Genomic DNA, 72,089 nt, shown 5'->3' with positions numbered 1-72,089 from the left:
ACGAGCCGGATTCGAGCTGTCCCACCATGTCCAGGGGTCACGGTTCCACGTCACCCACAATAGCAACGGGCCTCAGCCTTGATGTTGACTCAGGGTAGCCTCGGGGAAGTCTGGAAATCCACCTCTGGTGATGCAAAGACTTCGGCGGCCGGCGGGAGCTTCAGCGATGCAGACCGGTTAGTTGCTTCTTTGGTGCCTGCCAAGCAGGGGAGTCACTCCTTGACCCCAAGGGAGATTTCTTCCGTCTTCTAGTCGTGATAGAAAGTTGAAGGTCCAGGATATATATTGCAGAGTTTTGTCCAGGGTAATCTAAAGTCACAAGGACTGGGTTCCCATACTTATACTAAGTTTGGGGGTTGGACATACTCTAGGGACCCACCTATGGGAGGGTTTGGAAAGAGGGGGGGTTACACCCATTTCCTTTGTCCAGTTTCATGCCAGAGCAGGGGCAGGTAGCCCCTGCAACCAGTTTGAACTGGACTATGCACAGGGACACCAAGTGTGCCCCAGTGCAGGACTTCAAAGCACCAGAGAGTGCTCCCGCCCAGCCCCAATACACATCTGCCTGTCTGGGGAGGTGGTTACACCTCCCTTCGACAGGAAACCTATTGTCCAGGCCTTCCCTGCCAGAGTTTCGGTCAGCAGCAGGAGGCCAGACCCGTGTCTGTGGCAGAGGCATCCATTTTGTGATGCCAGGGCTCAGGAAAGTCCTACCGGGTTTGACCAGTGTGAACATGTCTTTCCCTCTAGAAGGGTGAAATGCTAGCCCCGTCACCAGAACTGGCGCGGGGGGGGGGGTTAGTATTCCAAAGCGTTTGACACCAAACACGACATGTTTTGATGCAGCCATTCAAAGTTAGCATTTACCGCGAGATTATAATGCACTTAAGAGTATATGGTATGGCTGTATCACAGAACAGCCATAAGGAAGTATTTCCGAAAGCTGCAGAGGGGCTCAGCTCATGCTTGGGCACCCTCTCACACAAAACCAAGCACTCTGCCTTCAGGATTGTCAAGGCCTGCCATAGGAGTGGCTTATAGGTTTATATGTGTCTGTATATATATGTGGATATAGGTAGCCTATATCACTGTAAGGGGTGCAAGCACACCCTTACCCAGGCTGCAGTAGCAGACCTGTGGTGCCATTTTGGAGTGCTTCCCAGGGGTGGAATAATACATGCTTCAGCCCCTGGTAGGCCTCTGAGGTACCTATGCCCCAGGTACATAGTATACCATATACTAGGGGCTTATAAGGCACTCCAGAATCCAATTAGATATGTACTCAATGTACATGGAAACCATTTTAGAGAGGAAGCAGCTAGGCTGTGGGCCTGATTAGCAAGGCCACAGCCAGACTAAGGTCGAAAAACAGTGAAACACCAGCAAAAAGTGGGGGTACCAATGTGAAGCAGATCCTACTCTCCTACAAGAAATAGAAGGGGGAATCTCCGCATTTTTTGAATCCCTGAAGGAAGTGAGGATGAGGCTGGTTCCTGCATTTTGTTTCTAGAAAAATGGCTGCCACTAATGACAAAAATAAAATTCGACAAACCACTGGAATTTGACAGGGCCCACAGAGTCCCGGCGAGGAGAAACCCTACTCAAGCTTAACCTAGACCCATTGTCTGCAAACCGCTACGGTACCAGCATGTGGAGCTAATACTAGTTTTTATGAGGAAACAAAATCACCTGCTTTGGAACTCTAAAAAAATCTTCATCTCACAAGACTACTCGAAAGCGACTGTGGAAACAAGGAAAGGTTTTTTAGCGCTCCGCCCAAGAATGAACGGCTTGGGCATTCAGTACTCCTTCGTTGGCCCTGCAAGATACCATGTTATTGCTCACGGAACGGCCCACCTCTTCAGCGGTGGTACATCTCTAAAAAACAATTAGACAGTTTCGATGATCTCTCAATGGACACATCTAAGTTTCAGGAATCTGCCACGAAGAACATAAAGTTGAGACCTGATGCTTGACCTCTGACGTTTTTGTTGTGTCTAAGATTCAGGGTCATGCTGGATCATGTTCAGAGGAATGATAGTGAGGCCTGAGGCCTCAGGCATGAACCACGGTCTTTTATTCCCTTGTTCTACATACCTCCATGTTTCGGATGTGTCATTGTTCCATTGTAAAAATTGGTTGTATATCCCTTTGATCTATATATCTGTATAGGTGTGTGGATCGTGTGTGCGTATGTTTATATATATAGATAAGGAAACAGCAGGGAATACTCTGCTTCATGCCTCTAGCGCCCATCCCCCGCATCTAATACATAGCATTCCCTATGGGGAAATGCTTCGAATACAGAGAATTTGTAGTGAGAAAGAAGACTGCTACATCAAGCAACAGGAATGCAGACAGCGATTCCTTGATAGAGGATACACAAATGCATCAATCAAAAATGCGATTGATAAATCTAACAGGCTTGCTAGACATGAGCTCACACAAAGCGTGAAAGCAAGTAAGGAAGATGAACAGACTCATGCTGAACCCACCAGACTTATTCTGACTTACTCAAAGCAAGAGCAGCAAATAAGAACTATAATAAGAAGAAATTGGCCAATAGTTCATGATGACCCCATAATTGGTACACTTTTGCCTAAACAGCCTGCTATCACATATAGAAGAGCGGCTACAATGGCCAATATTCTAGTTAAGAAAAACCCTGAGGAAAGTGAGAAAGTGGGATGGTTGGTGGCAAGGAAGGGCTTTTTTAAATGTTCTGTATGCAAAGCATGTAACTATGCTTTCAATAGAACCACCTATCAGACAGCATTTAGTGGTGCGACAAGAGAGATCAGACAACATTTGACTTGTCGCACTGAGTTTGCAGTATATGTGTTGCAATGCTCCTGCAACCTACTGTATATAGGTAGCACGAAGTTGCAAGTCCATAAGCGCATATTGCAGCACATTAGAGCCATCACCAACAGTGACACAAGCTATCCTGTAGCTAGACATTTTAAGGCACATCATGAAAATAACTTAAAACATCTTCAATATTTTGTGATTGATGCGATACCCCCACTCGGTAGAGGGGGAGATCGGGAACAAAAACGTAGGCGCCTCGAAACACGCTACATTTTAGAGTTAGATACCAAATTTCCAGGGGGTCTGAATACTAGCGAGGATTTGCACACATACCTTGACTAGAAATTGCGCATTAATCTGATTTTGGCGTTTTAGTTGCTCCTGCAGGCATTGTCAGGAAATGAATATTAACCAGTGGGCAGGTGGTGACATATGTTAGAACATGGATTTGTGGGTATGAACCAATGATTTTAAACATCATGTTTTTGTAATAATTGGTATTAGTATTTAATATTTAATATTTAATATTTAATATTTAATGTTTTTTGTATATTTATATGAAAGAAGTTATTTTTAAATACCTACTTTTTATGTTCTGCATATTTTACCACCATTATATGAATCTATGTCTCTCCTTTTTACTTCACTGATTTTAGAGTTAATATCTTACTGTTGGTTGATTGATTTGAATTGGTACAGACAATAATGATGGATTGATTGTGCTGGTATTTTACCTACTATGCAAGGAGAGGGTTTGTTTTAACGGATCACATGTGTATATTTTAGAAGTCAATTATTTATATTCATATCTATTTATTTATTTATTTATATACTTGTATATTTCTTGATTCCACACATGTATTTTCGACTGCCCTTTGTCAAAGTATACCCAAACAGAGATTAGATACATTTGGCAGTCATCCAATCTCCTACAGTACATACGTTGTCTGTTCATAATACCACACCAGTCTCAACCAGCAAATGCATGGCACATGAACATCTCCAGTCCACGATATAATCTATCATAAGAGTCAGCTCAGACATCGAATAGTCTGTGACATAAGAAAACAAATTTTGTGACTATTATTTCAACCAAATGCTGAGGGAGGTTATATAGTCTCACAGTCCCTCAGCACAAGTTTTTAAGCACTTTTTGCACTTATTTGCACTTAAAATAAAAAAAAAAAAAAAATTTTTAACACCGGTTCCTTCACTAATTTTCAAAAAATTTATTACACGGGTATATTTTAGTTTCACACAGGTCCCATGCAAAACAATCTACACAAGCAATCGGAAAACATATAGGTATTAGGCATTTAAGCAATTATTTAATCATTTGATAGGACTCTATGAAGGTATATGAGTTTACCAATAATTGACATGACAAGTGGGTAATTTTATAAAAGGCTTGTTAGCGATAAAAAATTGTAAAACCTATAAGTCTGTCTTTTAAAATTACACATTGTTGTAATGTTTTAATGTTTTCCATGTTTACTCACCATGTGACCATGTAATTTCACTTTAAAAATGTATCCTCCCCGTGTAAGCGCTGTCATGTGATCAAGGCAGAGGAGCTGCCGAAACGCGTCATGGTGGAAGGTGTGCTTGCATATTAAAATCTACTAAGCACCAAATTGGGTCCATTCTCGCTTTTTCCAGCAGCTCAGCAAGGAGAAGTAGAGCGAGCGTTCTGCTGATATATAGATATATGTATGTCATATATGTATATGTATGTATATATGGATGTATATATATGATATATATATCTGTACTGTCAAAATTGGGTCACTAAAATAATGACATTGTGGTTATAACACTTCTTGGTACTGGATCTACACGTACTACAAGGTTACAGGTAAAAGATACTAACATGAAACTAATAGATCTCAGACTAGCACGTGATTATTTTATCTCTTACGATATTCTTCCGTGGTTATCCTAAATACACCTACTGACAGGATACTAGTATATCTCAGACTAGCACAAAGCCTATTATTATATCTCATATGACATTATCCTAAATACACCTACTGACAGGATACTAGTATATATCAGATTAGCACAAAGCCTATTATTATATCTCATACGACATCCTTCCAAGGTTATCCTAACAAAACCAAGGATAACCTACCGCCACAATCAATATTACTGCTCCAGCTACTAACCACTAGCTGCCACAAACTAACTAACAACGCTTTTTACCTACTGTATTGCTGAACTACCTTAGGCATTAGTTGGTGTTTACCGTATGCACTAGTTGTGCATTATCAAAAACCTCACATACACTTCCAGCTCAATCCATAATACTAAACCGTCAGGGCGCTCTTCACTATACGAACACAGATTACCTGTTCACAAGACCATCAGTTGTGCAGTACTCTCATACATCCTAAAGGTTTATGCACTGCGACACCCAAGATATGACCTACTGCGTTGTTCTATTGCGTGGTTCTGCAGTAATCTCGTACTTCCTAAGGGTTTATGCACTGCGTCACCTAAGATATGACCTACTGCATTGTTCTGTTGCGCAGCTGTTTTTGTTTTGTTTAAAGAGGATCTACAAGTTGTCACACAAAATGTAAAAAGGGTTTTGATAAGCATAATTTACACCTGTTCCGGGAAGGAGTTTACATTTTTCTGCAATCGCCACGTCTTGCGCATCTCATTTGGGGGGTGGGATGGGAGGGTGGGGTTGGGGTTCGGGTGTGGGGGAGCGGTGGGGAGGGGGATTCCTGTTGATGGGACTGTTGATAGGATTATTGAGAATGTTCATACGTGTTTTGACGGACTTAGGTGCCTCTACAGGACTTGTCTCTCCTGATGTTATTTTTTGTTGTTTTTGTCCTCTTTTTTCACCTTTTGGTTTCTCTTTCTCTTTTTCTCTCTCTTTCCCTTCTTCCTTCCTCCGCTTGGTGGTCAAAGGGCTATTAGGCTGCGCTGCCATAAAAGGGTTCATATGCAGGACACATTGCTCCCTGCGATAGACTTCCACGAACCTCTCTACACGCACAACAGATACAAAAATGAACACTCCACTTAAACAGATTAAAATTGTCTCTCTAAATGTTAAGGGCCTGAATCATCCAGTAAAAAGGAGGAAAATCATGGACTACATTGACAAGCAGAGAGCTGACATCATTCTCCTTCAAGAAACAAAGTTAGACAATAAATTAGCGGACTCCCTGAAGGGCAACCAATATGCAGAAGTTCTTTGTTCAGGCGCAGTGGGGAAGAGAAATGGAGTAATAACTATGATAACAAAGAGACTCTGCCCCCTCCATAATTGCAGGAGACTTTAACCTACCCTTGGACCCTTGCCTTGACAGGAACTCATCATGTAAATTCAAAGTTAACAAATCACACAAGGCACTTACACACTTATGCAAAAGATTCAACATGCTAGATGCTTGGAGGTTGCAGAACCCCACTGAGAGGGACTACACGTTTTACTCGTTTCCCCATAATTCATACTCACATATAGACTACTTTCTGGTATCAGGGAATGATAAAAGCAGGGTTCATCAATCAACCATTGAACCAAGAGTGGTCTCCGACCATTCCTGTATTACACTGACGCTCACAGACACATCCTCACAAACCAAAGAATCGCTCTGGAGATTCGAATGACGAAGTCTTAGCCTCACTTGAGCACAAAAAAATCATTGAAGAGGCCATCAAAAACTTCCTAGTAGACAACAAAGTGAACGGCACCTCTCATCTTACCAGATGGGAAGCCCTAAAATCGACTGTGAGAGGAGTAATTATAAAACTTAAATCTAAAATGAATAAAGAGACAAACTCGGAACAGCAGAATTTGGAGGAAGATATTTCAAGGCTGGAAAAAACACGCATCATTACTAACGATCCAGGGACTCTGACAGAAATTCAGAATAAAAAATACGAATATAACAAAATTATTAGTACTAGAGCGGGTATCTGGATAAACAAACAAAAAAGTCTTCACCTGTGTGAAGCAAACAAAGCCGGGAAATCGCTGGCATCTTATCTAAAATTCAAAGCCCACGGATACGTGATCACAGCAACAGGAGATGAAAAAGGAACTGTTCATACAAACCCTAAAAAAAATTCAGACACATTCAAAGAGTTTTACAAAAAGTTATATAGTCCCAATACCGAAGTGAAACCGCATAAAACACAAGAATATCTAGATAAGGCAGCATTGAACTCACTAAGTGACCAGGAGAGGGACTCCATTAATGGATTAATCACAATGGAGGAACTGAAAATGGGCATTAAAAAAATTAAAACTGGTAAGGCCCCGGGGCCCGACGGGTATAATGCATCCTTTTATAAGTCCTTCGAAGAGCACCTACGTGACCCTTTACTACTACTATATCACCAGTTCACAACCACGGGCCAAATAACTGGCACACCATCGGAAGCCATAATCACAGTTATCCCAAAAGAGGGAAAGGACGATTCGTTAACAAAAAACTATAGACCAATTTCACTAATAAACCTAGACTGCAAGCTATATGCTGTGATTTTATCTTCCAGAATACAAAAATATACAGCTAAACTCATCCACTCATCTCAAACAGTATTTCTAAAAAACAGGTTGTTCAGTGATAATACCAGAATCTTTTGTCACGCAATAGAAAAAGCAAAACTAATAAACTCTCCGACAGTCGCAATAACGCTTGACGCAGAAAAAGCGTTTGATAAAGTCGACTGGTCATTCCTAGAGGCGTCACTTAGGATATATAATCTAGGAGAGAACTTGATCAAGATGATCATGGCACTATACCATGAAGCAAGGGCTAGGGTGAGAGCCGGAGGAACAGTTTCAGAAATGTTTCTGTTAAAACAGGGCAAAAGGCAAGGCTGCCCATTATCCTCCTCTCTATTCCTATTGGCCATTGAACCTCTCCTCCAACATTTACGAGCCAACCAAGAAATCCAAGGCATAGACTTCGGGAAGAATACATTCAAGGTGGCAGCATACGCTGACGACATACTAGTCGTGTCCAAGGATGCAACCAAAGCCATAACGGCCCTCATGAAGTCGATCCAATCATATGCAGAAGTCTCAGATTATACACTCAATAGGGACAAGACCGAAGTAAAACTACTCAACTTAGGTGGCTCCAAGGAGATTTTAGGCGAGTCTAGACTGTCATGGCAACCTGGTGCAATAAAATATCTAGGTCTAGAATTCGCATACGACCTCATCGCCACTCCATAGGTGAACGAAACCATCACTTTAAAAAAAATCACAGATCTTCTAGAAGGGTGGTCTCCCAAATTCTTATCGTAGTGGGGGAGAGTATAAACGATTAAAATGATGATCGCACCTCTCATAAACTATCTCGTTAGTATGTTGCCCATAATGCTCTCGGATAACTTTATAAATAAGGTAGATAAGGCTATTAGTAACTTCCTATGGTAAGGAAAAAAAAGCGAGGATCTCCACAAGTAAACTGACGCTGGGGAAACACAAGGGAGGAGTAGTCCTTCCTAATTTCAGAAATTATCAAATAGCTTACCTTTGCAAGCAGGGAGCTGCCTGGTTGATAGATAACCCTAATTATTAGTCATTTCTATGTATTAATTACATGTTTGTGTTTCTTTGCTTAAGTTGACCATTTGGTGGCCACAAAATGGCCAACATCCCTATCAGACGAAATTGACTTCATTTGTGAGCATCTCTGGGTGAAGTGCGCATGTGTCGCCATCAGCTGCAGTGGCCTTTGAACGACCCAAACTCAACTGTGCCACCCAAGGACAAACCGGGCTACCAGCCAGCTGCTCTGAAAGAAACAATAAAAGATACATCACCGAGGGGTAAAACGAACTATATCTAAAGACACATTATCCGTATGGGAAAGCTGTGGAACCATCTTAAACGGACCAATTAGAAACGTTCAAAATATCATTCGTTACTTTGTGGAATGTAATTTTACTATAAAAATGGTAGACTAGAGAGGTTGTTAGTAGCGAGACCCTTCAGAAGATTTTCGATTTCCGGACGTTATGCTGACGGAGAGAACGGTGACACTGCAGGACAGCTGTTTTCTAAGACTCTGACAGTATGAACTGATGACCAAGATTTTGACTTAGAGGGCGACTTTTAGCCAGAATAGGTAACTATGATGATCTATTTGCTTGATTAAACCAGAGACTCTAATTTCAATTATTGAGATAAAATTTAAGATTCATTACAAGAACTGTGTTGGGTCGTTATTATTTTAGAAAATGTATTTATGTAAATGATGTTATAGATTTTATCACTCCAACCTGCAGCTAGTTGATCCATGGCCTATTCATGGGAGGAGTACTAAAGGTGAAGTTTAGATCTGTATGAATAGGGATATGTAAGTACTCTCTTCCATTACAGCGAGTGGGACAATCACCTCCTTGAAACAGGTTATTAGAAGGATGTATGTTGGTGTTATGGGCCCCACCAGCGAATGTAGTGATTGTGTGTGATCTATGATCTGTGATGAAGGGAGGGATTTTGCATTCCGCGCTGCAACAAGCGCTGGCCACACAGTCTCAAGGATTTACAAATTACTGCTCCCCGAACTGTGCAAACAACATTTGAATAATGTGGCAAAATGGGAGGCAGAACCAAACAGTAAAACAATTACACTGGACTGGAAGCAAATACATACAATGCCTTTCAAACACAAAATCTCCCCTACTGTCTCACAAACAAAATTTATGATCATAAACAGGTCATATTGGACCCCAGCAAGACTATTTAAATTAAATCTAAACCAGTCCCCACTATGCTGGAATTGCAACACACACACAGGTGACTTATCTCACATGCTCCTGCTATACCCGTTGCTACAACATTTTTGGAATCAAATTTTCAAATACATTGCACAGACACTCAACGTCTCCCCAGTTAAAGAACTATCTTATATATTGGCAGGCTTTTTGCACCCTGCTCTGACGGAGGAGGATGACCGCTTTCTGCTTGACTTAATGTTAACACTGGCGTGTAAAATAGTCCTGTGTAATTGGAAGAGCTTTGGGAAAATCACACTCAAGAAATGGCAAGAATGGTTAATTTTTTCAAGAGGAGCAGACAATATTGTCTTAAACACCTCTCCTTGGAAACCCAGACACAGGAAACTATGGAAGGCGCTTGACTCTAGTCCTGAGGTTTTTAAACCCCCCTGAGTTACTAGGCCCAAGTGATCTTGCACCATATCATTTCATTTCATTTCATAAGGCTTTATTCGAACAAAAAAACAAGTTCATAAAAGCACAACATTAAAAGACAACAATATGGCAGTAGTCAGAAGCAGGAAATACATAGACTTAAAACAATTAAAAAAGCATACTTTTCCTCGCATTGATTGATTTAAGAAGAAAAGTGGCCGTATAAAAACACACATCGGGGTGATGTAAGTTAAAAAGTAAACTCATACAGTCACCTAATGATCTGACCCCAAATTTAACAAACAGGGGTTTCAAATACGCAGTCCGGAAATGTTTATACAGCTGACAGAGCAAAAGAAAGTGCACAGTGCTTTGGGAAGTAGTGTTATCACAAGGACATGGGCCAACAGGATGTAGGTGCAAGGAAGGGAAGGCAACAAGGTTGTGGACTACTCCCATTCTAAGTCTGGTCAACACAAACCGATGTGCCTTTCAAGTTACTTGAGACAAATATGGTTGAAAACCCACAAATTCATTTAGATCATGGTAGGAAACATAAGATAATAAATCAGAGCTATTTTGATGCCTTCTAATGGAGAGCTGATGTAAGAGGCACTGCTTAAGATCAGATTTGGATAACACAGCTGCCCCATAATGATCCACAATGATATTAATGTTGAAGATCTCCCGAAAGTTATCCACAACATACTTTAGCCACGGGATCTTTAAATAATGGTCCAGAGAAAGACAATCAGAAATGATGGCTCTGCACAGAGAGGTCTCCTCTTTAATCCAAATGGAGCGCCATAGGGTCAATGGTCTAAGGAGCATCAAATCGGCAAGGTGGTGAATACCCAACTCATTATGTACTAAGGCATTGGAGACCGAGCTTGGTAGGCACAAAAGTCTCTTCAGGAAAACATTTTCCTCGACCTGAAGAGACCCTGCCGGGGCGTAGCCCCAAATGCCGGCTCCATACAAGGCGATTGAAACACACCGTGATTGAAAAATCTTCAGCATGTCATTAACCCGCCTATCTCCTAACTTAGTAGCCATTGTAAATATACCATGAGCGCTTCTAGCCATTTTAGACCGAACGTTCTTATGTTCATTTGCCCAAGTATTCTTATTAGAGAAAGTGACCCCTAAATACGAAAAGTTGTCAACAGCCTGAACCTTTTGTCCCTCTATAAAAAAAGAGGGCTGTTTCTTTCCATGCCTGTGGCCACATTCCATCACATAAGTTTTAGATTTGTTTAACACTAACTTTCTGCTTTTGATAAATTGCATAAAACCATCCAACAGCTGTTGAAGACCATATGGGGTACGTGAAATTAAAACCGCGTCGTCCGCGTAAAGTAACACAGGGACGTATTCATTATTAATTTTAGGGGCATCCAATGCCAGGGATTTAAGAAAAGAGTCTCTCTCATTAATAAAAAGTGTAAAAAGCAGTGGAGCCAACACGCATCCCTGACGTATTCCACGTCCAATCTTAAACATGGTTGTGCATTCACCTTTAAGTCCTTAACGGACACATGCTCTCAGTTTGGTATAAAGACGTGCTAAAAAGAACACGATACCCTCCGGGGCCCCCATTTCTAACAACTTTGCCCAAAGAATACCGTGATCCACCAGGTCGAAGGCACTACTTAGATCCGCGAAGCAGAGGTAAATAGTGCCGGTATTAGCTAAAGTATATTTACCGATGAGCAGTTCTAAATTTAGACACTGCTCGATCGTGCCACGACCCTTCCTAAACCCAAACTGACTCTCAGCTAAAATACCGTTTTCCTCCGCCCATTCTTCCAACCTCACTAAGAGCACTCGGCTCATTACTTTTATAGAAGAATCCAACAAGGAGATTGGGCGGTAATTCTTAGCTTCGCCACGATTTCCTTTCTTAAAAATTGGGATTAGGATGGATTCTTCCCAGGTCGGGGGCATCTCGTTGTTGACAGCTGCATTAAAAATATTAGTTAGCAGGGGCCCCCATATTTCTGGGACCAATTTGTACACATCAATTGGTACCCCATCTGGGCCCTGTGCTTTTTCCCCTTTGCTGTCCCTTATACTATCTAAAACCTCTTGGACAGTAAAATCTAATGGCATATGCGGCCATATAACCCCTAAATCCTGAGATGCTACATCTGGCTCAAAAAATTTTGAAAAATGCAAAACCCACTCTTCCTGCATAACAATGGAGGTTAATTCCGGAATTTTATCATTTTTAAGGAATGGGGAATTAACAGTTTTCCAGAACAGGGAACAATTGTTAGATTCAGCGGCCTTGGTCAAATTATCCCATGCCTCCTGCTGGACTTCCAATTTCCTACGTTTAAGGGTTTCTTTATATCTGGCTCTTAAGTCTACAACCAGACCCTTATCTCTAGGAATTACTGATAGAGCAGATTTCAATTCCCTTAAAGCCAGAGTGCAGGATGAATTAAACCAGCCCCGCGGCCGATCCTCCTTATACTTACAAGTACTTGTAAGCTTGGAGTCGATGGCTGCATTAATACGGATAAAATGCTCAATAGAGCCAAAAGTACCTTGGTTATCTACTAGGATCGCGGTAATGTCTGCCAGACAACTGGATATAATGAAGTCAGACGTGATATCAGCCTTATCCCCCTTCCATCTGAGTCTGGTACCATTAGGGCGTACAGCCTCGATACTATTAACAATGCACCATATCACCTCACGGCCCTCACTGATTATGGAGACCTCCCATTGGGATTAAATGAAGGCTCCTTTTTTAATTTTTTTATTTAGTGTATACCGCTTCTAGTCTTAGCCATTTGACGCCGAGCCCTAGCTTCTCTCTTCTTACCCTTCCTCCTTCTGTACCTCTTTCAGTCTCTCCTTTTCTATTCCTCATCTCTTTTCTACGGGCATTGTACTTTTCATAACTCGTCCCACGCTAGAATTAGGATTATCAGCAACTTCTAGGATTATATATTGTTCTTGACTACCAGCTTCAATCAGTTCGTTCCTCACGGTCCATTACAGAGGAAAGCATAACTCAAACGTTTTGACCTGACACGGATCTACCAAAGACAATTAGCTTGTATGCTGTCTCTTCGATGACTTGGTCACTAAGACCTCCTGCAGTCCAAGGTTGTACACTCACTAACTCGTGCCCCTTTGCATTGATCCGATTGTAATGTACCGTCTGATCCATCTCTTGTAGGCTTCTAGTAATGGCTACATGATTGACTTAATGTATCTACAATACTTTGCCCTGTCTTTTATGTATTTTGTGTTCTAAAGAAAATCAATAAAATTTCTTTGAACAGTAAAAAAAAACTCATAGAAGGATGTGACCTAAGGGCCAGAGTTGGCGACTTTGTAACTGGGGACTTAGGTTCCAGTCTTGTCGTCGGTTCAACACTCTGTGGCTTTGGGAAAATTACTTAATATCCCCCGTGCCTTTAAAAAAAATTAAAGTATCTTTGTATAATGTAACCGGTGCTCATGCAAAGTGTTAAAATACCTTCGGGTCTACTTTGCGCAATATAAAACTGCAAAAATAAATAAATAGAAACGGAATGACTCGCCACGACAGCAGAATCCAGTCTGGCAAGCGGCGGTCGCCATGTTTACATGGCTAATGACTGCCTAATTACAAGAACAGTTTCAGGAACACCGTGAATAAATCCCTGCTGTGATGACAAAAAGTGTGCTTGGCACGAAAATGTATTGGAGCAATGTCAAGCGAAATAATTAGAGTGTAATTATTTTGTTAATATTGAAGACGACATAATTTTCCTTTAGAATAAAATCTATAATGAATGTCTGTTTATTTTAAGCAAAACGTCTTTGTAACTGGAAACGTCACACGGGTTTTCGCTTTCATGAAATGGTGCACCTACACTTGGCGACGTGGACCAGAAGGCTGTGTGGTGCCTAGCTAGAAGGATCTAAATTAGAAACAAAACACTCGGAGCAATAGTTTGGTCTCGCTAAGAGTCCTAGGACTTGAATCGGGAAGTTCTATCTCGGCCCCTTCACGTGTTATATATATTTTAGACATCTAAAAATTATAGATCTATCCTTCTATTTTGTTAGGTGCTTTTTATGCATACATTTATGTACTGACTAGCAAAATTATTGTCAATAGACGTATTGCGGATATTGTCTAAATGTGTTATAACATTATACTATATCAGTGTCTTTTTACATACCAAAGATGTTTGAAGTAGTACAGAGCGTACCAAATTATTAATGTTATATCGAATAATCGAAGCCAGCAATGAAAGCCTCATAGCCCCCCTGTTGAACAGCAGAGGTTTCAACATGGCCACCTTACAATTCAGGGACTGCACTTCAAACGGTGGCCCTTAGTCCCACTTCTATGTCTATCTATCTTTTTCTACGTCTCTCACCTTCTTTGAACGCTGACGCGCCGGGCTCCCGTCCCGTCTCCTGCATTCCATTTCCAGCAACTCACTGGGCATGCTGGCTGGACATGGTGGCGGGAGCCGGCGGGCCGCTCTCTGTCCTGGTGCTGCTCTTGGCGGCGGTGGGACCGGCGCGCGGTCTGCTCGAGGGTCTGTACTGTGGGGAGCGCGACTGCTATGAGGTGCTCGATGTGGGGCGCACGGCCAGTAAGCAGGAGATCGCTCGTGCTTACCGCCACCTGGCAAGGCTTTACCACCCAGATCGCTACCGCCGCCAGCCCGGAGATACCGACCAGACCGCGCACGAGAAGTTTCTGCTGGTAGCAACCGCTTACGAGACATTGAAGGTCAGCTATGTGTTCAGTCCGGAGGACCTGTATATCATTATGTTGCAGCATACTGCAGGCAAAGATTTAGGAATTTAATTGGAAGGGGACAGCTCGTGAATGAGATATCGGTCATTTGGATCGGTATTTATTTTATTTATTTATTTAATGCATTTTTATAAAGCGCGGACTTTACCCGAAGGTGTCAGAGAGCTGTACAACAGAACCAGTTATGTTACATGAGAGAAATGTTACAAAATAGAACGTTCCAAAAATAGCAGGACACAGTATCAAACACAGCAGGCAAGAGGAGGTAGGGAAAAACATAGAAGGCAAGAACACAATATCAAACACAGCAATTTACAATGACTAACAAACTTCCTGGCGGGGTCTGAGAATGAAGGAATTAGTTCTTAAAGTGTCTTTGGAATAGAAGAGATTTGAGGTCAGTTTTGAAGATCCGGATGGAGGTGGTGGCACGGAGCATTGGAGGAAGCGAGTTCCAGATTCTCACTGCATTACCAGAGAATGATTGAGCCATCGATTTTTTTTTTTTTTTTTTTTTTTTTTTTTTTTTTTCCCCTTTGAAGGAGGGGGGCTTAAGCAGAAACTTTTACGCATTCCGAGAATGTCTCAAGCCTCCAGAAAATTTCAGTTTGTTCGCCAGATAGCGAGGGTAGGAAGTGTGCAAGGCTTTGTGGGTGATGCAGGCCGTTTTGTAAATAGCTCTTGCCTCGATGGGAAGCCATCGGAAAGAAGACAGGATAGGAGTGATATGGTCACTACGTTTGGACCCTGAAATGAAGCGAGCTGCTGAATGGAGGATGGATTTGAGGGGGGAGAGGTGAGATTTGGTTAGGCCAGTCAGAAGAGAGTTACAATAATCCAGTCTAGAGAGAACTAGCGCTTGGACCAAGGTTTTTAGGTCTTTCTCTGGGAAGAACCAACGAATCCCCCACAGAAGGTGCAGTTGATAACGTGCGTTCTTGGCAATGGAGTTGATGTGTGAAATTAGGTTGAGTCTTTTGTCAAGTATGACACCTAGGGATTTAGAGCAGTCAACAATGATGGGTTTACTGTTGAGTAAATTCAGCTGATCCATCCAGGATTGAACAGGAGGCGGGGAGAGAGAGGTGGATAGGAGAAGGAATTCAGTTTTGGAGGGATTGAGAATAAGTTGGTGGACTAACATCCAGTTGTGAATAGAGTTGAGAGTAGAGTTGAGTAGTGAGTGATCTTGTGAGGAAGACACCTTGAGGTAGATTTGGGTGTCATCCGCATAGAGATGGTAAAGGATTCCAGATTTGCTTAGGAGGTTCCCTAATGGTTCCAGATAGAGATTAAACAGAGTGGGTGCAAGGATAGAACCTTGAGGGATGCCTTGACCAACCACCAGTGGAGACGAGAGACTGTTCGCAATCTTGATCATTTGGGATCTGTCCAAGAGGAATGAGGCAAACCATTTAAGCACTGTGCCTTCCACGCACATTCTCTGTTGAAGTGTGTTAAGGAGGATGTTGTGATTAACAGTGTCAAAGGCTGCAGAGAGGTCAAGAAGAATCAGAAGGCACGATTCCCCCGAATCGAGTATATGCAGCACATCATCGATCCCTTGCATCAGGGCTGTTTCAGTGCTGCAATTTTGAATAAAGCCAGATTGGAACACGTCAAGGAGATTATTGTCCATAATGTGTTGGGAAAGTTGTTTTGCAACACATTTTTCTGTGATTTTGGAAAGAAAAGGGAGATTGGTGATGGGGCGGAAGTTGTTGAGGTCGTTTGCATCTGCAGAGGTTTTTTTTTAGAAGAGGGCTAACCTGTTCTGTTTTGAGGACTGCTGGGAGGGATCCTTGACTGAGGAAGAGATTAACTAGCCTGGTCCAATAAGAGAGTATTGGTATAGAAATCAATAGCGATGACACTAGGTATGGGGTCAGAAGAATGGTTGGAGGGTTTGGTTTTGAGGAGGTCCTCTTCTGAGATGGCGGCAAAGTTCTGCCAAGTGACTAAGGCTTTTTGCTCCTCAATGGGAGTGTGGTGGGTGACTTGATCCACCAGTGATTTGACCTTATCAAATAATATAGCAAATTCAGTTGCTTTCTTTGAAGCATCCTCAGGATTGATGGTTTGGGGAGAGCAGTTTGGGTTTTTGATGAGGTCGAAAGGTTTTTTGGGTCTGTCTTTAGCAGAGTCGAGGAGGGATCTGAAATGTGATGCTTTTTCATAGAAGATGTGCTTGTGGTATTTGGATCTTGCCGAACGTAAAAGAGAGAAATTGGAGGTGGATGGAGATTGTCTCCACTGTTTCTCCAAGATTCTAAGGTTTTTCCTTTCGTCAGAGAGCTTTATTGAACCAAGGTGCTGAGGGGGTGGGTCTTTTCCTTTTGCTTTGGAGTGGAGCGACAATGTCGATTTCGACTGCTAGGATTGAGAGGCAATGGGGGATGAGATCGTTGACATCCGCACTAGTGTCTGGACTAGTAAGTGAACGCATAGCAGAATCACACAGAGCCTCCAGATCAATGTTTTTAGTGTTGCGGAACCAGGTAGAAGCCCTTTTAGGTTGGCCGAGAGTTATAACATGCGAAAGTTGAAAACCGAAGGGAATGAGGAAATGGTCTGACCAGTCTACATGGATAGGGGGAGCAATGGTAAGCATGTCTGATTTAGAAATAACAAGGTCCAGAATTGAGCCCTTAGCGTGTGTAGTTTCCGAGCAGTGTTGGACAAGATCGTTAGCTGAGAGAAAGGTGGCAATCTTGTTGGCAGCCGAGTCTTCCACGGATCCTCAGTGGAGATTGAAGTCACCTAGGAGGATCTGCCTGTCACTTTGAGAAAATTGGTCACTAATGAAGTTGGTGAGTTCCTCCATGAAGAAAGAGCAGTTACTGGGTGGGTGGTAGATGGCATGGAACATGAAGGGTGAGCTGTGATGAACTTGAAGTTCTAGGGATAGGCATTCGAATGTGTGGAAGAAGATGGTAGGAAAGGCTTTAATTTGAAGGGAGTTTCTGAAGATAGTAGCAACACCTCCCCGATCTTGTCTGTTCTGTCGTTTCTGAGGATAGTGTAGTCGGTAGGTATCAGAAGATCAAACAAAGTGTGAGAGGAGTCATTAAACCAGGTCTCAGTGAGGAAGAGCATGTCAGGATTGTGGTGGGTGATAGTGTCAGAGATTTCCAGTTTGTGTTTGGTTGCAGATCTGCAGCATACAATGTAGCTCTGACACAACTGTTTTGTTGATGAGTGTTCGGGCTGTTAAGGGAGATAGGGATTCGATTCTTGAATGAGGGTGCCCCTTGAGGGGGAGGCTGATAAGTTCTGACGGAAGAGAAGGTCTGAATGGTGAATTGAGTAGAACTGTTAGGAGAGCAGAGTGGATGGGGGATTGACGTTGGTAGTCTTGTAGCTAGCCAGGAAGTTGGCGATGTCTGTGGAGGACAGACTGTGGTTGGCTTTATTGGGGCGCGGGAGCAAGGAACTCCTCGGGAGGTTATTAGGGAAGGGGGATATCCTAGCACCTAAAAGTGAAATGAACACTTCAAGCTGGGAGATGGATGAGAGAATCAAGTTTATTTTCCAGGGAAAGGTGGGCTGAGCACGGAGTGTTGGGTGGCTCGATGGTTAAGGAAGGGAGTGAAGTAGGCAAAGGAGGACAGGGGGAGGAGGGGGACCGGGGAGAGTGTTGAGGTGCAAGGGTCGAAGGTGGGGAAAGATGGTGGTAGAAAGGAGTGGATGGGGTTAGTGATATTTTTACGAGTGTTGAGCAGAGGTGAAGAATAGAGATCATAAATTGGAGGAGAAAATTGAGAGGTGGAGGGGGGGAGGAGGGGGTCAAGGGGAGGCCAGGGATACAGTAAGATGAGAGGAGAAGGGGCTGTACAGGGAGGGGAAGGAGGAGGGTCAATGGATGGCCAGCGGTATGGGGAGATGAGGAGAATGGGCTGTACAGGGAGGGAGGGGGAGGGGGGGGGGGTCAATGGAAGACCAGAGGAATGGAGAGAAGAGAGAAGGTGCAGGCCAGGTACCGTAGGCTATGAAAGGTGAATGTAGGGGGACAGGCGCCAGGCAGAGTGGGGGGGGGGTTGGGCTAAATGGTAGTTGTGGGAGGAGTGAGGAACTGTAAAGTCAAAGGGAGGGAAGAGGACGGAATTACCAAGAGGGGAGACAGGGTTGTGAAGCATACGAGGAAGAAGGACTGTGAGGTCAGAGAGAGGGAAGAGGATGGAATTACCAAGAGGGGAGACAGGGATGTGAGGCATAGGAGGGTGGAGGGGAGGTTGTAAAGAGATGGGAGGTTTAAGAACAGAATTGAAGGTACGAGGGCAGGGGAAGATCGGAAAGGGATGAGGAGAAGGGGGGAGGGTAATGCGAGTTGATCAGTAGATCAGGTTGTAAGAAAGGTGGGTTAAGTAGGGGAGATGGGTAGGAATAGGGGGGTTAGGGGGCGGGAGATGGCATTGGAATATTGGGGGATGCAGGGTGGGGAGAGGAAGCTGGAGGTAAAGCAGGGAAGGTGTGGGGGAGATCAAATTGGGAGGGGGGAAGAATGGGAGGGGAGGGAGAAAGAGCAGGGGGGATAAAGGGTAGACCTGTGACTCCAGGGAGAGCGGTCTGAAGGAATATAGGGGGGCCATGGGGGGGAGAAAGTAGGCAAGCAAGAAGAAGAAGAATCGAGGGAGATCGAAGTCGCAGGGGTGGGACGAAGGGAATGGAAATGGTGGTCAAAGAGAGAGAGAGACAGGAGTCTGTAGCTTGGATCATGACAGTGCCATTGTTATAAAGTGTAATGGTGAGAGAGCCATTAAAGTAAGCGGAGGGAGAAATTATTAACCGCTTCCCATGCGGGAAAGAAGAGGAGGAGGAGACGTTTAAGGAATTGAAGTAGCTGGAGGACCAGGAAGGGATGTCGTGAGTGAAGAAAATGAAGTCATTTTTAATCTTCCCTAGACGCCCATTATGGAATTGGTCAACAAAGAGGGCATCTGGAAATTGTTCAATGGTGTTATGCTTGAACCGTTTTGCTTCTGCTTTGGACAGATTCGGGGGATAAATGACTTTGAAGCAGTTAATTCCAGACTTAATTAGAATGGAAGCCATGATAAGGAGATGATGGGATGGCGTGGTGTGAGGAGTAGAAAAAGGGCCCACTAGGGTAGGGATAGCGCAAAGAAGAATAAGAGGGGGGGGGCGCATAAATGCGGTAGGTTGTAAACAATCTTGTAAAATGAATTCCAGTCATCTCATAAGTGAAACCTTTAACCAGTCTTGGGTTTGAAGGGTAGGATACGTTTGAATTCACAGATTTTACCGCTGTTAGCTAAGAAGCGAGGATTGCAGTGATCGTTTTTTGAGGATACTTGGCAGAAGGGTGGCAAGACAATGGAAAACTAAATTACTGCACAGGGTGGATCTCGTATATTTACACACCAGTTAGTTCTTGTGGTCATGGCTAGCACTCTCATTCTTGTCCCATTAAACCTCGTCTAGTCTTTTTATTTTATGTATTAAGTTTCCTATAGCACGGGCATGACCCGTGAGGGTATTGGAGCACTTTACATTAGGTGAAGAACGAGATAAGTAGGAGACAAGAAACATTCACAAGTTTGAGAAAGGTGCAAAAAGGAAGATTAAGAGGTTAAGTTTGATCTCCATAGGACGTCAGCAGTACAGTGGTCATGGTCAACAAATGAGTCATATTCATCGATAAGATCATGAAAGCAACAGTAATTGTCATTGCAACAGTAGTGATCTTGGGGCAAAATTTTGTTAATCAGAAGTGTTTTCACTTACATTTTTGAAGGAGGTGGTAGACTGAATTAAACTGATTTTTCAAGGCCAAGAATTCCACATTTTCTTGACGATAAACGAAAAGGCTCTCTTGCACATTTTCTTTTTATGGAAAGTCTGTGGTTTTAGCATCAGGGAGCTGGTACTTCCCGATGTTATGTATCCGCCCAATAGTTCTAATTTTTGTGCCAAATATCTAGGGGTATTGAAATGCAAGGTTTTATGAGTCATGCACACACTTTCTTGTTGTATTCTTACCTCAAAAGGGAGCCAGTTCAAGGGATTTAGGTCTGGGATGATGTGCTTATTTCTTTTTGTTCCGTTGATGAGTCTGGCAGCAGAGTTAAGTCGGCCCTTAGAGGGGCCAGCTTGTATGTAGGTAAGCCCCGTAAGTGTAGCCCTTTCGTAGTCCAGTTTGGACAAGACGAGAGCTTGGACCATCGATTTAAAGTCGACTTGGGGAAGGAAGGGTTTTAGTTTCCTTAAAATGCTCATCTGATACTTCGCTCTTTTGGTAGCAGAACTGATGTGATTCTGCATATTCAGGTATTTGTCTAGGGTAATTCCCAAAGATCTAGCAGTCTATGATGTGAGGAGAGCAGTTGAGGGCCGTTGGATGCTTCATCCATAGATCGGTAATGTGGAGGAATTCAGTTTTTGCGGCATTGAGTTTGAGGTGGGTGCAAGTATGCAAATTCTGAGTATTTTGCAGAATAGTGTTGAGGGATTCTAGGGAGGATATTTTCAGATAAGATTGGGTGTCGTCTGCATACATGTTATAATGAATGGTAAAGATGTTAAGGAGTCTGCTAGAGGTTCCAAGAATAAGTTGAAGAGAATGGGTTAGAGCGGATCATTGTGGGACCCCAATGGTGACCGCAGTGGGCTTGATTGGACTTGACTCTTTGGGGTCTGTTATGGAGGAATGAGATAAACCAGTGAAGGATGGATTGTTTACAGCCTCCCTTTGATTTTCATTCAACTGTAAGACTTCAATAAAGATTATTTCCTGGACCTCTATACTATTCAAATTGTTCTATACTCCTCTCTCATCCTGCAGTTCAGTACACATCTGCTGCAAAATCTCACTCGTGAATGTATGGATGTCAATAAACTTGAGATTGTATCCACCGGATTGCCTTTTGGTCACTTTTGTTCATAGCAATGTGCAACTTCTCCATGATCCTTATAAAAAACAATAGCTTATATATTCACTTTAACCTTTTTCAATCTCATGGCCTCTTAAAATAGTATCCTGACCACACACATCTTGCATACATTGCAGCAAGCTGCAAATGCAGCTCGTCTGACTGTTATGAGTTATAAACATTACACGTAAGCTGTTGCAATATGAAACCAACCAGAAAATCAGTTTCGTGAATAGAATAATCCTTTATGAAGACGTTTTAAAAAGTATCAAATGAGGTGTAAATGTGCCAAGACATCGTGATGCACTTGCTTTGTGTATGTGTGTGTATTTTTTTTTACTGCCAAACTGTGGTTGTAATTTGCTGGCCTGGTCGGGTCTATGAAGGTTCTTGTATGTGCATTTCTAACAGGCTAGCAAGAATTTTTTTTTGTACCTACAGTTCTTTCGTTTTAAGCCTTTGGCTTCATCGTAGTTATCGCCGAGAGACCATCATAGTTGAACATTGTACTTGTGTTTTTTTAATACAGCATTTCCAACTTTAAGTAAAAGTGGTGTAAGACACTTTTCTTTTTTCTCTAGTTATAACTTGCCTGATTTTCCCTTCTCTGTCCCCATGTATGTTAAGATATGATGTGTATGGTTATTCAACATCACACAGTAAATTGAAATCACTAATTGCATGGCTATCCGGATCATATGGGGCAGATTAACACTTTGCTAAGGCTTTCATTTTCTTTGCCTCCCTCTTCATATGCTCCCTTATCTTCTTTTTTAGCACGCATATCAGAAATACTTATTGACTTTACAACATTGGTCACCTTCAGAAACATCACATTGTACAACATGAGAATTTGTTTCTGAATAATTTTCATAAAACATTCCGTTTATATAATCCTGATTATACTGTGTGTCCCTTGTAAACGAGTATGGTAGACCTTTGTTACCCCTCCCATTCAGTTGGTTTGTGAGTGAGAGAAGGTAAAAGAATGACTATCTTTGAGCAGGTGGGAGAGGGATACACCGAGATAAGTACACTGTTGAGGAAATACTCAATAGTCCTGCGATTTTTGCATTAATTCGCTGTTGTAACTTTTCACGACAAGTTTCAGATTCTATGGATATTTTATAATCGAGGAGCTCTGACTTGGTGAGTCAGATCCTCAGTTGTTTGACCTTTTTCAACTACAGCTGTACACCTGAGGCAGTAGTGGATGTTTATGCCATTTATAGTTGCGATTCAAGCCCAAGTGTATGTGTTGCTGGAATAGCTTGTGGAGCAGGTTGCTCTGTGTTTTAATTTGTTACCCTTATTTGGGTGCGCTGTGCTTTTGTTTAAGGTACACTCTGTTTGATTGGATGGTATTCTTTGAACATTGCAGATGTTTTCCTTTTAGTTATTAAAGTGTTTTGAATCCCAATATAAAAAATACAGTTTGTTAATAAAAAAAAAAAGGGAAATTAAAAACATCACTTAAGCATTTAGCAAAAAAGAAACTCCCCGTGGTTGCTCACTTTACTGTCAATCACTGCTTTATAGTCCAACAACTGTCTTAGCTGACAAGTCTACAGATAAAGATACTCAGCCCCCCTCATCAGGTGTTTTGCCAGGTTGCACCTAATTTAAAATAAGATCTTTTTAAAAAGCAAACGTCATATTCTGACTAAGTTCCCTCAGACTATCATTCAACCTTAGTCAAAATAGTTTATTTTCCTAGTGAAAGAAATTGACCCAAGATGGGCTCATAATCTTTAGTATTGCCACTCTGATTTTTGGAAACCCAGACCCAACTCGAGCATACCGGGATCAGAACTACAATTTTATTATTTTTTTGCTTCTGGAAACCTCCCATCGCTATAATACTTCTGCTCTTGTAAGACAAGGCAGATGTCTAGTAGAATATATCTCCTTTATCCTTACCGCCTCAGACAGTACTATTCCAACTGATCAGGTACATCAAATGGTGTGTTTGTGTTCTGAAGGATGTAAAGACCTTTTCGGAAATTATTTTGTAGAGGGCAATGCAGACTAGCAGCGAACACGAACGTCCGTTTCAATTTGCCATCTCAGATCTAAGGGTATAAAATAATGGATCCAGATTATCTGAATAAAATGTAACAGGATGTGTAAATATCAATCTCCCCTAAGAATTTAAATTGTGTTCACTTGTAAAGGGAATAGGAAGTGTCATTTCTTACATCCATATCTAAAGAGGCTTTTGCCAGTAAATTTGAAATCCGGAGTACATTCCTTAAATTTAAAATATAGACCCTGGCCGGTTGATTCTGATATTTGTCCCCTTTCTGAGTAATATATTGTCCTGAGTAAAAAGATTCTCTGAGACTTCAGCCGATTCCTATTCCAACCCCTGATTAGAGCGCCTTGGTGTGTCTGCTCTACTTTCAGTACTGTTATAAAGTAAACTAGATAAGGGAGCGTCTAGTTTACTTTATACAAATGACATCTCTGCCTTGTCCTTTCATTTGTGGGAAAGGGCCACAACACTGTAGCATTAACCCTTGCCTTGACTAATTGGGCAGTGTTAAGTAGTCACTCCCTAGACACCAGATGTTCCCATATTCACACCTCTACCACACAAAACTCAAGTTCTGAACCCATTAATATGTAATAATATATCATTTTATTGTTTTAGCAGTATAAATTAACCGTACTAATTATTAAATAAAACACGGCATGACAAATTCTGGTACGGATCAGTGTAATTTCTTGGTGTATATACAGGCGCAGTCTATACATCAATGTACATAAATTAAGTCATGAACATCACATTAAAAAAGCACATACATATCTAACATGTCGCTATCCATATGTACAGGTAAAATAACCAAAACCATAGAGTTGTCGACGCATCGTTTCGGTAGATGAAAGCTCAATAAAACCACCTTCTTCAGGACTCCAATTTTATGACAACCGTTATCTATTGGTAAAGAAATAAAACAGAATTACTACAAATTAAAAATGACATAATTACATGTGAAGAGTTCATTTACTATTTACACATTCATTCTAACTTATGTGTACCCATTAAATAAATTTTTCATTCAAACTGATATGAGGGCGTTTCATAATTAAAAAAAAATACATTAAAAAAAAAATAGATGGACTAAAGCAATATGTCCATCAATTAGGATATCAGGGTAAGTCTTAAAGTTCACTGCTTACCTCCTGAATTATACAATTATATTATTATAATAATTGTTTCATAGATTTATAATAAAATGATAAATATGAAAAAAATACTGATTTGTCCCTTTCTGTGGTGGAGGCATGGCCCTGTAAATGGTGGGCAGTCCCCATCCCTAAGTCTTCTTGTATATCTTCCTGATGTCTAGTGGCCTTTCTGTCTAATACCCCCCGGCAAACGTTCAATCTACTACTCCCTGGGAAGTGGGGACAGAAAGACTGTTGCATGCTTTTTTGGGGTTGGGGGAGGGAATGGCCATGCCGGACAGTCTTTTTCCCTCAACACAAGCAGTGCTCGCGAGAGGTGCTGAGATATGCCTCCGAGCCCTTCTGCAGTAAAATTATAAAAGAGCTGATCAGTTTGAGTTTGTATTGCTTTCACTTTTGTGGTAATGGCTTCAACGCTGATCGTCATGGAAAAGAAAACTGTCTCAGGCTGCTCTACCTCAGCAGCCAGAATAAAAAAACATAAAGGAAAAAAGTAATCCCTATGGTCTAAACACCGGAAGGGTCCTTTTATTCTCTCTCCCCCCTCCCGTGGCTGCCAATGGCCATTGGATGCACTTCTAATGCTCGCTCTTAAAAGGTTTGTACCCAATCATCTCCCTCATGCTTTCCTTCATGGCTTCTTTTGTCCAGTGATGTTTGTTCATTATCAGGCTGGTCTTCAATTGTGTGTAAAATAATTCTGTGGAAAGATGTATGCGTCTGTGAATGACAAAATAGCCATTAAAAAATACTGTCCTCCACTATACTATGGAAACGGAGAGAACTGGTTTGTAATGTGAGTCAGTCTCTTTGTTAAGTAGGTGACAAGCTGCGCCTAGTGATAAACGTGCACACTATTGAAGAAAACTCCTGGACGTTGCACGCTGAGAAACCAAAACATTCATAAAACCCAGCTACAGCAAAGAGCATCTCTGATTCAGAGGCCATTCTTTTGAATCTGCAGATTGTCAATCAGAGGAAGAAAAGACATTGATCCTCGGTAACTCTGCATTTGTTACCATCCATGTAATTGATTCTCTGAGGTAATGGGCTTATGGCTACAGACCAAAAGTTAATTGCAAAATGTATCTCTTTGAATATCTCAGAAAAACACTTGGGGACAGTAAAACACTTGGAAACTACTTGGTAGTATCTTTGTGCAGATGAAAGAAAAGGCTTCTCTCTAAGGAAGCAGAAGTGTAAGCTTGACCGGTGCCTTCTTTAATCTATTAATAAAACCTAGAATATGGTCCATCCCACAAATCAAGCTGCCAACAACGCTGGGCTTATCGGGTTAGCCAGAGCTTCTCTTTTGGAGCAGTGAAAAGATGTAGTGCAGATTGGCTGGTTAGTTTTACAGATTGCAAAAAGCTTATCTGCCCTGAAACAGACTGACCCAAAAGAGCTACATTTAAAGTACACAAATACAGCAAGGGGATTTACATCAGTCTGCCATTAACGAAGATGGACGCAGCAGTCGGAAGCACTGCTGGGGTCTTTGGAATGGTCCACACTAAACCCGCTCCTGCAAAATACTTTATAATGGCCCAGAAGTATCCGGTATTCGTTGAGCCTTAACAGAAAGTAAAGACTCATCCGACTGATATTAAATAAAGTGTTGGAACGCTTGTCCAGTTCATACGTCCTCAAAGATGGAATGTCTTGAGGATCTACTATACCCTTTACTTTGGGAGCCAAAGAGGAGATTTCTTTTGAAACAAATGGTAGTTCCACCTTGTGCTCTTCGGGCTATAAATGTGTAAACAAAACAGGTAAGCATATATGCCCATGTTGTGAACTTATTCAGTGTTTCATCAACCCCTTAACGTTATTTGGCGTTCATGTATTGCACACTTGTAGTATAGCAGTTTGGAGTAGGTGGGAAACTATACTGCCCTGTTTGTGTATGCCACTGGTAGCTGCAAGTTAGAGAATGTATGTGTACATGCTTTCATAAACGCCTGGCAGTGGAACAGAAATACAGCTTCAGCCTAACCCTTGGCCAATTTCTACATCAAGTTACTGTTGACTCTTCAGGAAGAATGCCAACCCCTAGTCCTATGTAGAGGAGATGATCAATGAAGTCGAGTTGGAGCAACTCTTAAATGCTTTATTCAGGATTATGTTCATTGCCATAATCCCCAGCTGGCTAGACTACGGTGACACACTGTATGCAGGCACCACCACCGAACTCACGAGAAGACTCCAGATGATCCAGAAAGCAGCAGCCAGACCGATCCTCAATCTTCCAAAGGGGACCCACATCACCCAGCACCTGAAAGACCTCCACTGGCTCCCAATCTAGAAAAGATGCCAATTCAAGCTCCTGACTCATGCCTACAAAGCCCTCCATGACCAAGGACCTGCTTACATGAACCACCATCTGAATTTCCACTTTCCTCTCAGGAAGCTCCGCTCACCTCGCAAAGATGCCACGCATATGCCGCTCCCACACCGGAGGATGCTCCTTTTTAGGTCGAGCCTATAGCAGCGCGCATGCGCTGCAATTGGAAAACTACCTCTTGCAGCTGACCAGCACTTTTCACAAGCTCGTGCTTGTGGCTGTTTTTCCTGCAATATTTCGATTGGCGTTTGCGTGCATCTTCCTTAATACAGGCAAATTGTGTATCAGAACGCGTTCACCCGACTTGCTCCGAGCGCCGTTTAAAAGGCTGTAAATCATGGTCTCATCTCGTCACATTCCTTAAGACGCAATGAACGTCGAGGGGATGCAATGAATTTGAAGTCCCATTGAGATAGTCCAGTTCATGGATAGCAGCAAAGCTGCAAACTGGTGGAATACAGAAAGTACCCTAATATGAAATCTTCAGGGGTCGTCTACCCACAGTGGCGAGCCGGTTGGTTAATTACATGTCTGCAGCTGTCTCCTTTGACATCTGGAGTACAAGTGAAATTACTTTGTTCTCGATGCCAAGAGACAGGAAAACTATCTAAATATGTGTTCACTGGCGATGCTTTGTGAGCTCTTAGAATCCTCAAGCGAGACGCACTCTAACAGGAGATAGAAGTGCCAGGCCAACAAAAGTGATTATTTCTGTCTTCGCGCCCCTTAAAGTATCACCACACACTTTTATATTCCAACCATAGCAGGGTGGCCTATAATTGGCGAGTAGAGGACTAGATATTATATCGATTAAAGGTTTGTCATACTTTTTCTATAAATAGGTTCCAAAGGATTGTCTTTCAATACTATATTTATGTGTCTTCTTATGAAAACATTTTTTTTTTTAAATCGGGCTTTCAAAGTTCTCTAAAAATGGAACCAATAAATCAAAGCGTTATTGCAAAAGCAAAGTTATATTTTCTATGACAGAATCAAATACATATACATGTGTTGGGACTCTACAAATCTTCCACTGTGATGTCTTTTAGGAGCTCTAATATATATTTCACTCTGTCTAGTGTCTAATTCGCTTATACAGGGACCACAGCTGTTTTTAGATCTCACCTACCAGATACCTTTCAGCTGCCGGTAGGCGAATTCCTATTGTAGGCCATATAAACAAGCATTGGCATAGCCAATAGGTCTCGCCTTTGGGACTTTGTAAGTGTTTAGCCATGCAACAGTTGATGTTGTTGCACCAAGGATATTGTGCTGGATAACCAAACACTTATAAGGTCCCAAAGGCGAGACCTATTGGTTATTCCAATGCTTGCTCCATCTTGCCGCCAAGTACTAGAACACCCTTCCCCCCCCTCCACCTCCACACTTCATCCTCAATGACCTACTTTAGGAAGGGACTCACGACCTGGTTGTTCGACTGACAGGGATACCCTTTCGGGTGTCATAATACACCCCAAACATTGCATTTTTACAGTTTTTTTGTAAAATGTTACTGTTGTGGAAGGTGCCAGGCCCTCACCAATGTGACAAACATTGAATGAAAGCAAAAATGTTTTTTTTGGTCTCAAACACACACATTGGCATAGTAGTTGCTGGACCTGAAGGAAACTACTTTGGTTGCTAATGTCTTCCTTGTGAAGGAGCTGAATGCCCTCATTCCCTTTTGTGGTGGACGTATAGCCCTGTGCACGGTGGGCAGCTCCTGTCAGGGTGTGTATATAGATCTAGCCCACAGGGCCAAAATAATTTTTGGGGTACATTTTCTGTGGGATCAAAATAAAATTAAAAAAAAAAAAAACACAATGATTGCTGAAAGGTCTTTGGAGGCCACGCCCCCTTTCTCCACCACTCGGCAAACGCACCTCCCGGCGGACTACTGGTTGGGTAATGAACTTCTCTTGTAAGCTGCGGGTCCTTGGGGGCCATGAAGCCCTCCTATTACCTCCAAGTGTGACACAGCAGAATTTGTGAGAGCTGGTCGGAGGCACGCCCCCTTTCTTCACCACTCAACAAACGTGACTACAAGTTAAAAAAAAAAAAAGTAATTCACTGAAAAAACCAAAGGTTACATGGACACAGGAAATAGAATTTTAAAAACCTTAAAGTCACTGAAAAAAACAAAGGGTCCAGCGAAGTTAGTTAGACTGACATGTCACTTGTACAAAATCAGAGAAATTCAGCAGTTATAATTAGCTGAGTTAACTATAACTTAGGCCCCTGCAATGCACTGCTTATGAACTTACATATTACATCACTCATGATATGGTCAGTGACATCACTGACATCACGCAGCGATTGTGAATGTTTTCTTAAACAGATATTTGTAAATCGCACTGGTGGCATTAGACAAATGTGGGATGTCATGTAGGCTTACATGACCTACATTAGTGATTCTAAAAACCAGGCACTGGGTGGGACTGCACTAGCAACTCTGACTGCCTCCAGGACAAGCAGCTGAAAGGATGTATGAAAAGTAATTTGTAATTTAAAAAAAAAACTATTTGTAAGTAGCGACTTGGTATCCACTGAGGCCATGGGCATAATGCTCAGAAGTAAGCCATATCAAAGATGAGATTGTTCTATTCTGTTCCTATAGTAATATGATTCAGATGTGATAATTATTGAGTTAGCTGAAAGTGACTTATATTTTATTTTTTCTTATATGACTGGATAGGAGTGTTAAGCCATGTTATGGAAGACATTTATCTCCGGACTAGAAAATTCATCTTAGCTGTATTTGCTGTTGAGCTAATTTTTGGTTCAATATTACAAAGATGATCTTTATGAACGTTGTACATTTCTACCATGATAGCCTCCAAATTTAATCTTCAACGCTCCCATCCCCTACTCTAATTAGGTTTCCTTTATCTAGAGTGGAAGTGTAAAGGGCACCCATCAAATACCTTATAGAGAACAGACAGCCTTTCGGGGCAGCTGCCTTGCTGAAAGATTCCTGGCAGAACGACAGGTGAAGGTTAAGGAAAGTGATGCCGGAGACCTCTACAGCCACATTTTCCAAGTTGTTCCTTTTTGGAACCAAAACAGAGGGACAGTGGAACCCAAATTCCATGCATCCGGCTATACTTTATTGCCTTGGCCCACTGAAGGACTTACTTCATTCAGGATATTAAGTTTGAAGGGAAACTGGCTCACCAGGTTATACCACTAGATTTCACCCGACCTAGGATCCGATAACCTGCACCTCATGGACTAATTGATTTTCTTTTCTTTTTTATCATTTCATTATTATTTACTGTGTGCGCTTTGTAACATTTACTTTAACAAATCATAATTCTTGATCTCTTAATTGATTTTTACCATTGTGTGCTTACTTTAAGGGTCTCATGTTAAGGGGCTTAGAAGGTGAGGGATGGGTCAGGAGGGAAGTGAAAGCTCCATGCCACAGCTTCTTCAACCTTGTGCTTATTATTGGGCCAAGCGAGCCAGTTGGTGAGCTTCATGAGCAAGCTCTCAAGAAGAGTGAGCGGTGTGAGCTGCTGAGCAAGTTGGTGAGACCGAGCAAGCAGTTCCATACCTGCACTACTCATGTCCACCCTAGTGTACGTTGTTGTGCACTTCCCCTGTCACAAAAGAAAATCCTCTGTGCCTTCCATGCCCCTAGATAGCGGGTTGAAGTCTGCTTAGTGATCCGAAGGGGACATGAAAGTCAACCTTTTCGGACCCTGATTCTTTAACAAGTGCACCTGGTGACCTCCCTATATATGTTCCTTATTCTATACCGAACTGCGTATACTCCGAACAAAAGCCTGCTTCCATACTGATGTTTGCTGAGTTGTTCCACCATTGTATTGTGGTATAAGAGACTACTACTAATATGTTGGGTGTTACTCTGATAGGGCTCTAAAACTGAGACGGCGGACGAATCTGGGGCCATGTCAATAGTCTTTTGGTTGAGAAGATCATCTTTAGAATTGCTTTCCATTTTTGTTGCAACTTTCTGCAATTCCTTTCTTTGGGATGATGGTACCAGGCTATCTATCCAGAGTGTGAGGCAGAATGTATTGCTAAGACTGTATGGAAATTTGTTCAGAAAGATGTACCTGCAGATAAAGGCAAAGGGTTGAAGGTGCCAGTCCTGAGGAAACAAGTTTTCTATAACTAGCCCATATGTAAATTTGATGGCCGAACTACCAAATAAGAGAGTAAGACCCCTCCCTCCCACAAAGCTTGTTCAGATTTTGTGAAACCGGTTTTTCCCCATGAAATTTGAGGCAAAACGCAATGCCCACTGTTTTTAACTCGTCTGCTGAGATGAACATATTGTGTTTGCTGCAATGTCATGGAGGGTCTGCAAACGCTGCATCCCATTTACCTTTCTTGTTATATATTCGGTCATGGTGGGGGATTTGCTAGTAAAACGCAGTTATCGTTTGTTGAGACCTAAATGTCTGCTACACCTGGTTATTTAAAAAAATTAATTGCAGAATTTCAAGAAATGCTATGTTAGGCGTTGTGTATGCTTACTTGCCTAGAGAAGCCTTTTTCCAGATAGTCATAAATTAAGCTCAGAAGTTCTTTCTCCTGTCCGTACGAGCAGACTTTGGTGCCCCAAATATAAGTTCTAAAGTGATTGATACCCCAAAAACAAGCAAGAGCTTCCTTTTCAATAACAGAGTAGGTTGTTTCCGCACCCTTTAGGGTGCGAGATGCGAATGATACTACCCACTCACAGTTGTCTTTTCTTTGCATCAATACTGCACCTAACCCATAAGCACTGGCATCTACAAAAATGATAAACTCCCTATGAGGATCATATGGTTTAAGAGCCACAGCTTGACTAATGTCATTCTTAGGACTATCGAATGCAGTTTGACATACTAGGTCCCATTTAAAGTTCGCTCCTTTTTTCATTAAAAGTCTCCAGCAATGAACTTTGGACGCGAAATGACTTACAAATTTAGAGTAGTACTCCGCTAAACCCAGAAAAGAGCGTAGTTGTTCCTTATCACCCGGAGACGGAGCATTATTAAGTGCCTCCAAGAGGTTTTTTTTAGGTTTGACCCCATCAGCCGACAAGGTGTGACCTAAGTAATCAATTTGTGTTACAGCAAATTTGCATTTATCGGCCGAAAGTGTCAAACCAGCATGTTGAAGTTTCTTTAGAACATCATTTAAGATTTCATTGTGAGTTGACCGAACTTTTCCCCACACTAAAACATCATCTTGGAAAACAAGCATGTTGTTGACACCCTTAAGGATGTTACTCATGATCCTTTGGAAAACGGCTGCTGTGGAAGCCAATCCAAATGGCATCCTAAGAAATTGAAATGCGCCTTCAGGAGTAATAAATGATGTGAGATGACGCAAAGTGGAGTGTAATTTAATTTGGTGGTATGCATTCGACAGATCAATTGTTGAAAAATACTTTGCATTCTTGACACTAGCTATCATTTCGTTGATGCGTGGGAGAGGGTGACTATCTATCCATATATTTTTATTCAAGTCTCTTAAGTCATTGCACATGCGCAATTTTCCATTAGGTTTGCATGCCAAAACCACCGGACTGAGCCATTCAGATGATTCGATTGGCTCAATAATGTTTTCCTCACACAACCTGTTAAGTTCAAGCTTTAACTGTGGTCTCAAAATTAAAGGAACATTTCGCACTTTGTGAACTACAGGTATTGCATCAGCCTTTAATACGATGCGATGTTCAAATTTATTTAAGCAACCCAATTTTGTTTTAAATAATTCGGGATACTCCAATCTACAATGTGGGGATCACTAGTCAGTAATACTTGTTTAGGATGATTGGGATCCAGGATCATTCCCAATCCCTTTTGTTCCTTCCACCCCAACAACGCTCTGCCATATTCTACAACGTAAATGTTAGCTTGAATGTTTCAGCCTTTATACGATATGTCACCTACAAAATATCCTAGGACGGGAAGTTTGTTTCCACCATACCCTACTGGTTCTACATCAGGTGACAGTAGATTGTTCCTACCTATGGGTAACCAAGTATGTTTTGTCTATTATTGTGAAAGGTGAACATGAATCCGCCCACATTGAAACTTCCCACTGGTTTGTTGACACAGCACATTTGGGTGGGTTATATGTTCCCGATACTTTAACTACATTGTCCCAAATAACCATTACTTCAATGTCACTATCGTTTTCACTCAGGGATGGATCATTGCGATAATTAACTGTATTTACAGAGCGTTTCCAAAATTCACGGTCACCAGTTTTACACAACTTGGAAAAATGACCTGTTTTATTACACTTAAAACAAGTGACATTGAATGCTGGGCAACGTGGGTTGTTGGCGGTGTGACTGTTGCTGCCACATCTGAAACAACAATGTTTAAGTGTTGATATTTGTGTCTTGCCTTTGTTGATATACGTGCGATGTTCATTGTGCCTTTCATATCCTGACTTCAACATAGGTTTGGGTTTATAGACACTATTGTAGTCTTTCTGTACACTGGTTGAATTCTTTGTTGTACTAAGAACAGATCACAAACCATTGATAGATATTTGCACCACCAAAGGAGCAGGGAAGGCCACCCCCAGAATTGCGAAGTGGTTATATAAATTACAAGAATATGATTTTCATGTAGTGTATGTGCCGGGCCTCAAAAATGTTAACGCTGATTGTTTCACGGTTACCTCTTCCGGCAACCTCAAAAGATGACGTTTATCTGGAAGATCTCGATGAAGACTGCTTGATAGCTTCGGTTGAGGAAGCGTGTAATGGCGCAATTTGTGTTGATGAATGGAAAGAAGCTATGTTAGTGGACCTGGAGTTACAACAGGTGGTTTCTGGCTTATCTAGTTGGTGCAACCGTCAGGCCTCAACCGGTATAGAGTTACCAGAATACAAAATGAATCAACAACTGGTTTTGTAAGGAGGTCTGACAAATTAGTAGTACCATCAAGTTTACGCTCTAGATTATTGGAACTTCTACACGAAGGACATCCAGATATGACCTGCATGAAAAGAAGGGCAAGATGTGATTTTTGGTGGCCTGGAATAGATAATGACATTGAGAGGTGCGTAAGGAACTGTGTAGCTTGCATGTGTAGTGATAAGTCACATACATCACATGACCCTACTATTGCACCTACCATCTTCCCTGAAAGACCGTGGCAAAAACTAGCTATGGACATTTGTGGTCTGTTCAGTACTAATTATATTACTGGTAAATTTGCTTTTGTATTGATGGATTATTACACCAAATGGCCTGAAGTGGCTTTTGTAAGGGAAATCAAAGCATCTAATGTGATTAGTTTCTGTGAAGAAATTTTTCATAGGGAAGGATATCCGGGAAGCATAACTACGGACAATGATCCACAATTTATTGCTGCTGAATTTCAAGAATACATGAAGGTACACGACAACACATTACTACTGCGGTGTATAATCCTAGGGGAAACGGAATGGTAGAAAGATTCAATCGAGTGTTGAAGGAGTGTATACAGTTGGCTGAAACAGAGGGGGTGGATTGTAGGTTATCGGTTAAGAAAATGTTATGGAATTATCACAACACTCCTCATTCTGCTACTCGAGAAACTCCTTTCAGTCTTCTTAATGGGAGATTGGCATGTTGTAAAATCACTCCTGACTGGATGCGTAAGGAAGTTGTTAAGGAAATTCCTAAAGAAACTTTAAAGCAAAGAGTTAGTGACTATCAGCATAATTACGTTTCTAGACACAATAGTAAAGGAGCAAACACGATCAATCAAAATTGGGGATTGGGTGAGGACGTCTCTTGAGGGATTGCCGAGGTCAGGAATGTCCAGGTGGTCAAAACCCAAGGAAGTGTTGAAACTTAGTGGGAATTGTGTAAAGTTAAGTGATGGACGGTGGTGGAATCTCAGGAAGGTGACCACATGCAATGAGCTTGAACGTAGGTTATGGACATCCAATGAGAGCAAGGTCAATTCCCCTAAACACAGTGACCCTAATCTAGTTCCTTCCAATAGTAAAATCAGTGGAAGTTCATATATTACACAAAATGCTTGTTCCAGGAGATTGTCTGGTCGGATCATTCATAAACCATGTTGGCAAAAAGATTATGAGCGTACTTGAATAGTTTTGGAGTTTTTTTATGTATAACAAATTAAAAAAAAAAAGAATGTAATAAGTTACACATCTAATCAATGGAACATAATATTTTATCGTCTATTATTGCAGTTGATGTAGTTTTCATTATCTTTCTGTAGAAACTTTGTAAGCTTTTATTGTGTATATAGTCCTTAATTGTTATAGGTCCTTGAAGGGGGATGTGTTATGTTTTAACTTGCATCCCGCTGTATTGACGATGCTTGGCTGCGTGAGCGTGAGGTTGTGTGATTCTCATTGAGAATGCCGGAATGTTAGTTTATGAGTGTTGGGCGGTTGGTGCAGGGACCGTTCACTAGGAAGAAGGTGTAGTCCGGTGGGGCGCTTACTCGTCTATAACTTTAAGAATAAAGAAGACATTTCAACCTTCAATATTGGACTCTTTTCTCATGACGATCTAAACTTAACACCTAGAATCACATTTTTTCCTTGCGGTGAAGTGAATTTTTCAAGAAAATTGAAGTTCTATAGTAAGGACAAGTGAGCATTAGCCATAAGGAAGCCTTTAAGAACTCCTTCAGGGGAACTTCATGGCTATATTCTTGAAATAAGTGGTCTTTTTTGATGATGTGAGGAATTGACTGACACAACCATACCCTGTTTGAAAATTGCTTTAAAATCTTTCCTTTCAACTTTTCTTAGCACTCTTCCAAAGAGTCTCTGTGGCCACGTACATATGAATGGAAGAGAGCTGTAGAACTTGCCACCCTTTGAGCTATGTGTTTTTTGGATGACCATGCATGCACCTACTTTCTTTGTCTAGAAGAACTGATAATGAAGATGAAAAGTGAAACCCTTTAAGCACACCAGAGACTGTAAGGGAATTCACAGGTACATTGTCACAAATGCAACATTCTGGTATATAAATATCTATTTTCTTTTCTTGTTTCTTTATGGCTTGATAAATTCTGGTATTAGACATGCCTCCTCGATTGTCTTTAAGGACCACAAGTCTAAAATACCTTACCAAAGGACTTGGTGCAGGCTCCCATGTGCACCTATAGAACAGAGTTTAAAAAAAAAAAAAATCCCCACTGTGCTCTGTATTCCCCCTCATGGAGAGGCACAATATCACCCACAGAAGAGTTTTGGAGAAGACTCCGATGGCTGAAAGTAGTTTGTTCCCTGTTCGGAACATGGCCTTGATGTATCCTTTCTCCAGGAGTTACATGTCTGTGACCACTCCTCTAGACGTAGTACTGTGTCTGTTTCTATAAATAACACTTGTATGTGGAGTGAGATTTCTTTGGCAAGTTGAGACTACAACTAAGGATGTCCTTGTGATAGTGAAGTTCATGGTAAAAGGGGCTTGCCAAAGGTTATTGAAGAGATGTTGCTGTTCTGCTTCCTTTTACATAATCTGCTCTCTGAAATTGGAGGTTGTGCCATAATGTAATAATTTCTGAATGAGGGATCAAAATTAATGACTAGCGTTTTGACAGCCAAGATATTTATAGCTAAGCCTGATCTGACTGTGAGGCCCTTGATGCACAGGAGTATCTCACCAGTGATAGATGTTGTCTAGTTGGAAAGGTTGTCATTAGGCTAAAGATGGAGCAGCAGTGATGATTGTACCCCCTTCTAGCCATGAGGAAAGCACATCTGTTCAGCCTTCTACATGGCATCTTGGCCCAAAAGACACAATCCTCAATTTCATGCAAAGCTGGAAGAAAAATCCATAAAAACTGTAGTCCTTCTGCTCTGATTTTCATACACCGGCAGGTGAAATGGTGGCCGAAGAGTCTGCATGGCAGCTAAGAAAACTGTTGGAATAGATTTGAAAGAAATGTAAAAAATAAATAATGGGGAAACAGTCGGAACACCGCGGTCTGTACCACGCGTGTTCCGACTACGCAAGCTCTACCAGGCTTGCCTTAACCAAACATATGCCGTAAGCATGCATATGCGTGGTTGAGGTAGTGCGCAGTCTAGCTGCTGGAGGACGGAAGCAGGAAGATGCAGCGGTGAGGTAAATGGGGCTTTATTTTATTTTTTAGGGCTGGGTGGGGGTCGGGTAGGTTTTAGGACAATGGAAGGGTTTGGGTCGTTTAAGGGACAGGGGTGTGGTAGCGTAGGGTGTGAGGCCTTAGGGCAGTGGGAGGGCAATGGGTAGTTTGGGTAGTTTTTAGGGCTGGGGGTTCGGGGTAGGTGTTAGGGCAGTGAAAGGGGTTGGGGTAGTTTAAGGGACGGCGGGAGGGCAGGGGGGTCGGGTAGTGTAGGGTTTTAAGCCTTAGGACAGTGGGAGGGGAATAGGTAGTTGGGGTAGGTCTTAGTGTTGAGGGGGGGTCAGGGTAGGTTTTAGGGCAGTGGAAGGGACAGCGTGGGGGCAGGGGTGGGGGTGTGGTCGGGGGGAGGCTTGGTAGATGGCGACCTTAGCCACACATACCCATTTTACCATTCATGTCTATACCATGAACTTTCGTGTTTAAGGCATGCGTGGTAAGGGAATGAGTGTTTAAGACACATGTGTGGTAGACACGTGTGGTAAACCCATTCTTGCTTCTATCATACAACCAAAGAAAGTCCCTATTCCTACTATTAAAAAGGGATGTTCTAATAACTTTCTAAAAGTCCAAGCATCAAACAGCTCAGCTACTTGACTCCATCTTTGCTTCACAGAGTAGAAAAATTAACTTCTCTAATTTACTTTGCATTGTATTCTTTAACTGTGGGGCTCCTGGATTGATCAAGTAAGAGTTAAAAGTGATCTCCAATGCAGTGGGAATGCACCATTCTTAAAAAAACAAAACAAAAAGAAATTAAGATAAGATTTCTAGCTGCGTGTTCTATATGGCTGACTTTTCATTTTAATTACCTGCTTAAAGACACACTGGTAACTTTTTTAGGAATGTTTTCTTTATGGTTGGAGTTACAAGAAAAACATTAATCCATGAAAATTCGTTTCAGACCCAATCTAAGACGTCCTAATGTGGCTGAAAATTCCATCATGGAGAACTTTTTAATCATAACTGAAAATACAGGAACAAAGTAGATTGAATAATTTTTTTATTGACTAAAAATGGATGCATATCTTTAAGCATAGAGTACAGGGTGTTAATCTGACAGTTCCTTGGTCTGGATCCCAAAGTCAGATGGAGCCTTAGAATGTTCGATTGAAAATACTCTTGTCCAAAGCTCTGAATGTGAATGGCTGTTTCATGTATTTACTTTGTTGTTTAGTAAATTCATGTTTTTTAATAAAAAAAAAAAAAAATTGCCACTTTCATACATGAGGTTTCTCAATATTAATCTCCTTTTATGCTGCAGGATGAAGAAACACGTAAGGACTATGATTACATGTTGGATCATCCGGAAGAGTACTACAGGCATTACTACCATTACTACAGCCGTAGGCTGGCCCCCAAGGTTGATGTAAGGATAGTCATCTTGGTCACTGTGTGTGCCATCTCCATCTTCCAAGTAAGCTATTTATGCAACCGATGTATAAACTGGCATGATTTACATAATTTATCATTTTTAAGTCATGGTGTGTCCCAAAACAATAGCATCATAGACACGTGGCTCTATTGAGAAAGTATGACTGGCTAGTTTTTGCTTAGTTACTGCTACACCAGATGCCTAGGCAAATGCACTGCTCCCCACTTATGTTCCTAGTCACTAGAGCAACTTCCCATACAATTAGTTAAGCTCAACATGTTAGAAGAATCCATCACACTCCTGAGAACACAACCTCTCAAAAGTAGAAACCATTCTTGCTTAGGTCCAATAAACAAGCACATTTGTGTACCCCATTTGAACTAGCTATTAACTCCATTTTATTGGCAGAGTGAAGCTTGGCTTAGTTAATTGTCTGGGAATGATTCTGCTTGAAGTAAATTAAATACTTGTCATTGGCTCTAAATGTATTTAATTCCCAAGAGACACATTTCAAAGAATAGTTTCTTGTGGCATGTTGGTGCTAACAAATCTCTTTTTGCCCGAAAAACGTAATGATGTGGCGAATGATTGCCACAAATCATTGTACAGAAAGCAAAGGTTTAAAAAAACTGAATGGGAGGTTGCAGGGAGCGCACTTTACTTTTCAGTCATTCATGATTCTTTCTGTGTTCCTAAAAACCATAGACTCTGGCAGTTTTGTGGTATTTGAAGTAACACGTTTTCAGCACCTTCATAACGGCAGAAGTTGAGGTTTCTTATGCTCTCTGGTAGTGTATTAAACAGGTTACATGCAGTAGTTGGCAGACCTCTTCCACCTGCCGCGTTACTAGTGCTCTTAGGTAGCACAAGCGGTGGCTTTCATTTCGTTGCCTGAATTGGCATATAACCTAAATTAGTCTGGCATAAACACGAATTTATGCATTAGTAGCATGATTTTGAGTTGGACTCAAGATGCAGCTGGCCTCGATTCTCTCAACACCTATTCTGTGTCTCATTTTAAAAATAAATATAGAGAAACATTAGGTTATGCTGTGGCATTCTAATTATATGGGTGTCCTAATATCCCAAAGGTTTAAACCCTCACCACATACTTTGCAATTGTCTGCTAAAGACCTTTATCAAATAGTAGGCCTTCCTTCTGATTATAAACTAATGTGAAAAAAACTGTTCAATCATTTGATAGTTTAGGATTCTGAAAATTCCATCCTCCTTTTTATGCGATTTTGAGCGTGTCCCCTTTCCAAGTTTCTTACTTTTTGAATTTGTTGGATTGTAAAATTTATGGTCTAGAAGAATCCTACATATACATTCAGTTTGCCTTGAATTAGCGCTCATTGGTATGGAATATAAAGCCTGTGGAGCTTTGTCTATAGAGGTTTTAAGATTTTTAAGACCGGTATTTGCAATAAAGGAAGAATTAAGTGATGCAACATTGCACTCTACAGTAGTGAGGATTTTGACGTTTGCTTTTCAGAAGTTAGTATGATCTTTAGGTCAAAACTTAAATAACTTATTAGCATCCTCCTATTGTGTCATGGTTAAAAATACAATTAATGTGAGTTTCCAGGGAAATGCTAACTTTTGCAAGAAAAGAAATGTATACCACAATATTGTATGTATAAATGCAGAACCAAGAACTATGGGTTGATTGATAGTGCATTGTAATTTGAAACTATTCCATCTATCACCCTTGGAGGTAACTTTTGGCAGTGTGGAAAAGTGGTGAAAAGAAGGCTGTCTTGCTTCTCGCCTACTGCTTATGAGACTTGCAGTTAGCTGTGGGCCAAACCTTTACCGGTGATACATTGGTTGTAGGCGATTTTAAAGCTAGGCTGGTAGGTGAGAAGACAGCAGCCTTGAGAGCAAGAATATCCAAATAGCCATCCAGAAGTAAAGACTGTCTCTGCAAGGCTGTAACTTGTATAATCAACATAAAATTCAAAATATCAAGACTGTTTAATTGCATATGTTGTTTTTATAGCTCATTAAGTTTATCCTTGGAATATCAATTCTTAATCTCCAGTGTGGCATTCACTGTTTTACACATAGACTCCCTTCTGAAAACCTACTATCCAAATTAAATCCAAAATGTGACATTGTCTGCTCAATGAACTTTGTTAGTAGAAATAATGGGAGATGTTTAGGAAGAAATGAATGCATGTCTTGACTACCCACTATTAGTAAATCAAGCCCACTTCTTAAAGTGATGGAAGCCTTTGTTCTTAAAATGCCTTTTCTCATCACAAAGCATGAAATGTGCCTTATCCTCAAAAACCTCTTTACTCCTGTGAGCATTTTACAAGCATGCCTATAGTTTTTGTTTTTTAACCTCTAACTCAATAAAAAAAACTACACAAAATTAAAAAATGTCAGCTTCTAGCTTATCCTTTCTAGCACCGCATTGATAGAAGTACTCCATCCCATTTATTTAAAAAGACTAATCAAGCTGACCAATTCCCTTTCCATCATGCCTTTAATCCATTAGAAAAAGCAGATATTTACATCTCTCCTGTCCATTGTTTGTGCTTCCCTTTAAAATAGTATTAACTTGTTGCAAGTTATTAATGCATGTGTTTATTAACACTTTGCAAAAGGAAAGCATTTCTGCATTTTCCACACTGGTAGGCTCAGTTGCTGTAATGTTGCAGTTAAAGCATATGCCTAATTCCAAATTTTCTAAAATGGAAATGCGGCTGCTATCACAAAGGTGAAAATCTGTATGTTTATATTTCTACACTTTCTCACCACCAATCTCCTATTTGCCTTACTCTTGTCATTGCCACACCACCTAAGGGCTGGGTATGTGTCCACCAAAGGCCTGCATAATGAGCTATAAAATGTGGCCTTCCAATTTATTATCTGGTCAACTACCTTTTGTCTTTGATAAATTGACAGTAATGAGGTAATCTGTTTAATTTAGTGATTCACCTCTTGCCAATTGCTACTTGTGACCTGTGGCAAGGCTTTGCATGGAAAATATGCCTTCTGAGTAACAATGTACGGAAGATTGGAACACCTCCAGATGGTCGGTAATTGTGTTTGTAGTGGTTTAGAGAGGTACTTCGGTTTTTATTTTTCTCTTAGATTATGTGTCTGTAATTGGCGAGTCCACGATGGAATGGGTGACAACTGTGTGCTTGTTTTGTATGTTAAGTAGAATCTGCTATATATTAAAATAATACGGATTTACACTGGCTTTCGTGGAAGCTGTGCATTCACGTATCCTGCCTAGAGGCTTAGCCTTTTCTGGACATTTCTGGAGGTTGTTTGTATGTGGGTCAGGAGCAGTTTTTGTGTTTTTGTGCTATTCTAGTTGCGTTGTATGTGCTCTCTATATGTAAGATGATATAACGCTCTTTTTACCTTCGATGTTCTAGTTTTACAGCTGGTGGGCTAGCTACAATGAAGCCATAAATTACCTTTCTACGGTGCCAAAGTATCGAATTCAAGCAGCGGAAATTGCCAAGCAACAAGGTCTTTTTAACAGGGCTAAAGAGAAGGGCAAAAACAGACGGTCCAAAGAAGAAATAAAAGCAGAGGAAGAAGAGATAATACGGGACATTATAAAGACTAAAATAGATATTAAAGGAGGTTATCAGAAGCCTCAGATATATGATATTCTTCTCTTCCAAATTGTCTTGTGCCCTGTGTACCTGTGCAAATATGTAGTGTGGTACTGCTGGTGGATTTACACATTTAACATCAAAGGACAAGAATATGGCGAGGAGGAAAAACTGTACATTATCCGCAGATCTATGAAGATGTCCCAGTCTCAGTTTGACACAGTTGAAGACCATCAAAAAACGGTTTTCCTGGAACGAGAACTGTGGAAAAGAGAAAACTATGAGGTGAGTAAATCTGATGTGATGAGCATTAGTGGATTTTAAAATGGCAATTATAACTGAACAATTTACGTTTTCCAAAGGTTGGAGGTTTTGCCGCACCTTGTCCTCTTATCCCTACAGTCGCACACCACACATTTTTCCATCACCCTAACCAAACTACCATGTCTGGTACTCTTGAAGATTTATTGCATACAGTTGTCCCATTTTCCATTTTTAGTAAACCTGTGCTTTGTCGAATATTCTGTGCAATTGATGTTGGAGATCTCCATGTATTACTAAAACAGTATTCCTATAAGACCAATTATTTACACGAAACTAAACTGACTAATGATGCAAATGTAAATCATGGGAGATGAACAACTATGATATATTGCTATAACTCATACCAGCATCACTACAATACTGCTTTACAGCCCTCTTTTTCCACTTTTCAGTGACATGTATAATTCCCGAAAATGCATCACCCATTATCACAAACTGATAATTCAGTAACCTCAATGATTTGTAGATTTTGAGGGAAGTCTCTTGAAGCATAAACTACCTTCCTAGTAGTTAGCATCTGTCTGTGCTCTGAAAAGCAAATTTAACTCCCCAGGAAGATTAGGGTTCCTACTGTTCAATCATTCGTACAGTGTATACAGATCACCAGTAAACCCAGGGCAGCTGCAGTTTACCCACATTTAGTTTCGGAAAACTCTTCTCAGTGGACTCAAACTGGTCCACATATAAAATTGGCCCTAGACTTTGCAAAATTAGCAATCACATCTTGATTTTACTTCATATGAAAGAGTGAGTTGGGTTCCTTTATACATTTCTCTATTTGTCAATTGTTGCTTAACCCATTTATGGATCAGATGCTGAGTAATTCAAGATGCAGAAACTTGAAATTGAATAAACTGATTTCTGAATGAATGAAATAAGCTTTATTTCGATATAAAATATCTTGTAAGCAGCACAATTATGATATTACAAACTATTATAAAATCACAGGATTATACAAAAGAGAAGAAAGCATCACCGATAATCCTAGAGCGATTGTGAATTAAAAATACATATAAACATATAAATAGGACAATCTTAAAAAACAATGATAAAACATCAGAATGACAGAAGGAAAACTGCATTATATTAAACTGCAAGTGCTTTGGATCTTAACAGCCAGGCCCATCTTAAGAACTTAGATAGTGCACAGACATACAAAGTTCTAGTGTCAGACTTAAAAATGCGTAAAGCTGTAATATAATCTCTTGTTCCAAGAACTCTGCACAAGGGTTTCAACCAGTGTAACCTCGGGATTTTGTACTCTGGGCATGCAAATAAGACATGAGCAATTGATTCAACCCTGGACTCGCAGAAGGGACAAAATGGTGTTGTTTGGAGTGGAGGTTTCCAACGTGCTGTTAATTCGCGGACTGGACGGGTACCAATCCTAAATTTAAAATAGAGTGCTCGGTCAAATGGTTTTTGAATAGTGTCAAGATAAGGCTCAAAACGCACTTCATCTTTAAGTTTTAGGAACTCAATAGTGCATTTAGAGCCATGGGGAGTAGAAATTCTCTTCGCTGTGACCCACCTCCAGTATATTTTCGTTAGTTCAGCTTTCGGGGGTGGGGTTCTATTCACCCAAGCTTCATTTAAGCCAAGATCGTACAATAAGGTCTTGACACCCTTCAGCCATTTGATTTTGTGCCAAGAGGGCATAGAGAGTATTTCAGACAATCCCTCGGCATACTTTGCTAACTCCGGAGTACGCCAAAGCCGAGTCCATAAGAGGAGGGGGCGAACTCTTGCTATATCTTTCAATGACTGGCACCCTAAATCCAACAACAAAGGAACCGCGGGTGTGCTCTGAGGAAGTGCCATCAGTTCCTTATAAAAATTGGTGTCGGATTTGGCAAGCTCATCAATATTATTTAGGCCCCATAATTCGGCACCATAAAGTGCTGAACTTACGCCTCTTGCTTTATATATCTCAAGGGCTGGTGCTATTGGTCTGGACGAGGAGGAGCGATGCTCTCTAAGAAGGGCACCGGTAACCCGCTTATGATTTATAAGCATCTTTTGTATATGAGTTGACCAGTGCATTGAGTCTGAGGCGTATGCCCAAGTAGTCAAATTCATTTACTCTATCCAAATTAACTGCATTCAGGATGCGGGGCCGACCTAACTTTTTAGGAGGGTTCAGGATTAAATATTTGGTTTTGGTGGTATTTATTATAAGCCCTCTATCATTGCAGAAAGCTTGAAAGCTATCAAGAAGGGTTTGAAGGCCCTTCGGGGTTTTAGAAAGTAACAGAGTATCGTCAGCGAACAGGAGAGTTGGTATACGTTCACCCGCCAGGGATGGTGCGTCCGAAGGGGATTGCGACAAATGCTCCACTACTCCATTCACATAAAGTGAAAAAAGAGTAGGGGCAAGGACGCATCCCTGGCGAACACCCCTGTTCACTGGTATTCTCTCTGTTTTTTGACCCTGGTGACCCCAGCGCACCTGTGCAAAGTTACCCTCATGTAATTTTATTAAGAGGGTCAGTAGATAAGATGGAATATTCATACTGGCAAGTACACTCCACAAGGTAGAACGGGGAACCAGATCGAAGGCTGTTTTTAGATCTATAAAGGCAAGGTAGAGACTACCTTTGCCAATAAGAACAACCTTCCAGTAGATGAGGAGTAATCTAAATACTTGCTCTATGGTTCCTGTCCCGGTTCTAAAGCCTGCCTGGTAGTCAGAGAGGATACTGTCATCGTTTATCCATGACAGCATTCTCTCCAAAATCACCTTCCCAACAACCTTTTGGCTTGAATCGATCAGGCGAATAGGGCGGTAGTTAGCAGGGTCTTCCCTACCACCCTTTTTAAAGATCGGGACTACCTCAGCCCCCTTCCAAGATTCGGGGACCAGAGCGCCGTTGGCAATGGCGTTGATTAATGTTGAGAGGAGCTTCCCCCATCTGATTGGATCTAGTTTAAGAACATCCCCAGGAATGCCGTCAGGACCAGCTGCCTTCTGGGGGACGATAGACTTAATAGCATTGACCACTTCCTCTTCAGTAAAATGATTAATATTCAAAAAGGCCAGTGACGGGGAGTCCTCCACAAAGGGAAGCTCCCCCTCACTCTCTGGTCGAAGAGAGTAAAGCTTAAAGAAGTGGTCAAACCAAACAGCGCCAGGAATGTTGCAGGTCATAAGGGCGTGGTCAGGTCTGTTCCTAGACCTGATTGTACTCCAAAAATGGGAAGAGTCCCGCTTGTGTGAGGCCTCCTTTAACGTCAGCCAGAACAATTCTTCCCAGTCCTTTTTAGCATCTGAGATAGTAATTCTATACACTCTCCTGGCCAGCTGGATCTCAGACGGAACTCTACTCTTGAGGGCCATAATTAAGGCGGATTTCATCTGTCTGCATTTTTGTGTATACCAACCTCCCATGGGGTTTTGATTACCCCTTCCCCTCCCCCTCGTGGGACCTCCTTTCCCGCTTACTAAAAATAAGGACCCCAAGTCTTCAATAGTACGCTTAAAACAAGTTGGAACCTTGCTATAGGCGATCTCATCAGTATTAAACATGGCTAACTCTGATTCTGCTGTGAGCAGAATAGTACTGATCGACTGGACTTTCTTCTCATCAAGAGCCACTTTGCGCCATTTGAGGCGTCTTTCACAATTCGAAGGATGTACCTCAAGGGTTGACATGTAAGGACCATCTGCCGGGGTCATAGAACCAATCTTTCCCTCCCCAAGCGATTGAAGGCTTAGGGATAGCTGATTGTGGTCACTATCAATGGTAGAGACTACTTCCATATCCAACACATATGGCCACAATTGGAGGTCTAAGAGGATATAATCTATCCTTGAGGTGTGATCTATCCTATTATAGGTATGAGCACCATGTAGGTCTGAAGGAGTTCTACCGTTAGCTGCCCTTAGGCCGAACTCTAAGACCATGGTGTTCATAAATATAACTGACTTAGACCATCTCCTAACAGGAGGCAATGATAATAAAGGAATGCCTCTCTTGGCGTCATCCTCCATAAGATCGGGAAGATCAAGCGATGTAAGGGGCTCAAAAGAGCAATTGAAGTCTCCTGCTACCAAAACACGTGATGCATGATGGCACTTGCGCAACTCCCGTTCAAGGAGTATGAGGGTAGGTGACAAAGCTCCCCCGCTTAGGCCTCTAGCATAAACATTTAGTAGATCAAGGGACTTTCTTCCCTGGGCTCCCTTGATGTTAATCCTTAGAATATCAGGAGAGATATGACAGGCCTGTTTGACAGTGCACCCAAGGGAAATACTAACCCAAATGAGGAGGCCGCCGGAAGGGCGACCTCTCCCAGACGGGGATAGAATGGCAGGCTCAAAAAAGGTGGTGTAGCCAACCATATGATATGGTGCTGTACTCCAAGTCTCCTGGAAAATACAAATACAATAAGGTTCTATCAGAGAATTCCAAGTTGGAAGATCTAATTTGCTTGCAATGCCAGCAACATTCCAGCTTAGAATCTTTAGGGAGGAAATATCTGGAGGTGAATCGCAGATAGTAGGGGAGGTAACAGAATTAAAAACGCCATGGGATGAATTACGTATGGGTAGCAATGGAAAGCAATCTCTGTACAGGGGATGTGTATCAGGCTGTGAACTCTGATGATGAGGATTGAGTGGGGAAGTGTTGGATAAGGAATCCCCATCTAATACTAAAAGAGCCCCCACTGCTTCACTATAACCATTACCATCACGGGTACAAGAATCAATAACGGCAAGGTTATAATTTCAGTAAGAATCGTGCAGAAAATGCGGTTCCCAATACATAGTGCGGGGAAAGGGGGCAAAGTTGTTGACATCCCTACATTGTGCCCCCTTTTGGGAACCATCATACCCTAGAAGTGGAGGAGGTTGAGGATAAAGAGAGTATGTAAAATCTGAATAAAATTGGCTTAAGTCATAACATTCTATACCATTCGTAACGGGACCAGAGCAGTGCTTGCAAATGAGCAGTGGGACCAGAGGATCCCTAAAATTCACGAGGATACAGTCCCCAGAAAGATTTTTACGTCTATTGCCCACCCAAGAAACCCTCCTAACGTGGAGAACGTGGCCATCCAGGTTCCTGGGGAGCGGCCTGTTGGTATTCAGCCAGTGGGTTGTTTTGTTTTTTAGCTCTGTAAAAGATTCAGATTTACCAGCTTTGAGTCGAGGGACACCTACTAAAACAGCCACATAAGGAGAACATTCCGGTGGTAGGTTTATATGAGGTAGGGGTTGCTGAATCTCGCTAGATTTGTCAACCAAACGGGCTGGAGTGGGGCACACATCAGGAGATTTAGGCCGGTTCTTGTTAGGTTCTACTTCATGAGCCGGCACTTCCAAAACATCAGGACAAGTAGTTAAGCCTGGAACTAAAGTTACATTGTTCGTGGATTTGGAAGTCCGGATACATGTAGAGGATGCAGATTTGGGGCGGGATGTAGATGCACCATGCTTTGGCCTTGTACCTGAATTAGTATTTGAATTTTGCGAGATAGATTGTGAAGAGGACTCGCTTGAAATGTTGGAAATAGGAGCCACGGTCACAGAGTTGTTCTGGCCAATCTTCGATTGAAGCTTAATCAATGATTTAAGAGAGAAGAAGTTGTCTAAAGAGGCCTGCTCAAATCTCTCGAGCCTCTCTGACTAAGTCCTCACCCTTTCGATCAAGGGAAGTGTGAAAGATTTAATAAGCTGTTCAATTTGATCTATGAGAGATGGTTGAGACTGAGAACCAGAGGGACCTGGGATGGGAGGTACCTGCTCTACAGGTGCTGATTGAAAAGTTAGGTTAGAAGGATGTGCAGTGGATGAGTGTGATTGCTGGTGGCAAGGAGTCGATAATTCAGTATGACGTGATTTGGTAATAATGCTATTGTGTAACTTGGTTTTGCATTTCTTAAGAGCCTTTTGGCAGACCCCTTTGCGCCCGCTTGCTGCTCTTTTCCTCTTACTAGAAGCAGTTTTGGACCCAGGGTTGTTAGTAGCCTCAATGGGAAAAACAGTAGCAAGGGGAGAGTCTAAGTTTGTAGTCAGTACAAAAGGCGATGTTTGGTTGGCCTGTAGTGAGAAACGGGAAGGATCTAATTGTGAAGGGGGACCACGGTCTGGGGAGATATCAGAGCTAGTGCCGGTGCTGAGCGACGAACTCTGGAGAGTCGCCGAACTATTCATGGTGATCTGGATAGGTTCGATCACAGGTGAAGGTACCGTAGCTATATTGCCCAGTGACGAACGTTTGTTAGCAGACGGATCAAGAGATAAACGGCGCTCAGTTATGGCAATTTCTTTTTCTAGAACAGAACAAGCACGAATAATAAAGTTATCTAAAGTGCCACTAACTGAACTCCCACCCGTCCCGCCTCCCTTTCCCGAACGTGTAAGCATGGCCATGAACACACTACAAACAATGCAATAAAAGATTAGTAAATCGAATGTATGGCCAAAGGCATCAACCAACACACCCACACCAGGCGGATAAAGTACTTGATAGCGCACCGCTTTGACACAGTCAACACAATAGATCAAGAGACCTAGAGGGATGGCCCAGCCCGGCCTCCTCAGGCCTCGGACGGCCGCAGACGGTCCCGCCCTTGTCCCGGGCTTCGCCCGGGCTCGTTCCCGCGCGCGTTCCGCGCTGCGGAAAAGTAGAGTGGACTAAATGGAAGCAATGGAAATTGGCGGGAGGTCAAGTGGGCGGTCCTCAGCACAGGTGGAACATGCAGAGGTCGCCTGGGAGTGGTAGTTTTCCTCCCTTTCCTCTTCCCGCAGAAGCGCCGGCTAAACCCACAACGGAGGCTGAAACTTGCAACACTGTAGCACCACTCGCTACGATGAAAGAAGAGCAGGCAATCAGGATTCTCGACGAAGCGGGACCCGCGCCAGCGGGTTCCGTGAGTTCTTTTGAAGGTCCGGTGGGCGGGAGGTCAGGTGGGCGGTCCTCAGCACAGGTGGAACATGCAGAGGTCGCCTGGGAGTGGTAGTTTTCCTCCCTTTCCTCTTCCCGCAGAAGCGCCGGCTAAACCCACAACGGAGGCTGAAACTTGCAACACTGTAGCACCACTCGCGTGTTGTAGCCTCTATAAGATCTGTCCAACCCTTTCAGAGTACTTCTTTCAAGACCTTTGGGCAAACATTATCTATCTTGTATCCTTTTTACTATTTGTAGAGAGAGACTCCAATATGAGATGTAAGCGACGCAATATCCCGGGAAGCAGAAGGGAATACCGGACAAGCACTGTAGAGTTTTTTTAGACTCTTTATTGTTTTATGAGGCACTCTTTTTCGGGAGCTGCGTTTTATCAGTCCCATAGGACCACAAACGAAGTGTACAAAGTACTGAGGTATCGCCAATCACATTAAAAAAACAAAAGAAAGAAGAAAGGAAACAGCCGGGGATCCTCTTCTCCCACTTGACCGTCTTCTTGTTTAGGGCTTCCGAGGTTTGGTTCAGGGATGTCCATTGGTGTTGTTTTGTTCCCCAGCCCGGGCAGTCTGCATAAAAAGGGAAGGAAACCAAATCCGCGATTAGTTAAGAGTCCTCTTTTTTTCTCTTTAAGTGCTACCACCACCGGGATGCTGTGCAAGGGAAACTGGGGGTGAGGGGGGGAGGAGGAGGATGGCAGGTAGGAGCCTTGTGTCTGGGAGGTGCATAAGAAAAAAAACACGTGTGCCCTAATTCCCAGTGTTGCCCCCCCCCCACCACCACCAGAACGATCCCTTTGCTGCTACTTGCTTTGGGCCACGACCCGGGATCAGGGCCGTGGCGTTGGGACCCGGGGCGTCCTCTCCCTTCTCTGGGCTGCCGGGTTTAGCCGCACTGTATACCACTCCAGGGGTCTCTAATCTTCCTTAAGGACCGCCGCTGGGCTCCTCTTCTGTATCGTCGCGCTCTCCTCTCTTCTCAGTCGTCTCCTACTCTCCTCTACTCTCACCGACTTCCTCCTTAACGCCCTCTTCGATGTTTGAGTCCCCACCCTTTTGTTGATCGGCCACGAATGACGCCAGGACGTCTTGGTTTAGTAGACCCATTGCCATTAGGTTGCTGGGCACTTCCGATGGGTTTTCCGTGTCCAGTCCTGACTTACTCCACTTCAAGTCCGTCGGAAGCTTGTAGTTCTCACACATCTTCCCCCTTAGTAATGGACGTTGGGGCCATTCAGACGACTGGTGCCGGGACAGGTAATCGGCACTGACTTGCCTCGAGCCCAGAACATGTATTGTCTGAAATGAGAAAGGCTGTAAGGCGAGAAACCATCGCAGTATGCGGGGATTAGTGTCCTTGTACGCAAGCCATGTGAGGGGGGGGGGGGCGCATGATCTGTAAGGACAATGAATCTCCTTCCCAACAAATAGTACTGTAAAGCCTCTATCGCCCATTTTATGGCCAGACATTCCTTCACTATTGTTGAATAGTGGGATTCACAGGGAAGGAGCTTCCTTCTGATGTATAGTAGGGGTCTCAGGTCACTATGTGAATCGGGCTGGTACAGCACAGCACTCAGACCGAGGCCCGAGGCATCGGTTTGGAGGACAAATGTTTGGGTAAAATCGGGACATTGTAACACAGGGGCTGTACAGATGGCTTGTTTTAGGACTCTCCTCATGTTCAGGTGTCCATGTTTTTATGCGTGAAGTGTGAGCCTTCGTCAAGAGGTCGTTAGGGGGCTGGCCAAGGAAGAGAACCCGGGTATGAACCTACGGTAATACCCTATAAATCCCAAAAACGAGCATATATCTCACTTCGTTGTGGGTCTAGGGATAACCCTAATGGCCTGTATCTTGCTCATCTAAGGTTTCATATGACCTTCCTGAATCGTGTAACCTAGGTATTGGATCGTGTTAGTACCCAATAGGGACTTCTTCGGGTTGAAGGTTCGGCCTGCTGATTGGATAGCCAAGAAGACATGTCTCAGATGGCATAGATGTTATTCTCACGTAGGGCTAAAAATGACAATGTCATCAAGATATGCTGCAGCGTATGCGCTGTAGGGCTTCAGAATGCTATCCATCAATCTTTGAAATTTAGCTGGTGCCCCATGTAGGCCAAAGGAGAGTACCTTAAATTCGTAGAGGCCGGAGGGAGTTGCAAATACCGTTTTTTTCTTTGGAGTGAGGGGATAAAGGGATTTGCCAATACCCTTTCGTGAGGTCAAGGATTGACCTATACCTGGCCTTTCCCAACCTCTCCACCATTTCATCTATTCGGGGCATGGGGTAGGTATCAAACTTGGTTATTGCATTTACCTGTCGGAAGTCAATGCAAAAACGCAGACTGTCGCCTGGTCTTGGCACAATTACTACTGGGGAACACCAGTTACTTTGGGAGGGTTCAATTATATCAGCCTTGAGCATGTCGGACACCCTTTTTTTTTTTTTTTTTTTTTTTTTTTTTCTATTGCTTCCCTACGGGCTGCCGAAATGCGGTACAGTTTCTGCTTTGATTCTTTTTTTTCTAGGGACACTATCTCGTGATGTACCATGGTGGTTAACCCTGGGTTGGTGGAAAAAAGGCCTGGGAAGGACCCCAACAGGGTCTCTAACTGGGTTTTTTGTATGTGTGACAAGACCTCCCCAGTGGGTACTGATTCGGCCACTGCCTCCTGGGTAGACAGGAATAGTATCTCTAGATGTTTGTTGGTACAGGTGAGGTAGGCGGGTGTTTTCGCCAAGAGGGATGGCTGTGGTTCTTCCCACTTTTTAAAAAGGTTCACGTGGTATATTTGCTTCCCTCCAACACAGTGGGGTAGTAACACACTATAGGTGACGGGAGTCACCTTCTTTTCTATCACGTAGGGCCCTTGCCATTTCATTAGTAATTTGTCCTGTAGTAGGTAGCAACAGGCGTACCTTCTCCCCCGGGTTGAATTCTCTTGAACGGCTGTTCCTGTCATAATTTCTTTTCTGTGCTTCCTGGGCCTCTTTCATGTTGTCATGTACAATACCCCATGAGCGTGTTATGGAGGACTTAAGGTCCGCGGCACACTGCAACAAGGTTTTACCTTCCTCATCTCCCCCCTCCCACTGTTCTGCTGCCAGTCCAGTAGGGGTTCTGGGCTTTCGCCCAAACAGCAGCTCAAAAGGGCAATATCCCCGGTGGACCTCTGTTCATGTGTCCTTAAAGCAAAAAGAACCAGGGGTAACTTCCGATCCCAATCCCTCCCAGTCTCTGAGATAACCTTGCGGAGCATACTTTTGATTGTCTTGTTATAGCGCTCCACAAGGCCATCCGTTTGAGGGTGGTATACAGAAGTCCTGATTCTCTCTATTCCCAGTATTGTACACACTTGTGCCATCAGACGTGACATAAAGGGTCTCCTCCTCTCCGCTACTCTCACCGACTTCATCCTTAACGCCCTCTTCGATGTTTGAGTCCCCGCCCTTTTGTTGATTGGCCTTGGATGACATCAGGACGTCTTTGTTGAGTCGACCCAGCTCCACTAGCCTGCTGAGCCATTCCGGTGGGTTTTCCGTGTCCAGTCCCGACTTACTCCACTACTGGTCCGTCGGAAGCTCGTAGTTCTCACATGGGATTTGATAATTGGTGTGCATGGCAACACTTCTAGACGCCATTGTGCCTTTCAAACATAGAACATTTTGTTGTGATTTAGTAAGAGAATTGTAAAATTCCTCCAGTATTGGAGAATAAACATGTTGTAGATCTATAAATTTGTAAGCGCCGTGTGTGGGGATTTAACTTTCAGTTCATCAAAGCATGTTCACGTTGAGCATAGCAAAAGGCTGCTGACTTGAGTGATGGTGATCCTCTTAAAGATGCAACAGCTGAATACGTTCTTTCAGTAAGACCAGTCTAGGGCACCTGTTGCCAGCATTGGAAATTTCTGACTAGTTGTAGTGCACACTTGGCCTAGGGTTCGCCAGCACTATAGGCACACCCCCTTGAACAGATGAGCAACGTTTCTATAGTCTCTAGCTTCGGCCACCTGCAGTTGAAAGACATTTGTACTCCACTTGTGCATCCAGAGCTCAATATTGAATCAAATAAATTGTGATAAGTGGTGCAAGAAGAGTGGTGTGATTGCCCCAAAAGAAGGCTTTTGAACAGCTCTTATGTGTTTTTTGAGGCGTGTCTGTACTCAGCAACAAAAGGGGGCCTGAAAATTGAGTGACCAGGAAGAGTGTTGTATTGTATTCAAAAGTCTAGCATTCACCATAACCATAGTGGGCTGAGCAGAAAAGAGTTTGAAGCAATTTAAAGCTAAACCGTTCACCGTAGACTTTTATCTGGGTCACTTGAAATAGAACATTTGAAACCCTTACTGGAAGCTTGTTCACTATGGAGTTGAGTCTTCTAATAATACGTTTCGTACGCACTTTTGCTAATTAATTTACAAGCCTCCTACATTTCCATTACTGTAAAGAAGGACACTTATGCGAAGTCTTGTGCATATCGAGACTCCCTTTCCTCCAGCATGCACTTATTGATGCCTTTTGTATCTCTGGAAAATCCATAGCTAGGGAATTAAGCAGCTTTGGGCCATCCTAGGCCTTGCAGCTTTTGGAATTTAAAATGATTCTCAAATTATGCCAGTAACTCTCATAGCCTCTAATTTCACATAATATACTCTTTTCTTTCAAAAGACTGGACATAGTATCATTTGAATGTCATTGTGAACAGATGTCATCATTTGAGGGAATCCAGCACTGTTCGTCTATCTTCATTAGAACTATAATATTGTGAAGGTGGCTTAACTTCAGTCTGTTGTTCCTTTCTAGGCCGAGTTCACGCTGGTCTTCCCACACATCTTTCTTTTATAGCATCGAGTGCTCGTTATCCAGATTTCACACTGCGATTTTAAGAGGAAACGTAGTATTAATTTAGTTTACCCTCTTGCTTACACTGTAATGTCAATCGTAAGAAGAGATGTTGAACTAAAGCCTTTTCCTTAATTAAGAAATTAGGCTTTGTGCTTTATTTTTAAACTCCCTTACCTGTTCACCATGGGGGGGGGGAGAGTGAGTGTGTGTGTGTGTGTGTGTGTGTGTGTGTGTGTATTCCAGCTATCTCCTTTGTACTTCTCTCCACCCTCGTGCTGATGCCCATGTTCTCTCTGCCCCTTCCCTTTTGCACTTGCTTGTGTGCTTCTGTGTTGCATCCGCCCCCGACATTTTACTTATTTTATTTATAAAGTTTTATATAGCGCGAACAAGATCCCAGGGGATATCAGAGCGCTTTACATTCAAACTAGAACAGGAAACAACCACAGGGAAAAAAAAAAAGAAAAAAAACACAAATTAACTATAAAGTGCACGAAAGTTCGCATTGAAGTAAAGTTAAACAAAGTACAGTGTAAGGACAGCAGAACAAAGTCAAAGAAAAAAGAAAAAAAAAAAAAAGTGTAGTAGATGTTGACACAATGGGGGAAGGAACAATGTCAATGGGCCAAGGTGGGTAGCCCAATTACTGAAGGAGTTTGTTCATCAGGAATCTTTTGACTTCCAGTTGGAACACCGTTGTACTGGTGATTCTGCGTAATTCTGGAGGAAGAGAGTTCCATATCCTTGGAGCCGCACCCGAGAAGGCTCTGTGAGGTTCTCTTTTTGTTAAAGATAGGTGGTGTCAAAAGTAAGGTAGTAGCGCTTCTAGAGACTCTTGCACCACCAGATAGCTCAAGTTTTTGCGCCAGATACCTGGGCGTCTTGAGGTGGATTGCTTTGTGGGTCATCGTTGCAATTTTTAGCTGGATTCGTGCTTCAAAGGGGAGCCAATTTAGCGTTTTTAGGACTGGCGATATGCGCACATTGCGTTTGGCGCCTGTAACCAATCTCGCAGCTGCATTCAGTGAAGCCCTTAGCGGAGCCAGGGTGTATTTGGGCAGGCCACAGAGGATAACACTGCCGTAATCTATTCTCGGTAGGACCAGCGATTGAACCACCTGCTTGAAATCCTTCAGTGGAAGGAAAGGTTTGATGTTTCTGAGTGTCCTAATCAAGTGGTTTGCTCCTTTACATGTAGTGCTGATATGATTTTTCATATTCAGGTTATTATCCATGGTGACTCCTAGAGATTTGGCTGAGTTTACGATGAGCGGAGTACGGTTGAAAGCAGTGAGGTGGCTCATCCAGAGGTCAAGATTGGGGGTGTACTTCTGAGGGGAGACAAGCAAGAATTCTGTTTTTGAGGTGTTCAGCAGGAGATGGTTCTCAGTTAACCAGTTTTGAGTAAACCAGTTTTGAGTATAAGTTAAGATGGTGTTGAGTGATATGATGTTTTCCGGGGATGAGATTTTCAAGTAGAGTTGCGTGTCATCGGCATACATGTGGAAATGAATATCCATGGAGGTAAGAGCGTTAGCTAAAGGTTCCAAACAGAGGTTGAAGAGGATAGGCGATAAAGCGGATCCTTGGGGGACTCCCATGAGAACGGGCGAAGGCTTGGAGAGAGAGTGATTTGCCTTGACTCTTTGCGATCTGTGATGGAGGAAGGACGAGAACCACTGTAGCACCTGATCACCAAAACCCATCCTGTTTTGCAGAATGGATAAGAGAATGTCATGATTGACCGTATCAAAGGCAGAGGAAAGGTCAAGGAGGATCAGGAGGCAGGATTCATTTTGATCGAGAATCTTTAAAATGTCATCCATTACATGAGTGAGGGCTGATTCAGTGCTGTGCCCCGTCCGAAAGCCAGATTGATGTTGGTCCAAGAGCTGGTAGTTTTCTATGTGGGCACAGAGTTGGGCCTGAACGCATTTTTCAAGGAGTTTCGCAAGGGTGGGTATGTTGGAGATAGGTCGGAAATTATTGAGGTCTGTCCTATCAGCATAAGGTTTTTTTAGTATAGGGGATACTTGAGCTGCTTTTAAGCAAACAGGGATTGTACCTTGTGAAAGAGACGCATTTACAATCCTTGTCCAGGTAGGGATGAGTGTATTCTTGATTTCCTTGAAAATGGAGGGGGGTAGCGGGTCACTGAAGTGGTTGGACGGGTTGATATTCCGGAGAATCTTTTTGATGTCTTGTTCACTGAGCGGGGTAAAGGTGTCCCAGGCCGCGTTGTTCTTTAGGGTCAGGGGGGTGGAGTTGAACTTTTCAGAGGGGACAGGTGGAGATGCGGCTCTGGAGGAGAGGAGTTCAGCGTTGTTAGCAGCGAGGTCAGATGATATGAGTTTAGATTTCTCAATGAAGAAGGAAGCAAGATCTTCACATGAGGGTGGACTGCTTCCAGGTTCCGATAGGTTTGGACCTACAGTTGATTGCTGTTTGACCAATTCAAAAAGTTTCTTGGGGCGGTTTGCCGCTTGATCTAATTGGTGTCTGAAATAGTTAGACTTGGCGTTCCTGATTTGTTTGTAGTACATGCTCCTAGCATCTCTTAGGAGTTTAAGTTGGTGCGAAGAGGGATTCGTTCTCCAGGAGCGTTCAATTGCCCTAAGGTTGCGACGTTCCGTGTTTAGGTTTTCATTATACCATGGTTTGGAAATTTTAGTTGAAGCATTTTTATGTTTGAGTGGAGCAATGTCATTCATGATGTTGAAGATTGTCTCATTGTAGGAGTCAGTGAGTAATTGCACCTCAGTCAGGTCCGCTTGAGAGGAGAGGGCAGATGTACAGTGGGCGGCTAGCTCAACAGGGTTTACTAATCTAAGGTCCCTTTTCCAAATCTTTGATTTCGTTGGTTGGGCCTTCCACCGCTGTACCTCCTTGTTGATAAAAAAAAGGATGCAGTGGTGATCAGACCAGTCACACGGGGTAATAGACTCCAAGGTGACGGTCTGCCCGTTCGAAATAATGAGGTCAAGAATTTTTCCTTTATTATGGGTTGGTTGGTCGCAATGCTGGGTCAGATCCTGATCACTTAGAAAGGTTTTGAGGCCAGAAACTGCCGGATCTATAGAGTTAGCCCAGTGCAGATTAAAGTCACCAAGGAAGATTTGGGACACGGCTGAGTCACTATTACTAGAAATGATTTCAAATAATTCCTCAATAAAGGGGAGATTGTCTCCTGGGGGGTGGTAGAAAGTGTGAAGTTTACAGACCGGTAGGTTCTTACTTGAGATGTTGAGACAGAGATATTCACAGGAGATGCTTTTATGTCCTCCTGCCCTCCCAAGTTGGCTTCTGTGTCCCCCCGCTACCCAATGTTGCTTCTGCTTCCCACACCTGCTTTTGTGTTTTTAGTTATTGTTCTGACTTGAATCAGTAACTTAGAAAGCCAATGTTTTGTAGGTGTGCGCATGTGTAATGCACTTGCGTACAAAATGACATGGACCGTGTAAGTTTTTTTTGTTTTTTTTTTAAACTTCACTTATGCTTTGCATTGTGACTAAAAAACATTGGCAAATCCAGTAGGTCATAAAGGGGAGACCTGTTGGCTAGCCAATACTTGGTTTTTCTTGCATTTTTATTTCGGACATCTTTTATGTCTAATAGAATAATCTCCTTCAAAAAGATGGGCCTGGTTCTGAAATTTTTAAACTAGGGCTCTTCAGTTTGAGAACACTCTGTCCACCCTGATAGCTGCAAATTATTTTTTTCTCCTTTAATCAATCCTTTGTTGCATCAGAACCACCAACTGTAACCTCAATTTTTCGAAGCCATAACATGTCAGTATTATGTGAACTTTCAATAACTTTTCTCTAAATGAATGTTACAATTCTTTTATGTCTAAAAATAAAAAAGCCTATTTTATACAACTGAGGATTTGGTTATTTAGGCTAAATTAATCAAATAACCTGATTTTTCCAACTAAAATGCTCCAAAAATTATACATGTCACATGTCCTGACGATTAGCACAGTCACATGCAGGAGTTTTAGTTACTTAATTTGTATAGTGTCTTCACTAACGCTTTTTCTGTAGGAAACAGGACATGTTGATATATTTAACATGGGGTTTGCAAATAGTGACAGTCCATGTGTTCAGGAAAGGAACAAAAACTGTGTACAACAAATGAGGCCTTATTCTTAGAAATGCGGCTGCGGTTAAGAATTGTGAAGTAGTACGTCAATTCTTCAGAGGGCATCAGTCTAAGGAAAGAAAGCCCATTAAAAAATGGGTATTATGATACGATAAAAGTACAGCAAAGCACCCCCAACTAAAGATTGTGAGGAGGAATATAGTGACCAAAGAACTAAAAAAAAAAAAAAAAAATCAAAAGCCTAGTGTGGGCCTAGTACCAGATAAGTCAAAAAAGGACTGTTTTAGATTAACTTTAAAATTCCAAATAATACATGTTGTAAAAAGTCATGTACACTGACTAACCTATGACCACCACAGCCCTGATAGGAAAAAGCTTTAGAACAGTGATACCCAAAGTATGGTTTGGGGGCCACATGCGGCCGTCCTAATCTTCACATGCGGCCCCTAGCTGATCCAGTGCACTGGGCTGCTGTTTACTTGACGGAGCACTAACATTAAAAAGATGTTAAACATAAAGCGTTTATTTACACTAACTGAAGTGAAAGAGAAGACGCAAATAAGGTGTCCTGCACCACTTGACTTTAGGAAAGCATTATTTTTAAAGCCTTTTGCAGCAAATGTAAGAATATGATGATGATGATAAAGTCTCTTAAGAATTTTCAAAAAAAAGCTTATTTCAATAACATGCAGATACATTTCACCTTAGTACATCAGATTAGATCAGTGCATTTAATAGTATTTTTAAAACTAATAGTTTTCAAAAATGAATGTAGAAACATTCATACCTCTGCCCATGCTGAAAACAATGCCAATAGTGAACTAAGAGGCAAGTCGGCTGACGCACACAACCTTCTGGGTGGCCCGGATTGTTATACATGGACAACATTATAGTTTATTAAATCAAACACAAGAGAATGAAAATTTCCTAGCTATCGTATCGGAAAGTTTCAATTCTATTAAGGACTCGGAGGCGAGGATTATGCCTTCTTTCTTCACTTTATTAAACAGCAGCGTTGATAGAAAACTAACAGACTACATTTCCCATGAACCATAGGGAAAACTGTAGTCATTCACAGTGTGTTAACAACCAATCACAAAAAGAGACAACGTCCAATCAGGGCCTCTCAGGAACCATATAGTCCTTTGTTAGTGTCCTGTCCTCCTCCTTTCGGAGCGTGAAGACAGCCAAAGTATCATCTTCAGGAATCCTGTTTGTGGGTATCCGAACCTGCAACAAACCAGGACGCACCAGAGGAAAATACCACCCTAGGTATCATTATTTCAGGAAAGAATACAGTATAGACCATCATTTGCATCAACTCATGAGAACAACAAACTAAAACATTTTCCGACATAGGAATGAAGAGAAGAGAAACATACCTACTTCCATACGGGGAGGGATCTCTTCCAAGAGCATAGGGCGGGATAATCCTTGCCTCCGAGTCCTTAATAGAATTGAAACTTTCCGTTACGATAGCTAGGAAATTTTTCATTCTATGTCAGGACTGGAGGCGAGGATTATGCTTGTTTAAAGCTTGCCCACAACCAAATGAGCCATATTTAGAATTGGCTTGAAGTAAAAACGTTTGAAGGGGAAATCTGAGGACCAGTCCGCCGCATTGAGAATATCCTCCAAGCGAGCACCCAGACCAAACGCCTTAGATGCCATGGCTCCTCTTGCCGAATGCGCACCAAATTGTCTGAGGCTAATGCCGGCTTCTTGCATCACCCAACAAACCCATCTGGCAATGGTGGGTGAGGAAACCGCCCTAAAAGGTTTCCGGAGCGCAATGAGAAGCTGACGTTCTCCCGGAGGACGGTACTCGTCTGTCATTTCCTCATATGCCTTGAGACAGCGAACCACGCAAATCTTCGGAGAATCTGAAAATTCTGGATAAGAGATGACTCTCGTGTGGCACTTTGTACGGCGTAAAAGGGTAAACGTCACTCCATCCGGAGTGAACATGCAACCGGAGATATCCAGTGCCCGCACATCAGAGACCCGCCGGCAAGACACCAGGCACAGGAGCATTGCGAGTTTAGCTGACAACTCCTTACGGGACAAACTTATTAGGTTGCCATGAAAGGAAAAGATTCAAGACTTGATTAATATCCCATAAAGCCGAATACCTCGGCTCCGGTGGTAAAAGGAGACGAATACCTCTTAAGAGTCTGCAAACCAAAGGGTGTTCCCCCACAGGGGAGCCACCCACTGGGACATGGCCAGAGGAAATGGCCTACCTGAAAGTGTTAATAGACCGATAGGCCATTCCGTCTGAAGCAAGACGCGCCAAGAAATTCACGCCGTGGACCACGTTTGCGACCAAGGGATCGAGACCCCTTCGCAAACACCAACGGGACCATCTGCCCCACGCGGACTTGTATCTTTTAACTGTACTGTCCGCCCAGGCTTTGGAGATGAGCTCCTCAGCTGCTCGCGAAAAGCCCAGGGTTTGCCATCTACCCCTGAAATCCTCCACGCCATGAGCCACAGTGAGTTCGTGGATGCTAGAGGATGAGGAGTACCGTACGGATCCTTGAAGATCTGGAAACCGGGGGAGTAGGATTGGAAAATCCCATGAAAGTTCCAGAAGAACTGGAAACCACACTTCAGATCTCCAAAGCGGGGTGACTAGGACTAATTCCGCTTGCTGCCTGCGGACTTGAGCTGTTGACCGGGTGATCATCGTGAAAGGAGGGAACGCATAATCCCGTTCTTTGCTCCAATCTTGGAGAAATGCATCCGTGGCTGCTGCCTGGGGATCGGGCCTCCAACTGAAAAACCTCGGGAGTTGGTCTAGTCGGGACACAAACAGATCCACCGTAAACTGACCCTAAAGGTCGTTGAGGGACGCAAAGACCGAGTCGTCCAGTTTCCAAAGGCTGGTATCCCGGAAGTGGCGTGAGTGGAAATCTGCCTCCACATCGTCACGGCCCGGCAGGTATTCTGCCGTGACTGGCATGTGACTGTCCAGGCAATATTGCCAGAAACTTGCTGCTAGGTCCGAGAGAGCCTTCGACTTGGTGCCCCCTAGATGGTTGATGTAACGGACTGCTGAAACGTTGTCCATTTTGAAGAGTACACACGACTGCACTGAATCTCTCGTCCAGCATCTCACGGCAAATGAGCCCGCCAGAAGCTCGAGACCATTTATATGTAACCTCTGTTCTTCGGGAGACCACAAGCCCCCCGTGGAAAGGTCTCCGCAACGCTCGCCCCAACCGAGTCTGCTGGCGTCCGATTCGATAATCAAATCTGGAACGGAACCGAAGATCGCTCTTCCGTTCCATGCCTCCATGTGTGTTAACCACCATTGGATCTCGTCTCGAGGGTCGTTGGTCAAGTGGACCTTGTGGGAGTATGGATACCCCTTCCGAAGGAAATACGCCTTGAGGCGCTGAAGGGCCCTGTAGTGGAGCGGGCCCGGTAAGATAGCCTGAATCGAAGCTGACAAGAGCCCTACCACTCGAGCCAGCTGTCAAAGAGACACTCGCTGTTTGGCCAGAACTCGTGGCAAATCTTTGCCAGCTTTTTGGATGGCAAACTTAGAGTGGAGGTGGTGGAGTCGATGACGAACCCCAAGAAGGTGATGGACTGAGCCGGTTGAAGGAGTGATTTTTTTTCCCATTGATCACAAAACCGAGATCTTGCAGCAGAGTCACTGTCATCTGAAGCTGATCCGTCAAAATATGTGGACAGGCCGCCATCAAGAGAAGATAGTCTAGTTAAACAATCAGTCTTATACCATTGAGCCCTTAGAAACTCCACTACTGGCTTGAGCACCTTGGTAAAGCACCAGGGCGCTGAAGAGAGCCCGAAAGGAAGAGCATTGAATTTGTAAACCTGATGACGCCAGGCAAACTGAAGGAACCGGCAGTGCGGCTGAAAAATTGGAACCACCAGGTAAGCGTCCTTCAGGTCCAAGCGGACCATCCAATCTTGAGGGCGGAGGACATCTCGAAGGAGATTAATGCCCTCCATCTTGAAATGGCGGTAAACTAACCACCCGTTGAAGTCGCTTAGATTTATGACAGGACGCTTGCCTCAGTCGGTCTTGTCGACCAAAAAGATATTGCTGAGGAGAAAACCGCGTGGATGGGACGATGTAACCGAGATGGCGCCTTTGAGAAGAAGGGAAGCCACTTCCTCGTCCACCAGATGTGCGTCATGAATTGAAAACTGAATGGGACGTGGAGGAACCTGTTGCACAGGGTTCCTGAAGAATTCTATGTGTAATCCCTTCACCGTCTGAAGAACCCAGGCATCGCGTGTGATAGATAACCATGCCTCGTAACAACCGGCCAGCCTTCCCCCTATGTTTTGTGGGGAAGAAGGGAGAACACTCACCAGAGTTTGCGTTAGACGCTCCTCCCCTGAATCCTCTGCCTTTGCCTCGGCGTCTTCTTGTGGGGTAAAAATTTCCAAATTTGGACTGATCTTGGTACTGTTCAGGGCCTCTTTAGTTGGTTTGGTGATTCTGCCGACCGGCCGAGCAGCCCCTCCCTCGACCGGCCCCTCAAAACCCGGGGGATCACTTTGTTGATAGTGGATTGAGCCCTGTCTAATTGAGGTAAAAGTATTCACAAATTTACCCAGCTCTTTAATGAAGGGTTCTCCAAACAGTCTCTCTTGGGCAATGGCACCCACCTCCGAATCTGCCAGGTCTGAGTTTTGGGTCAATTTTAATAAGGAGGGACCTGTGCCGTTCTGTGGACAGGGCGCAGTTAGCATTGCCCAAAAATATCACTACCCGCTGAGCCCAGCCGGATAGCGTCTCGGGCGAAATCATGGAGCCGGAAGCTTTGGCTTCTTCTGCCATGTCCAAAATTTTAGTGGCGGGCCCGAGGACGTCCAAGAGCTTATCTTGGCATGCTCTCCAAGATCTATCAATGCCCTTTTTGGGGTCCCTAATAAACTTTTGCAAAAACGTGGACATTCTAGGATCGATCTCCGGGGTAAGTGCCACTTTTCCCTCTAGGGAAGGACTGGGACATTCTGCTCGAAGACAATTGCGAGCTTCTTTCTCAAGCGGCCGTCTGAAATGTTCTGCGACATAGGTCCCGACTTTCTCAGCCGGGGACCAGTCCGAAGACCATGGATGTACAATATCAGTAGGGTCTAACATGTCTGAAGGCGTCGGTAGAGGCTGCGAATCAGAGGGGACTGAAGGAACCTGAAGGGCCTGGGAGGGTCGGGACGGAAGCCAGGGTCGGGACAGGCTTGAATTGGGGTCCCCTGAAGGACCTGGCTCTGGGGAAAGAGCCGGAGCTGGAGGCAGGGAGATCCCCGTACCTCTAACAGGTTGACTATCCACAAAAGCCTGCTTAAGGCGCTCAAAAGCGTCCACATCTACTCCCTGTGGACATATAGGAGGGGGCGAGCCAGGGTTATCCGGAGTACTAGAAGATGGGACAGGTTGAGGCGCAGATCTACGCTCTAGACGCAAACATGCATGTTCAATTTTTCGTGTAAGCCTGTCCTCTAAAGGGGAAATGGCTTGGTCCACTGCCCTATAGATAGAGGTATCAACAGTCTCGTAAAATGCATCACCCAATGGCTTATCCGCTAAGGGGTCCTCTTCCTCCTCCTGGTAATCATCGTAATATTCCATTATGCGCTAGGGGGGAGTTCAAACAATTTTTTGTGCCACAACAGCAAATGTGAAGAAGAGCTGGGTGTCGGCTTTAAATTTCTTGCGTGGCAAAATCCACCATTCAAAAGGGTGACTGACCCAAAGAGGACTATAGCTGGCCAAACCAAATTTAAATAATACAGTAAGGAAACCCTACTGAAAACTGGACTGGCAATATCCCCTTAAAAAGAAGGCCTAATGGCCGGTACTAGACCTCCCAAGGAGGCATCAGCGCTTGCACAGCAATACAGGACTTGAATCCCTATTCTGCCCTTAAAGCAGGGAAAACGAGCGTAAATCAATGAAACGGCTGCGAGCTATCACGTATAGCTCGCGAGCCTGTTACAGACCGATTTCGGCGTTCTCACCAGCACCAGAGCTCCGTAACGAAACAAACGCGTGCACGTCTCTGACAGACACTTGAAACTGCAGAGACGCGCCGTGCCTGCCTCAGCCTCCCGCGCCCCCAGGCGGCGGGAGGTCCGGAGCCGCACACCAGCCTTATAACCGCGTAGGAGTGAGAGCACTCACTCCCGCGGCACAACCAGAAAACCACACGCGCGATAAGCGCTCAAGTTGAACAGCGCGTCGCATTAAAGAGAAGAAAGTCATAAATATTTATGAAATGCCAAAACAATCGCGGCGCTATCCTCTAAGCGGCCGCTTTTCATAAAAAGCGAACGCGCTGCAAATATGACAAAGAATATTATTAATTAGACTAAACAAAGCCCCCCCAAACAGAAAAAAGAATCTGAGGAGACTTAACTGGCTGCGCAGCAGCGAAGAAAGAGGAGGACAGGACACTAACAAAGGACTATATGGTTCCTGAGAGGCCCTGATTGGACGTTGTCTCTTTTTGTGATTGGTTGTTAACACACTGTGAATGACTACAGTTTTCCCTATGGTTCATGGTCTTTGTTAGTTTTCTTTCAACGCTGCTGTTTAATAAAGTGAAGAAAGAAGGCATAATCCTCGCCTCCAGTCCTGACATAGAATTTTTTACATTACTCATTCTGAACTCAGTATATATGTCATAATGAAGAGAGAGGAGGCAAAATAAAATTAGACAATTGTCTAGGATCACAAAATTGGTCAAGTAGGGAAGCCAGAGCTCATCACAGGTTTTTTGGCTTGATATGGCGCAATTTTGTTTCATTCCAATTCAATAATCAAGTTACTTCCTTTTTACACTTGAATCTCACAGCTTAACCTCTCTCACAATGCTGACATCAATGCGGCGCTTGGGCACATAACGGACCGCACTTTGTGGCCCCTTGGAAAATGTTTGCGAGCACCAATGGCTGGGCTGGGCTGGGCTGGGATGAGACAGTCTAAGCTAAGACAGCATGATTAAACCAGCATTGGCAAAGCCAATCGTGCTCGCCTATCAGCGAGCTATTGGTTTTGGCAATCGGTGTGGTGGTGAACAGAGGATAGGGTGGAATGGTGAACGAGAGAGCACGTGGGGGTGATTAACAGGACTGGTAAAAAAAAGAGTTATGATGCAATCAGCACTGGCCACTTCATATCGCTTTTTTTATTTTTATTTTTTTTTTTACTACTGGGGAGAAGAGAAAAAGACAGGTGTACGAGGGGAGAGACGAAAGCAAATGACAGTACCAGATACAAAAGATGCACTTTGTAGAGTGGCTCAGTCTCGGCGCCGGTTCACCATCCTGTGACTCTAGGCAAATCATTTAGTCTTCCAGTGCCTACATAAAATGAATGTGTAATTGTATGGATGTATGTACCACTTACTACCCCTGACAAGGTGTTGAAGTGCTGTACAACCAAATGAACAATACAAAGGCTTTAGCGAACGTTAAATGTAAAAGCACACTCTAGTTTAAACCCAAAAACAATGTTGATGTTTTACCCAGTAAATAGCATACTTCGTGCCACCCCTCCCAATCATATTGTGTCTCCACCATTAGAAAAATCGCAGATCTAAAAGGGACGCTTGCTTCAAGAACCAGCCCCCTGTGCTACTCAGCTCTTCATAACCTCCTCTAATACAGAAAAAAAAATCTCTTTGGAATGCAAGTTTCAAACTATTGTAAGTCTGGCCAAAAGTCCCAATATTGTGATACTAGCACCACAATGTGTTAGAAAAAGTGATTAGAGTGAGTACTGTAACCAAGGTATACTTTCTTATTCACAATGAGACGACATGCTTTAACGTAAATAAAGCGACTAGCAGAGAATGATCGAGAATAATATAGATACATCCTTCTGATGACAAAGAATGCCTTCTACCACACACTCTTTGGCCTCCTCCACGCACACAGTTCTCTGAGCACAGAAATTCGTATTCCTGCTCATCATTCTAATGATGTATTTTTGCAGATTTATACGATGCCAACCAGTGCTGTGAGGACAGTGCGGTTAGGACAATTTTTTAAAGTGAGGATTGTGAAAGCAAGATTGTTAACTGAAATATGGAAACCGACAACCACCTCTGTTTAGCGCTCTGAGTAATGCTGCAGGACGCCGGTGAAAGCTTCATGGCTCTGTGAAATGGACAACACGCTATCAGCATCTTCTTTGTTATTCACATACGCCTGACTGTAAGCCTGCATCGCAAGTTTAGCAAATAGCAACCACTTCAAACTCCATCACCTTTAGATGCTACCTAACTGGATCCCCAACGGACAGCAGGGCTGATAGAAGAAGGGGTTTTCAGTTTCGGGTCTGACAATTCTAAGGGCGACTGCAGGATAATTTGTAAAAAAAAAAAAAAAATGCCCGGGAAGGTCTCCGCTACGCACATCAACTTGTAGCTTTAAAAAGAGAAAATCCTTTGCAGAAGTCCTGAGTTCTCTTTCTACCATTCACCTCTACCAGGGGCCTGTACTCTTAAATAGCCTCTGAAACTAATCCGAATCAGTGGTGGAGTTACTCGTAATTGCTACTTGTGTAGCCCACAATCTGCCACTGGTATGACGTGCAGTGCCTTTCGGTAGTTCGGTTTATTACTTTGAAAGCGCCATTTCTAAATATCACAATGTAAACTGGAAACCATAGTCCCGTAACAAGCACTACCAGACTGCACCCTGGAAACCCTCGTTCCAGCTACTGCATGCTCACGCGCAGCCTCTCTACCGGGGCCTGACACGATCATGGTGCACAAAAACAGACGCAGAGAACTGCGCACCTTTTGGCAGGGCGGGGGTGCCCTAGCTCCGTAAAACCTCCTCAAGGGATTAAGGCCTGAATACATGGAGCATGCACTGCCCAATTGCCAAAGCTAGGAACCAGATAACTAACTGCCAGGGGCTTGGTGTGGACCCGAGGGGGCTGTGAGAAACTACAGACATCATCTACAGCGCTTTGTAAGTGTTGGTAGTAGCTCGCAGCACTAACATCTGCCATACTCCCATCGAAGAATAGCTTCTAAATGAAGATTGACTGTCTCTTGGTCATTTCCTTAAGGAGACAGTGCCATCTACTGGTCAGGATGGGCAATTTTTCTTTTTTTAATTAAAAGTGGCAACAGCGATTGGCACGTTTTTACTACATCTGGCAAAATAAAACAAGCACTATAAAAAAACACTAAAATAAATAAGCCATGCCCACCATAGTACCAAGCTAGCACGCCTTGCCTCGCCTGTGCACAATTATGTAGAAGATCAAACAAGACCGCGTGTGGTGCACGTGCACCTAATGGAATGTTAAGTATGCAGCTGACACCCGGCTGTGCTGCTGCTAGCTCCTGAGAACCCTAGGCCATGGGAGTCAACATTTAAAGAGAAAGCGGGACATGATCCTGCCTTTGGTCAATTGCGGGCTTTCAATTTTTGAAAGCCCCACGCAAAGGCCAGTGGAATGTGTGGGAGGAGGCCGACCCACATGGAGAAGGCTCTTGGAAGTCTGAAGTGATTCCAAGAGTCCTCTTCTAGAGCAGCACATGCGCGCTGCGCTAGGCGAGACCTAAAAATGAATAAATAGCACGCCATGTAGAAAGTCCTGGGTTTTGCAGGACGGAGAGCCAAGGTAATAGGGGATGCAGGTAATGGTTTCAAACAGGAGGATACAATAAATGAAAAAGCAAGGTTTACGGGGGAGAAAAGAGGCGATAAAGTGCATAGTAAAAGGGATTATGATGGACTGGGTGGCTTCCCCCAGTCACAGGATGGAAAATTAGTGGAAGGAAGTTGGGGGGGGGGGGGTGAAGTAAAGGGAATATGGGGTGTTTGCAAGAGAGCTCATACTCCTGATTCTAAATAAGTTGAAACTTGTGTGGTATTTTAAATCGTGAATTATGTTTTCCATCAGGTCTATAAACGTGAGCAGGAGGAAGAATTAAAGAAGAAGATGGCCTCGGACCCACGATGGAAGAGATACCGGAGGTGGATGAAGAACGAAGGCCCTGGGAGATTAACATTTATAGATGATTAATGGACACAGTGCATCTATGCTGCTATTTCAGTGTATTGCAGAAAATATTTTCATAATTAAATTATCAATTTTTATCTACTCTGCCTTGTGCGAGGAGCTGAATGAAGTTAAGCGATCCTGCGGCTCAGAATGGAAATAAAATCTTAAGTTCAAGGCACATGAAGGTCTCTGTTTATTTTCTCATAAGATTGCATTGATCTTTTTTTTTATCTTCATGGATTTAAAGATTTTCTGCTTAGTGTGGATTTGCTTGTGTATAATTTTACACAAAAACCCGATCATGAATTTTCATGTTTAAATTGCAGAATTATGTAAACCTATTGAAGTATATTCCAGTTCATTAGTTTGGTTTGTCAGTTCATTTTGCTGTTGGTTTTGTTGCCAAAAACCGTAACATTTCTTCTTTCTCAGGAAACGTCTTTTTTTAATAAAGGAGTATGGTCTTATCTGAAGGTTGCACATACTTGTCATCGTCCTGCATTATGTAACTTCCCAGATGTCGAGAGACTGGCACTACTTCTGTCCCACACTCTTGTACAACACTCTGTTGCTTTGTAGTTAGGGTTGCACTCTAAATATTTCTGCATATATAAATGCATGCATAATCGTTTTGTGCAGTTTTTTTCAGCTGGAAATACGCTTTCACTATATAAATCAAGCCGAAACCACAACTGTCTCGCTTAGGCAGAAAATATCACTCTCCGGAGCCCTTTTCACTTATTGTGTAAACAGCTATTACCTAAGCCTGCACTGCAGGTGTATCATGATAGTCTATAAAGCTCTGTGATGCCTCTTTCCACATATCAGAAAGAGGAGACCTACATGGCCTCCTCGCATAGGAATGCCTCTTCCTCCTCCCTAGTCCAGTGTTTCATCTCCACCCGCCTTACTTATTAGAATTGGGACCCATTCTTGCCTTCTAGGTGCTGGCGATCTCCTTCTTAGCCAATGCGCCAGTAAGATCCATCAGTTTGTTATGTTATTTGTCTTTGTAAAGTTCGCTATTACATGTCTCCTCTGTCAAGGATCATGTAGACGTACAGTACTAGGGAGTAAGTTGCAAAGCATTGTTCTGGTTTCGTGAGCGATCAGAGGCGAGGCCTGGGATTATCAGTCCAAAAAAGCTTGAGAACTCATTGTGATTCCCAACTCCGATACTGAGCCAGACAGGGGATGCACAACTTCGGTTTTGGTGCCGAACAGGCCCTAAATATCTTACTTGGTGACTGAGCCCTATTTTACTGAAGGGCTTACTGAAGAACGCAAATGGTGGGGATCTGAGGATCCCTATACCTACACTGACCCCCAGCAGTCCATGGCCAATGACATCTGGTATGAGGACCTAGATGACGCAGGTGGTCTGGACATCTCACCAGACCCTGGTCTCCCCTCTCCTCCCACAGTGGCTATGGAGGAAGGAGCTTACTTTGCGATGGTGGTCCGGAGGGCAGCTGAGGTCCTGGATCTGCAGCTGGCCACTGTTTAAGTCAAAACAAATGTCTTGACAGAGGTCCTTCATCCGGGGATATCCATCAGAACCCCTACTTCCCTTTAATGAAGCCCTCATCGATGCACTGCTGGGGGCCTGGGCCAAGCCTTGCACAGGCACTAATGTGCACATGACCATTGCTTGCTGCCTTGCTCCCTCTCCCATCACCCTACCTCAAAGAGCCTTGTGGTCCAGGTCTCAACCTCCTGAATTCCGGCGCCTTCTCTACTGCACCACCAGCCTCGCTCATGGACATACCCTTGGATGGAACCTGTCTTATCAGAGATTAGGTGGATTCGACCTTGGAGAGATTCAAGGATAGTAGGGCAACTGCTAAGTCGTTGAGGCAGCTGCATTCCACCTTCCACGGCTTCGGTAAGGGTTATCAACCGCGTCCTTCCTGCCCTAGCAACCATTGCCAGCAGGCTCAGTCCTTTTGTGGGCATCAACGCAGCTCTCACAAGCCTCATTGGCCCAAGGCCAGAGGTCTGCGCAATCTACCCCCTGGCAGCCGCACAGTTTAGTTTAGCTCTTTAGTTTGCCCTCAATCCAGCATGGGCACCTGGTTAGCAGCACAATCCAATGCTAATGAGTGCTCCATGTTGTCCAATGGGGTTACGCCGTCCTGTTCCAACAAACCTGGCTGCCTCTTCCTCTGTCCCCAGATTGGCTGATAAAGGACACCTTGTGCTCTTGCAACAGGTAGTACTGGCCCTTCTTTCCAAAGGAGCATCCAGAGGGTGCCAGCATCTGATGTAGGTTGTGGTTCCTATTCCTGCTATTTATGCCAACGAAAGATAGAGGCCTTTGTCCTCTACTGTCTGTACCCTCTCAATTATTTCTTGAAAAAGGAAAAATTCAGGATGCCCGCCTTGGCTCAGGTCTTATCTGCTCTTGGCCCTGGAGACTCGATGGTACCGTTGGACTTGCAGGATGGCTTTTTTCATAATCAGTCAGACATTTCTAAGGCTTTCAGAAGTTCTCATATCCGTTAAGCCACAGTATAAATGGCCAGTCAAGTGACCACTTAGCAGGAGAGGTCTTTTGCCGCATAAATCATGATAGTGCCAGAAGATTCCTACAGAGACTGCAGTGATGCGCCTGGATCCTGTTCTATGTTGAAAGCTGATACCAAGCTAAGCCCGGGAGGAGAGGAGCTCATGCTGATGTCTTTCTTTTGAGGCTACACACGGTCCTCATTACTGATAATTACAGCCGTAGTTTCAGACTTACAAAGTTGCAACACCGGCCTGCACACTTAGAGCATACCAGGATCTGTAAATCCTCTTGACTTAGCAGGAACATCATAACTGCTTTGTTGGTGCGTTACCAGACACACGGGAATGTCTGATTGGGACCTGTGAGGAAATGGGGTGTATTATATGGTGTGGTTAAGTGTCCTCGCCTTGTGATACACCTAACCAACCCCTTTAGGTCCAGTCCGTAAAGCCCTCAACTCAATACTTGGTAGCTATGGGGCTTACACAGAGGAACAAGTGTGAAGCATTTAAACCGTACCATAAAAATTGAAGGAAGGAATCCACGCAACAAAACATCCAACACCAATTTATAAAAAATAGACTATTTGTAGAAGTATTTAGATACTAGAATAAAAAAGATCCCCTGGAGGGTTCCGGGGATATTTATTTTGCAAGCAATAGTAAATCAACGCGATTTCACTCAACCGCTAACAAGCCTTGGCACAGCCAACCAATTGGACTCTTAGCAACGTTTTCTTTGAAAACGTTTCTAAATGCAAATGCGGTTGGTTAGAAGTACTTGGGGCGACCAAGTCTGGCAGAGAGCTAGTCAGGGGGACCAACTAGGTCCTGAAGAACAGTTACCTTCACAGAAAAAAAGTAGTCCTTCAGCAGTTCTAGGCCCTTTATCCACATGTCAATAGATTCCTATGGAGTGGTCCTGATGCAAGGGATGAAGGATGCTGAAGATACTCCAAGGATGTTGTGTGTGCAGTGCAGTCGATGTGGGACCTCCTGCAGGGATTACTCTGTCCATGAAGATGGTGAGAGGGGTGCTGTTTGCAGTCTCAATGTAAGACAAAGTCCTCTGTGAACTGGCAGAACTCTAGTCGCCACTGGACTACCAGTGCCCATTGTCTTCGTCACAGCCAGTCCTTCTTGAGTTGATAACTTCCCTTTTG

The 72,089-nt window shown here is 43.1% G+C and overlaps 1 protein-coding gene across 1 annotated transcript; it reads left to right on the top strand.

The window, feature by feature from the left end:
- Nucleotides 1-14,303: 14,303 nt before the first annotated feature.
- On the top strand, nucleotides 14,304-68,596 carry DNAJC25 (DnaJ heat shock protein family (Hsp40) member C25). Its single transcript, XM_085641276.1, has 4 exons — nucleotides 14,304-14,695; nucleotides 38,526-38,678; nucleotides 42,035-42,505; nucleotides 68,317-68,596. Exons 1-4 carry the CDS (start codon nucleotides 14,417-14,419, stop codon nucleotides 68,437-68,439), a joined length of 1,026 nt encoding a protein of 341 aa, XP_085497402.1. The 5' UTR covers nucleotides 14,304-14,416; the 3' UTR covers nucleotides 68,440-68,596.
- The last annotated feature ends 3,493 nt before the right edge of the window (nucleotides 68,597-72,089 follow it).

The sequence above is a fragment of the Triturus cristatus genome, chromosome 2_2, assembly GCF_964204655.1.
Source record: "Triturus cristatus chromosome 2_2, aTriCri1.1, whole genome shotgun sequence".
In the NCBI taxonomy this organism is placed as follows: domain Eukaryota; kingdom Metazoa; phylum Chordata; class Amphibia; order Caudata; family Salamandridae; genus Triturus; species Triturus cristatus.
The sequence above is the reverse complement of the archived record's forward strand: the minus strand, read 5'-3'. Positions and strand labels throughout refer to the sequence as shown.

Excerpts from the sequence above, each read along its gene's own strand:
- DNAJC25 (XM_085641276.1), top strand. The coding sequence starts at position 14,417 with ATGGTGGCGGGAGCCGGCGGGCCGCTCTCTGTCCTGGTGCTGCTCTTG. Across the intron at positions 14,696-38,525 it reads CCGCTTACGAGACATTGAAG|GATGAAGAAACACGTAAGGA; the intron begins GTCAGCTATGTG and ends TTTATGCTGCAG. Across the intron at positions 42,506-68,316 it reads GGAAAAGAGAAAACTATGAG|GTCTATAAACGTGAGCAGGA; the intron begins GTGAGTAAATCT and ends GTTTTCCATCAG.